The sequence below is a fragment of the Xyrauchen texanus genome, chromosome 29 (assembly GCF_025860055.1).
Source record: "Xyrauchen texanus isolate HMW12.3.18 chromosome 29, RBS_HiC_50CHRs, whole genome shotgun sequence".
NCBI lineage: Eukaryota > Metazoa > Chordata > Actinopteri > Cypriniformes > Catostomidae > Xyrauchen > Xyrauchen texanus.
In genome coordinates this window covers 29453760-29518304 of record NC_068304.1, presented here as the reverse complement: position 1 = coordinate 29518304, position 64545 = coordinate 29453760, and the positions used below count along the sequence as shown (strand labels likewise).

Below are 64545 nucleotides of genomic sequence, written 5' to 3'. Positions count from 1 at the left end.
ACATATATGATTCAAATAAATAATTTTATAAAGCTCACAAATACTTTCAATGTACTCTAATGTCAATGTGCAGCCTTGCTTCACTCAATAAAACCGTCGTATGTTTTCTTTGTTTGTTTTTACAGAGGCTCCTACATAACTAGAATCTGTTTTTTTTTTATTATTATAATTTAATACACCCAAATATTTAAAATTATTCAAATAATATTAGGTGCCAGTGTTTAATTTAATGTAAGGCTTGTATTTCATTTGTATGTAGTTTAGCAACATTAATTACCATTCAATTCTTTCTGTCTATCAGCAAGTACATCATGAAATGTATGAATCACTCCAATGAAAGTAAATTAATTAATTACTTTTTGTCCCCCAGTTTTATATATGACATTTATAAATATATAATTATACAAAGGAGATTAAAAAAAATGCTTTTATTTAATTAATCTTTTTAAAATTCTGACTAGACCAAATTTTCTAGTAGGCCTTTACCCTCCACCCCAACGTTAAGGTTTTATTGAATGAAGCAAGGCTGTACATTGACAATATTAGAGGCTCTATAAATAAAATAAGTTAAAAGTTTAATGTTTAATATTTGTAATTATATACAAATGTAGAATGTTGATATTTCGTGAATAAAAAATTAATTTATAAATACATGAAACATTAGTTACAGAGTCTATTATGCTTTTAGGAATCATGGTAGGAATAATGCACATAGGTTTACGAGGATTTTGTTTTAGGTTACAAACTGGTAATTACAAGGGTATTATGCTATAAATGTGGTTTACATTTCTAGTGTCCCCAAAATTCAAATTGCTTAAAAAAAAAAAAAGAAAAGAAAATGAAAGAAATAAATATTTTTTTAAGTTAAAATTATGTGTTTGTTTGTCAATTTTAACATTTTAAATATATGTTAACATTTGGAAAAGAAAAACATGTTCATAATTATACAAATATATAACTTATTATAAATATAATAATAGTATATAAAGTAAAAATATTGCAATCTGGATCTGGGATGAGAGTAAAACTATAAAAATGTATAGCCTATGTAAAAGGCATTTGGCATTTTACAAAAATAAGGCTTGGTAAAAAGAGTTTGTGAAAAATAAAATTAAATCTGCTAATTTGGCCAAATAGAATAAACACAAAATTATGAATTAAATTTTGAAAACTAATTGTGATGAAATTAGCTAATTAATATTGAGTATGAGCCTTGATATTACTCACAGCAGTTTTGGAGTTTATTTCAGTTCCCCACGTAACTTCATAAATGTTCCACTAGCTGGAGCTAGACACCTACATTAACCATTTTTCAATTGCCCTTAAAGGAAGAGTTCACCAAAAATGAAAATTCTATCATGATTTACTCACCCTCATTCCATCCCAGACGTGTATGACTTTCTTTCTTCTGCAGAACACAAATTAAGATATTTAGAAGAATATCTCAGCTCTCTAGGTCCTCACAATGCAAGTGAATGGGTGCCAACATTTTTAAACTCCAAAATCACTTCTAAATGACAAGTGTAAGTGTAGGGGTATCACCCAACATGCCTGAAGTGCTTTACAGCCTATAGTAACTGAAATCAAAGCCACTAAATCATGGCTGCTATCTTGTGTTATCAGAGGGAGGGGAAATGCTGAGGGTCCACATGAATATTTTACCCTTCTGCATGCTCCTACAAATAGTCCTGCATCTCATCAGAGCACACATCTCCGTCTGCTGTGTTTGCATTGATTGAAATGGCAGTTTCCTAAAATGATCATTACATTCCACTGACTCATGCTTTGTCCCCCAGAAATGAGCTTTTCCAACACCTGCACATTAAACTAATGAGTGAGTCGAAACTGAATTGAAGGCCTGGCACCAGGGCTGGACTGGGAAGAGAAATCGGGCCGGGATTTTACATAGCAACTGGCAAAAAGTTGTTCCCTGTGATTTTCTGCATATCGTGGCGCCATTTTGCGGTACATTCTGCATAACGCGGTGGTTCGTTTTAGCTTATCGCGGCCCATTCGGCCCATTTCGGTTCTCCCGATTGCCAGTCCGCCCCTGATTGGCCCTAAAGTGCGTCGGCCCACCGGGAAAATTCCCAGGTATGTCAGGTTACCAGTCCAGCCCTGCCTGGCACCCTCACGGCGGATTTCTTCTTTATTCTTTACTCAGACCCAAAAAGAAGATCAAAAATACTGTTTGCGAACATTCAGACACACGGCATGCTGGTGGGGGAGGCATTTAGAGGTAAATATGAGAAGCTAAAGACTACATGAAAGACAAAGCATCAACTAATATGACATTAAAATGTAATATCAATGACATTATGCCTCATTCTATGAATATAATTCACAAGATCCGTGAAAGAAGCTGTATTAACCACTCGATGATGATTTAAAGTAATATATATACGCAGTAGATTATGTGTTATTTTTAATGTTTACCTTTTGCAATCATGGTGCTAATGCACTTAACAAACTATGCAGCCATAATATGTGCCGAATACAAACTTTAATGTAAATTATGATGGCACTGATGCCACTGAAAGATGGGTATGTAAAAAGTGTAAATGGGTAGAATACAGACAAAAGAATAATAATAAGAGAGGCATATCTTACTTTTAGCAGATGTGTGAATCGCTTCTGGCTGCAGCCAGTACATGAGTGAAGCAGCACAGCAAATATCAGAGTCAAATTTCAGCCTCAAAGTGTAGCTCCAGGTCATACCTACCGATGACGTGAAGCAATGGCAGTAGGAAGGGTGACATGAGGGTGAGTAAATGACTACAGAATTGTAATTTTTGGGAGAACCCCCTTAGTAGAGATATAAAACGTATAGTCCTGGATGCTGATTGCATTCCAGGCATGCTTTAAACAATAAAAGTGTATCAAAAAAGTACAATTCATAAATCTCATTAATTAAGGAAGCTTTCATTGAATGACACTCATTTGGCATAATAAAGAAAAAAATAATGTGAGTGTGAATTCCATGTATAAAGAACAACCTCGATTCTATTATCTCCCGTCATGTTAAACATTTTTACCAAACACCTTTTGAACCTCTTTCCGACTCCATCCCCCTTCACTTCGTGACAGATTCGGAGACAAGAGGCAATTAGCCTGCGACCGGAGTAAAGGCCACGGTTCCATCTCATTGACTGGGTGCAATTTGTCGTGGATATGGGTGAAAGGGTGGAGGAGGGTAGAAATATGTGACTGGCTCTACTTCAGACATTTATTATAGGAAGGACCAGAGTGGGAGGTGAACAAAATGCAAGTTGTCAATTAATGGAGTAGCACCGTAGTGCATCAGCAGAGTGTTGGGATGAATGGCTTGATGAAGGCCAACTTTTGGTGTGATCAGCTCAGTGATCACTCACCCGCTCAGGTCCACATGCAGAGTAATCAGTGGGAAAATTAGTACAGCTTCAAGATTGCATACAGTAGCAAATTAAAATAAACTAAGATGAATATATGGGACTTTGATGAGGCAGACGACAAAGACATATCATAAATCTTTGCTGTTTTTTAAAAGAATAATATGTCAGCTCAGAAAAAAACTCTAATATTTGAATCAGAAAAAGACCTCTCACAGCAAATTTCTTTACACCCAGAAGTTTTTTGTTTTTTCCTTCTTCAGAATTTATCATCACTTTTGCTTTAATGATTTCATGCACTCAAGCTGGACTCCCCAAATTTGTGTAAAACCTGATCTATGTTATCCCAGCATGATTTGAGAATGTTCCAAAGAGCATCTAGGAAATTAGACAATTTGTACAAAACACGGTTAATTGAATAAGCTTGCTTACATTGCATTAGTAACCTAGAAATAGTGCAGAATCTTAAATATTTCTTCTTCGTTTTACATCATCAATTGTCCATTGAAATGGTCCATAATCCTAAAAATGGTCCATTTTTAAAAGTCTTATTTTTCCAAACTATTTTTTAATGACTTCCACATTAAGGCTTATGCCTTTTATTAGAGAGCTGAAAACTAACACATTTTTATATAGCCCTCCTCAAAAAGTTCCTGGAAATATATATCATAATGATCTCTTTGAATGAGTCTTGTAGTCCCGTCTTTGACCAGTGGGAATGAAAGTGTCTGCATCATGATGAAAATGCTATGCTGAGGCATCCTTTTAAAATTCACAGTGTCACTGACAGATCTAGAACCAGAAAATAAGGAAAACAGAAAAAACTTTGTGACTTGTGATCCTCTCTTGCGTGACTTCACTAATCAATGGGCTGCCGCTGAAGCTTTACTTTGTTGATGGTTTGTAGTTGTCCAGGATCAATTGCAAGAAGGATACATAGAACAGAACTGCGTTTCTTTCGTTAGCTGTAGCAGTTTTATGGGAATGTCTAATGAAACACAACACCAATTCTATTCTAACTAGCATTTGAAATAAGTAAATTCAACATACATTTGAAATAAACAAAAATAAGTTATTATTTAGCCAAACTAAGCCTCAGTTTTAAAAGACAGGCAGCTGTATCTTTGTTGTACTCAAATAAATGGACAAATAAAACTTATGATGCATGAAATCGGTGATCCATCAATTATCCAGGCGTTGTGTGTTGGAGTGTGCTATTCTGAATATCAGTATATATTTGTTCATGTTTGTTTAATAAAATAAACTAGATTACTAGACTCAAAGGAATTAAGGAATTAAATTAATTGTTCAAAGTAATATGACACTGACCTTTAGGAAATGTTTCATGACCACCTTTAAAGAACACAAGGCACTGTAATTTGTTATGCTTGACATTTAATGACAAGGCTAGATAACTATACATTATAGTCAACATGTCAGTCAACAAATCAGAATCAATTTTGCATTTAAACTTGATATAAGATTATGACAGGGCGGAGGGCGGGGCTGAGTCGTGATTATACACACCTAGTCCCTTATCAGGCTAATTAAGCCTCCAAGAGGGATAAAGGCCAACTGCAGAAGGTGGTGCGACAAGAGAGAGATCGTTTACGGTCAGCTGACCGTTGTGTGTGTGTGTGTTTGTGTGTAGACCTGTTTATGTGGTTTACAAGGACAGTTTTTTAGGTTACAAACTGGTAAATACAAGGTTATTATGCTATGAGTGTCCCCATAATTTAAATAGCTTAAAAAACATATTAAACAATGTTTTATTGAAAATGTAAAAATGCAGATAGTTTTTTGTGATAGTTAGGTTTAGGGGATAGAATATATAGTTTGTACAGCATAAAAATCATCATGTCTATGGAAAGTCCTCATAATAATAGGTAGACAAACCTGACCAGAACAGCAGTAGGATAGAATAGGAGGAAAACTTTGTCAATAATTTGTTCATTTGTCTATGGAAGTCTTGAATTTAACCCCCTTTATCCATTCTAAATTGTACTTATTGTGCCTAAATTGACATGCAGTTTGTCAAGTGAATATGTTTGTGTCCGCTCACTCTAATAAAGACGTAGATTGGGATTGCCTTCAATGATTTATGCTTGGCCATGTTGTCCTCTGTGTGTTCAGCTACTGGGGTTAATTAAAACACAGCTTTATATCCTCATTCCATTCCAACAAATCGCAGTTAAGCATTTACCACTCTACAGTACACTCTATCTGTCAGGTGCCCGACACTCTGGTCAAGTGTCAGGACCCTGTAACCTTTTTGTTTTTTGTTTTTCATGTCTAGCACATGGCTTTTGTTTATTTCTTGTCACCATGTGCTCATTCTGGTTTCTAGACCCCGCCCTCTTTTTGTCTCATTGATTAATCTGTTTCACCTGTTCTCCTTGTTTGCCCTTCTGATTTTCTCCCTATATATATATTGTGTGTTCCCTATTGTGTTTGTCAGTTCCTTTCATCAATACTTATGTGGATTGTGCCTTCAGTTTCTAGAGTTTGTGGATTATCCCTTCAGTCTGTGTTTGTACTTGCCTTTGCCTGTGTTGATTTGTTTCCGGTGGCCAGAATTTTGTTTTGGATTTTTATATTTTCTAATTATTTAACTGTTTGGACTTTAGTTTTGTATTAAACCTTATTTTGACCTGTTCCCATCTCCAATTGAGTCCTATTCCTCCCCTGACCTCTGAAACTATATTCCTATTGTATGACACCGGAAACAGTCATGCTTGAATATCATGTTCTCCTTGTGCTGTTTTACCTTACAAAACTGCGTTAATTGTAAATGTCACTGTATCTTCCAGTCTTCAAAATGGGTGTGACTGTCAATGGCTTATCAGTGTTTCTATAAGTGTGCAAGTCTAAAGATAACGTAAAACCTCACTTGCTACAAAATACATCATATAGCCACCAGTTGAGTTACTGGTAGTGAAATCCAAAAAATCCTGTCTTTTGCTTCATGTATTACAGCTAACTTCTCAGTGAATCAAGAAATGTATTTCAAATGCTCAATTAGGACTGAAACTCCAATAAATGCACAAGTACATTTTTTGAAATATTTCAATAATTATTTGAAACTTCAATAATCTCTTGTGATTTAAGTGTCTTTGGTTAACAGCCTGGGTAGGGTTGCACCAGCTGTGCGTAAGGTCTCGCGTAAGTTGGGAAGTAAAGTTCACAATAAATGATATCCCCCATTGAAATACGATACATAATAAAACATGTATCTAATACATGTATCTAAAATGAAAGGGACAATATATAAATAATAGCCTACTAATACAACAGGCTAGAAAAAATAGACATTTTAATATATATATATATATATATATATATATATATATATATATATATATATATATATATATATATATATATATCATATATGTAGAAACTTGAGGAAAGTGCACCATTAGATTGGTTTCATGCTGAAGAAGTACGTTTTTTTTACATAATGTTTTCTCCTGTAAATGTAAACGTGTGTAAATGCCAACACTATCAACCAAAACATGAGCTCATTGATGTCATTAAGTGAGTCTGCTTTGGATTTCATCCGTTATTCCTTGTCGGAGGCTTCTGTAAATATTTAGTTTACACGTAGGGTTACGTTCTACCTACATTTATTGGTGAAACATGCAAATATTTAGTAGTGCATAAATTGTGACTTATTGCACATTTACACCACAACTAGGCTAAGTTGTAACGTATGTATAGCTGGTGCAACCGGCCCATGGTGTCTAATGAACTTCTAATCACATGGCCACTATTAAGAAGTAAAATGATGTGTCCAAGCTCCCGAGCTCTATGAGGTAATGCTTCCCACTATGAGGTAATGTTCCCTTCAGTCTTTATCTAATGGGCAGCTCAACCATTATTACAGTGGGCTGAGAAGTCATACATAAGCTTCTCTCTGACACAAAATTGAAATACAGTACTGCTCAAAATGACAAAAAATGTCTCACGTAATGCAATGGCACACTAACATGGGAAAGTATATCTGCAATGACCACTATGAATTCAGTGTGATTCAGGATGTGTAGCTGAGATTCAAACGAACAGTACTTTGTCTTATTTTCTGTGACCCCTCTTGCTGACTCATGGTGTTTCCTTTGCAGTTTGTCATTCTGGAAAGAACCATTCCCAACAATAGAAAAATCCAATTTTCTTTTGCAAACTACTGGAGATTCATCTTGCCTGATGGAAGACAGCGAGCTGAATCTTGAATGCTGGGAAAAAGTGTGAACGACCATGATATCTCAAAATATACCAGGCTTGACCAAGTTTTTTTTTGTTGAGGTCTAATGTTTGCTGGATTTAAGTATTTCTCATTGCAGCATTGCATCAAAGTGTGCTAAGTGTTTACCTACTGAATTTTGGGAACAGATTTAGACAGAGGAACGACATGACCAATAAATAGCTTTTGGGAGGTTACTAAAAAAAAGTAATCCACTACAACAGACTATTACTTCTCGAAAATGTTAATCAGATTACTTTTAAGATTGCTTAATTGAATCACATTACTGATTCATTTAATTTATTAAGAAAATTACTTTCTAAAACCCTTTCCACTCAACAATATTAACAATGTCAATGTTTTCTCCTTGTTCATTGTTAAGTACTTAAGGACTCACACGTTAAGTCCTTATTAGTAACTCTTCAACTGCCACAGTAATGTAAACAGACATCCTGTACATATGAATAAACATAATGCATGTTTTAAATGCATTATACACAATATCATTTAAAAAAAAATGTAACCCAGTATTGTACTCTTAAGTAATTTAATTAACTGAAAGTCATTAACTGTAATCTGATAACAAACATTTTAAATGCAATGTGTTATGTAACTTTTTGAATTACTTTGTAATCGCATTACACTCAATATTGACAACAAGAAATGATCATCAATGCATCTCTACTCGCATGCATTAGACACCGCCCTTAAAAATTTCAGTCTGACATTTAGACAAATTTGTTTATTTCATGCATGATAAATCAAGTGTCACCCTTAAGTACAAGGACAAAATACATACATGTATCTTTAGTATTCAAACAGAAAATTGTGGCATTTACTCTCCCTATATTGTTCCAAACACATATAACATTCTTTCTTCTGTGGAATACACAAGGAAATGTTATGCAGAACGAGATAGTCTGTTGTGTAGTACAGGGCTATCAGTAGGTCACTGTGTAGTTTTACCAGCATGTAAATTTGAAGACTACAGCTGGGTTATGGAATAATTGAGTGTGCTGGGACTGTGTAATTGGATAATGCTTATCAGAATATCAATGCAGGGCAGTGGAGTCTGTCTCTCTCCATTCTTTCTAACCAAGTAAACACTGGCATAATCAGATCCTCTGCCAAACCCTGTTTGCTTTACTCACAGACGACATGGAGTATTCGTGTTTGTGTGCATGTCAGTAGCTGAGTGTGATCTTTGAGAACAGTGGCTCGTGCACCTAATTTTTTGTTGTTGTTGATGAGTTGGGTTTGGGTTTTGGGTTGGTTTGACCATTCAGGGCCCTGGATCACATGGTGCTCTAAGCAAAATAAGACATGACCAAAGAAAAAAAGGATATAATAGTTCTTTGTATAAGTTTAAGATACAGGATGTTAGTATAGTAGTATAGTTTTTAGAAGTGTGCAAAGAGACAAAGGTTCAAATTCTGACCTAATATATATACTGTACTAACAATTTGTATTTGTTTAATTAACCAAGCTTGACAGCCAGTGATCAAAATGCATTTTCATAGCATGGAAAAGGGAAATATTGAAATATTTAATATACAAAATATTGAACGCCTTTTATGTTCTACAGGAAAATAATTGGTAGACGACGACAGAATTTTCAGTTTAAAGCAAATGTGAATGGTTGATTTCTGTGGCAGTGGGGCTAACACCTTAAAAAAATACAGGAAACTTTATTATTAAAGATTTGTATTTTTATTTAATTTTTAACACTTTGAAAAATATTAATGCATTGTTTCTTGCGTTGCACTTTTGCATGTTTGTGTTTTTGATTACGAGGTGCTATATGATTCAATCGATGTGAATGCTTGTAAACCTACTGTGTATACGCATGTGTGTGTGCAGGGGTGCTTTAAGGTAGGCCTACCTCTGGGCCCACTGGTCCGCACAAGCCCACTTCCAGTTTTTGAGAGGGGGGACCACTGTACATTGAACAAGCACTACACAGACACCTTTAATGGTTGCACACTGTCACCGTGTCAACAACCGTGTCTCCCGCTGAAAGCCACAAACATGGATAGGGGAAAATGGGCCCCATGGCCACAAGCTGGGCCCCATGGGAGTTGTAGGCCCCTGGGCTTCAGCCTGTATAAGCCTGTGTGTTAATGCTCCCCCGTGCCAATCCATCAGTTCTACTTATAAAGCTAATGTAGTTTATGGGGTCTGCAAGAGGCCTGACAGGCTGACAATGGGGAAATGCAGACTTGACTTAAATCAATTAAAGAGGACAGACCTGGCTTAAATCACAGGCAGAGAAGGAATCTTCCTAAAAGAGAAGAGACTCTGCACTGGATGAAGAGCTTAGTCAGGACTAACAAGAGTTACAGGCTTACATCAGACAGCAAAAGAGATAGAGAGAGAGAGAGAGAGAGACAGAGAGAGAGAGAGAGATATTGGGGAAGAGCGAGAAAGCAGGGAGATTAATGAAGAAAAGTAAACAAGAGACAGTACCAACCAGAGAACCAAAATTTGTATAAAGCTTCTTCGCCTGCCAATCAAAGCGGTGATTATGTCAGCTGCAGTGTATTGTGCTGATGCAGGTTGAATCAAAAATCAAAGTATAAAGCTGTAAAGTCAAGCTGCTTTATTAAGAGTTTTTGTGTGCAAGAAAAAATTGTAAAATATATATGGACCCTATTTGATACATTAACGCACATTCCTTGTTTTATTATGAACGATTCGTTGCTTTAAGCTATTCCAAAGAAAAAAAAGGCTTGTCTTCGTAATCTTTCATCAAAGTTTATTACACAGGTCTCTGGAAAACTCAAATCTGATTGGTCAGCTGCACCATCTAGACTGCTCATCCCAGAGTTACCTTTCCTGCTTCTTGGAACACTGCACAATCACTTCAAGTAAGCTAATAATATGGATACAACTCAAGTCAATGATTCATGTACATTTATTCAGCAAGCAGTTTTGTAATAAGAGTTTGACAGTGATTATTTACAAAATAAACAGAAACTCAGGTGTTCAGCAAATGTATTAAATCTCACATAATTACATAATTTCAACGCAAATCAATATTAAATGTTAATTTATGTATTTCTTTGGTTAGTAGCCATTTACATTTACATTTATGCATTTGGCAGACACTTTTATCCAAAGCGACTTACAGTACACTTATTACCGGGACAATCCCCCTGGAGCAACCTGGAGTTGAAGTGTCCTTGAGCAAGACACCTGAAATGTCTTGCTCAAGGACACAATGGTGGTGGCTGTGGGGATTGAACAAGCAGCCTTCTGATTACCAGTTATATGCTTTAGCCTACTACACCACCAACACTCCATAGCCATGTCATGGGATAATGTACAGTCAGCCGTATGTTATAGCAAAATAAACCCCTTCACGGTGATAAAGGTCCTGATTGAGTTTATTTTGCTGACTGTACATTATCCCTTACTTAACAACTTGTAAGCGAATGAAACAACTTTACTTTACAAATGATGTTACTAAGCTCTCTTTTTCAGCTCCACCCTTCCATCCATATAGAGACTTTTCACAATCCAGTCAATTGCTGATGGATAAAATCAAGTTCCACCATACTTTTTCACATTGAATATCTTGTTTCACTCAGAAATTAATCACAATTTGACTTTGAAGTGTAATAAAATATAATCAAAATACATTTTCAAACATAATACGGTAATTATCTCTCCTAGGACCAACAGGGATGTCAGTTTTCCATGTTTTCATTCGGTAGATGCTTTAATCCAGGGAGATGTACTGTACATGCATTCAAGATAAGCATTTTATCAGTATGTGTATTACCTCGGAATCAAACCCATGATTTTGATGTTGATAGCACTGTGCTCTACACGCTGAGCTACAGTTACTTTAGAAATTGTATGAGCTGGATTCAAATACACATTGTCCACTGCATCTCCACAGCTAGGCCACGGCACACATTGTTAAAGTTCTTTCCCGTATGCCATCTTGATATGCAGAATCGAATAGAATTAAGCCATTTGAAAGTTAATTTTACCTAAAATGAACTAGTTTAACACTGTGACACTATCAAAACTTTCATCTATTTGTCTGAGTGGCACATCCAGCCTGATACGGCAACATTGGCTCAACCAATTGCGTGAGAGTTTAGAGTGGGACTATCTGTTTGTACAGCCAATAGTTTATAGGGGAGGTTGTTTGAAAACTGTGATTATTTTTGCAATTCAGTTTGGTGATGCTGAATTTACACACTTCAGCACAAGAAAAGAAAATGTTCCAAAATTATATTTTCTTTCTCTTTCTTCTCTGTCTCTCTCTGTCTCTCTCTCCCTCTCTCTCCCTCTCTCTCTCTCTCTCTCTCTCTCTCTCTCTCTCGTTGTGTAGCTCTCTTCAACACACACTGTTTCTACAGTCCTGATCTCTTCCTGCTGCTAAGTGACTCACTGTCAATGCTATTGCATGGTGAGTTGTGCCAGCATGAGGCTCTCTGGAGACAGTTGGACTCTGATTAAAAATGTGAGTCATGTGGTCTGTATCTCCTCTCTGCTTTCAGGAATAAGAGCTTTAGATACACTGCATGCTGTGTGCATCTGTTCTCTCGACTTCCCTCTAAGTTTCTAAGTAAGATCACATTATATTACACTCACCTAAAGGATTATTAGGAACACCTGTTCAATTTCTCATTAATGCAATTATCTAATCAACCAATCACATGGCAGTTGCTTCAATGCATTTAGGGGTGTGGTCCTGGTCAAGACAATCTCCTGAACTCCAAACTGAATGACAGAATGGGAAAGAAAGGTGATTTAAGCAATTTTGAGTGTGGCATGGTTGTTGGTGCCAGACGGGCCGGTCTGAGTATTTCACAATCTGCTCAGTTACTGGGATTTTCACGCACAACCATTTCTAGGGTTTACAAAGAATGGTGTGAAAAGGAAAAACATCCAGTATGCGGCAGTCCTGTGGGCTTAAAATGCCTTGTTGATGCTAGAGGTCAGAGGAGAATGGGCCGACTGATTAAAGCTGATAGAAGAGCAACTTTGCCTGAAATAACCACTCGTTACAACCGAGGTATGCAGCAAAGCATTTGTGAAGCCAAAACACACACAACCTTGAGGCGGATGGGCTACAACAGCAGAAGACCCCACCGGGTACCACTCATCTCCACTACAAATAGGAAAAAGAGCAAGAGTTCACCAAAATTGGACAGTTGAAGACTGGAAAAATGTTGCCTGGTCTGATGAGTCTCGATTTCTGTTGAGACATTCAGATGGTAGAGTTAGAATTTGGCGTAAACAGAATGAGAACATGGATCCATCAAGCCTTGTTACCACTGTGCAGGCTGGTGGTGGTGGTGTAATGGTGTGAGGGATGTTTTCTTGGCACACTTTAGGCCCCTTAGTGCCAATTGGGCATCGTTTAAATGCCACGGGCTACCTGAGCATTGTTTCTGACCATGTCCATCCCTTTATGGCCACCATGTACCCATCCTCTGATGGCTACTTCCAGCAGGATAATGCACCATGTCACAAAGCTCGAATCATTTCAAATTGGTTTCTTGAACATGACAATGAGTTCACTGTACTAAAATGGCCCCCACAGTCACCAGATCTCAACCCAATAGAGCATCTTTGGGATGTGGTGGAACGGGAGCTTCATGCCCTGGATGTGCATCCCACAAATCTCCATCAACTGCAAGATGCTATCCTATCAATATGGGCCAACATTTCTAAAGAATGCTTTCAGCACCTTGTTGAATCAATGCCACGTATAATTAAGGCAGTTCTGAAGGCGAAAGGGAGTCAAACACAGTATTAGTATGGTGTTCCTAATAATCCTTTAGGTGAGTGTATATCAGGGCTCATGGAACAGTTACCGGTACTTTAAAGTTAATGGGTCTTTTGGCTAAAGATAATCTGAATAAATTGTCTATTTAAAGCATTTGAGAGTTTTTCGCAGGGGTGATTTTAGGATTTCAGCCTTACTCTGTGTCTAAACCAGGCATGCTGTGACAAGTTTTCACACTTTAAAAAGTGTTCATGTGCATTTTTATTTACCTTATTTTTCTTAATCTAATCCATAAAAACTTCATAGACCTTATTCACAGTAGCAACATCTTTTATTTTTAACTAGAACGAAAACAAGGCAGTAAGGGATAGACTTACCATTTCTTAAATGGCACGCACGATATAAAGCTGAATAAAGCTCATAGATCCCATCTGATTTTCCACAACTCATGTTGTCTGGTGATTTTTGTCTACTGAAATTTCTTGGTACCATTTTTTAAATGTTTTGTCCACAGAACAATGCAAATACACTATAAACTGCAGCACAGCCCATTAAAGAAACTGTACACTTTCTCTCACAGCCTGGCTGTCATTCACATCAAAATCAAAGATGACGCTGCTGTAAATTAGGAGTTAATTTAGTGCATTCAGTCATGTTAATTAAAATGTTTGAATTGAATAAAACCAGATTTATCTGTTAACCCATCTACAAGCACATTTTTAAGGTTCAGTGACAACCAATTAGTCTTTCTGAATGTGAAAATGTTGAACGACACAACACAAACACATCCAGTCATAAGTTATTTGGTAAAGGGCCAGTTATGAGAAGCAGGATTATGGGCCAATGAGATTTTTCAGTGGGGAAACCAAGCAATTGGGGAATTGTCCTGTTGCTCTTCATTTGAAAACACAGATTTGCATGAAAGAGATCACTTGCAGCTTATTCTTCATGCTTAATACTGATCATTAATAGTCTATCAACACTAATCAACGCATAATGATTTCTTGCAGACATGCAATTGCATTATGCCTTAACGTGCATTGAGCTACTGCTGGAGAGGTATCAGATCGGTCGTGGGGCGGGAGAGAGCCCTGAAGCTCTGATTATCAAAAAGAAAAAAAAAATATAATAGAACAATTATTTAGTGTTATTTTGTATATTGTCCATAAGGCTCTCACATACTAATAACAGAGAAGGCCGTTGCTTTTATGGATCACTCACTGTTTCAACAGACACCTCTGCGGCTTTTGCTTTCAGCAGGAAGGAAATATTTTACATGTACCAATTCTTTCAGCAAATTTTGTTCGAATTATTTTTGGATTTGAGATTAAATATGTCACTGTCTCTTTCTCTCTGTGAATTTCTACAGGTGGAAAAACTCCAAGTGGAAAAGGACATATGGTGCTTAAACTCAGAGTCACAGTGTGGAAGATAGCATTTTCCACCATTATTCAAACCTCAGTGGAGAGGGTTTCAACAGTGATTCAAAACAAGAAGCAGTTGGTAATCTGGAGCCCTGACAGCACATAACAAATCTAATTTCACTCTACCTGTGCGAAAGAGACACAGCTCACTCCATACCTCACACAGGGCCAATCACAAACCTCAAGAGAATTTGACAAAACCATCAGAAATGTTGACCAGAACTAACCACTCTGAAAGCGATGTGCTATGGTTCAGTCAAAACCAAGTGTTGTCATTTCTTTGACAGAGGCAAAGAGAGAGTGTTTGACCATGTGTAAAATGTCTGAACATTCCCTTCAAATGATAGTTTACACAAAAATGAAAATGCTCTTATCATTTACTCACCCTCATGCCATCTGTATGACTGTCTGTATGACTTTTTCCTTTTTTCTGCAGAACACATATTAAGGTTTTTAGACTCTCTCTAATGGTTCTCACAATGCAAGTGAATGGTCACCGGAACTCAGAAGGTCCTAAATGGCATAAAGTAAGCATAAAAGTAATTCAATAAGACTCCAGTGGTTAAATCCATATATTCTGAAGGATATGATAGGTGTGGGTGAGAAACAGATCGATATTTAAGTCCTTTTCTTTAACTGTAAATGGTATTTCCATGATGCTCCAGGAACTTTTAAGAATACCATGGTACATCAAAAATAATAAAAAATCATGATATTGATTGGCATGTTACAATGTCTAAAAAACTGGTAATTTTTAGTACTCCTTGTTAGTATCGTAAACTCTTAAAAAGTGCTTTCCATGCATTTTTCGAGGGGCACTAAACAACAGTCCATGCAGTGGCTTACTGCAGGGCAGATACTAAGGAGATGAAAATTAATTGCACTGAAGTTTGAGGCTGGTTTTATCAAACTTGTTATCATTAACAGCTAGACATATTGACAAATTATATAACAACCATGGCAAAATAGGCTTATTTGCTTGTGCTGAGTGGAAATACATTTTAAGACTGACACCTTCCAGAATCTATGGAAACAGGCAAATAATTTACCTAAAGATTGGCAAGATAAAGCATTCAGAGTGACATTAAGGATAAAACACAATTTGACTCAACTGAAGGACGTTACCTGAGCTAACTCTGTCTCACTGCCAAGTTTTAATACAATCTCCAAATTGGATCAAATTAAAAATGTCAAGATCAGGACTGACAGAAATTTGCAGCACACGTTAATGTCTGTGGCGTAATTTGAAGTGTACAACCCGTCTGTACTTCAGACAGCCAAAATCCTCCAAAAACCCTCATCTTCAAGGGGTAGTTTACACAAACATGAAAATTCTATCATCATTTCCACACAATCATGTTAATCCAAACACGTACAGACATTCTTTCTTCTGTGGAAAACAAAGGTACACATTTAGGCAGAATGTTACGGACTGACAGCCTCAATCATCATTTAGATTCATTGTATGGAAATAAGATGCAATGTTAGTGAATGGTGTCTGAGGCTTTCAAACCCCAACATTGTACCAAAGAAAAATCTTATTTTGTGTTCCACTCAGGAAATTCATGAACAACCTGAGGGTAAATTATGCCAGAATTGTCATTTTTGGGTGAACCATCCCCTTTAATTTCACCGGTGTCAGCTTGTGATATGGGGATGAAACATTATCTGATCATTTCAAACCCCCCAGTTCATCCAGGGTTCAACTGACTCAAATTCTCTGAGGACACTATTCCTCTGTAAATCTACTTGCTCATAAAATTATTTGCTTCTTCATCTGCTTGCAGGATCATCTACAATCCAGAGATTGAGATTTTGATTTTGTCTTTACATTTTTGTATTGCAAATTCCCTTACGAGTGTTTTACATTATGATATTCAATTATTGATAGTGTAATTATATAATTCAGTTTAATATATTGTATTGTCTTATAATATTGGCTTCTACTTTTCCATTGGACTTATAAAGTCACAGATACTATTGAAGCATCTGAGCTTAAGAAATTCTTAATGTTTTATGTATGGGGTGGAGTGAAACTGATAGGTTGTTTGAATAAGTTTAGCTAAGAAATGAACATTATAAAACATGTACAGGTGGTCATTGATATGCTGTCCCCTTTCCTTAAAGTGATTTACATAAGACATATTCCATGAACTAAATCCTATATTTCTTTAATGCAACACATTACAATGATTGCTCACTGATTTTAGGGAAAGGGTTAGGGCTAGGATTTCTTGCAACAAATACTGTTCTAGGGACAAGCAAATTAGGTTAATCCAGGAGAATATCCCACTTGTATAAATCATTATACTTGGTTTCAAATATGATTACAATTCATTTTCTGTTTTTAAGGGTTCTATTCCCTGCCTTTGACCCTAGCTTCCATCATACCAGTCCTTGTAAAAATGCACTTACACAGCACTAAATGTCTCCATATAGTGATTTTGTCACCATTTCAATAAAGATAAATTGCCTCTATGAATCCAGCTTGTAAAAAATTTGTAAATATTTTATTGGTCATATTAGAATGTTTTAAAGTCACGATAAAATTAATATGAACACAAAATGCAGTGCTGAATAAATGGAAGGCTGCTACATACTTTTAGAGCATCCTTATGTCTAAATATTTTGAACTTTATAATTTGATTTTTTCAGCTATGATAGAACTGATTTGGTCTATAAAAGCTTCATTTAATTTAGAACAAAGGAATCAGAGAAACAAAAACTGTAAATGCCACAGTGAAGTTCTTGTTTATTGCTTAAAGCAGAACTGTGTAATTTTATGTTAAAATGATTTCTTCTATCACAGCTAAATATGCAGTGAAAATCTATAAGTAAGCCATATGCAGGTTAATTTCCCTAAAAAGTGTAAACACTGTGTCTCTGCGGTGTTATCAAAATAACAGAACAACATTGGCTCAACTAATAGCATGAGTTTGGGGCAGGGCTATCTTTTCATCTGACCAATGGAAGATTGTTGATAGTTGAAAGTGTTGTAAAAACCTGTTTGAAAACAGGCATGAATTTTTTCCAGTTCCATAAATGACATAGCTTTTAACAATAGGTCACAAGAGAACATGTGACAAGTTCAGCTGTTGATGATGCAGGTTGTAAAATTACTGTATATTAATGGCAAATATTCATTAAGCAAACTGGACTCTATTTGTCCCTATTTGGATGGGACTAGTTTTCCCCGAGGAGGTCATACTTTGATCTTATCTACTGTTAACTTAATTTCTCATCTCAATTATATAATATTATAATTATATAATTCACCACTACGTCTTATTTCAGTGGGTTTATTAAGCAACCACTTCTATAAACTCATGTGAAGTTTATTTGAATATGATTTTATAATAAGTTATTTATAATGTACAATTAATATATTTTTTAATTAAATAAATAAAAAATATATTTAAAATGTATTTTTTTATATTTTTTTCTTTTAAATTAAAACATTTAAAGTTTAACAGAAAAGTTAATTTGATCACTTAAATTAATTCAATGTGTTCAACCTTCTATAATTGCCACATCTAAAAAAGAGACACTGTCACCTCTGTAATGAAAACAGAGATTAGTACATGAATCAGAACATGAAATCACAGATGTCAGATGATAGTAATTGTCACTCAAATGTCGTTTAGAAAACTAATCCCATCCGAAAAGGGCTATAGATTGCAACCCATTTGCATTTAAGACTTCTGCCCAAGTTACTTTTATTCATGCAGTCATGGTGAACAATTATTCAGCAGTAGCTCTCAGAAGAACTCATCCAGAATACCATCATCATGAGCAGTTCTCCAAAACATGTTAGGCTACACACATAAATACAGTCTTCAAGATTTTACTTAAGATTCATGTAAACATCACCTGTCACGCATCTAGATGACAGGTATTTGAAATTACTTTGACTGGGCTGGACTGGGAAGAGAAATCGGCCCAGGATTTTACATTGCAACTGGCCCAACTGTTGAGCAGGTTGGGGTGGGGTGTGCCCGCTCGGTTCTCCCGATGGCCATTCCGCCACCAATCGTCCCAAAGTGCGTCGGCCCACCGGAAAAATGCCCGGTATGCCAGATTACCAGTCCAGCACTGCTAGTCTGTATTGTATGTGGGTACTCCTCTCCCAGTGCAGATGCACAGTGTAGAATCAATAACTCAGTATACTGTTTGCCTGCTGCCTCTCTGCTATAGCAGCCAAGCACTTGAGGTAATGATCTGCCCATTTGATATATCTACCCCTGAATGTCGACACGGCAACACAACTCTGCTACAGCAGCAGTTCTTTGATTAGTCATTTCTCTTCCATCACTCTCCACTTCTTCTTCTACAATCCCTCCATCCCAACTCACACATGGCAAAATCACACGTTTCATCTTGTAGACTATAAATTAACAGAAACACATTTAGTTGTGGTGTTTTGAAGGGTACTTGAGCCTTACTGACAGGGCTGTGTGGGTAAATATGACAACTAAAAGATAGGAAATACTGGTGTAAGAAACATCAACACCAACATAGGATGGATTTTGTTTGTACCTGTTTGTTGATCAATTTAAAACTGCACTGGAAAAATAGGTGCAATATGTTGTAAATTCTAAATTAACAGGTTTTATTCAAGTCAAACTTTAACATTATTTAACATCAATGATTTGACCTAAATACATGTGGTTACACCTAATAATTATTAAGGGTTAGATCAGGTAGAAATGGCTCATTATGGTAATAATTATGACCTTGTATACTGTGAAACCTAGGATGTTAGTGTTGGACTAGGCAATCTGTGACCTACAGTAAATCCATCCATCCATCCATCCATCCATCCATCCATCCATCCATCCATCGTCAACCGCTTATCCTGTGTACAGGGTCGCGGGGGGCTGGAGCCTATCCCAGCTAACATTGGGCTGAAAGGCGGGGACACCCTGGACAGGTCGCCAGTCCAACCTACAGTAAATCATCTAATAAAAATAAACTTAAAGGCTATTAGAAATAAATTATGAAAACCAAAGGAAACAATACATGTTTTATTGACTGATAACTCTAAATATAATAGCTAAAATTAAAATGGCACAATGGTATATTTGACAAGTAACAATAATGTGTAAATAAGCTCATTCCTGCAGATAGAAAAAGAAAACGTAGGAATATTTTGCCCAGACACACAGGAGTAACCCCCCCAATATTTATACAATGATCAATGGAAACATGTAAATGCTTCACATTCTTTAACTGTAAATGGTATTTCCATGATGCTCCAGGAACTTTTAAGAATACCATGGTACATCAAAAATAATAAAAAATCATGATATTGATTGGCATGTTACAATGTCTAAAAAACTGGTAATTTTTAGTACTCCTTGTTAGTATCGTAAACTCTTAAAAAGTGCTTTCCATGCATTTTTCGAGGGGCACTAAACAACAGTCCATGCAGTGGCTTACTGCAGGGCAGATACTAAGGAGATGAAAATTAATTGCACTGAAGTTTGAGGCTGGTTTTATCAAACTTGTTATCATTAACAGCTAGACATATTGACAAATTATATAACAACCATGGCAAAATAGGCTTATTTGCTTGTGCTGAGTGGAAATACATTTTAAGACTGACACCTTCCAGAATCTATGGAAACAGGCAAATAATTTACCTAAAGATTGGCAAGATAAAGCATTCAGAGTGACATTAAGGATAAAACACAATTTGACTCAACTGAAGGACGTTACCTGAGCTAACTCTGTCTCACTGCCAAGTTTTAATACAATCTCCAAATTGGATCAAATTAAAAATGTCAAGATCAGGACTGACAGAAATTTGCAGCACACGTTAATGTCTGTGGCGTAATTTGAAGTGTACAACCCGTCTGTACTTCAGACAGCCAAAATCCTCCAAAAACCCTCATCTTCAAGGGGTAGTTTACACAAACATGAAAATTCTATCATCATTTCCACACAATCATGTTAATCCAAACACGTACAGACATTCTTTCTTCTGTGGAAAACAAAGGTACACATTTAGGCAGAATGTTACGGACTGACAGCCTCAATCATCATTTAGATTCATTGTATGGAAATAAGATGCAATGTTAGTGAATGGTGTCTGAGGCTTTCAAACCCCAACATTGTACCAAAGAAAAATCTTATTTTGTGTTCCACTCAGGAAATTCATGAACAACCTGAGGGTAAATTATGCCAGAATTGTCATTTTTGGGTGAACCATCCCCTTTAATTTCACCGGTGTCAGCTTGTGATATGGGGATGAAACATTATCTGATCATTTCAAACCCCCAGTTCATCCAGGGTTCAACTGACTCAAATTCTCTGAGGACACTATTCCTCTGTAAATCTACTTGCTCATAAAATTATTTGCTTCTTCATCTGCTTGCAGGATCATCTACAATCCAGAGATTGAGATTTTGATTTTGTCTTTACATTTTTGTATTGCAAATTCCCTTACGAGTGTTTTTACATTATGATATTCAATTATTGATAGTGTAATTATATAATTCAGTTTAATATATTGTATTGTCTTATAATATTGGCTTCTACTTTTCCATTGGACTTATAAAGTCACAGATACTATTGAAGCATCTGAGCTTAAGAAATTCTTAATGTTTTATGTATGGGGTGGAGTGAAACTGATAGGTTGTTTGAATAAGTTTAGCTAAGAAATGAACATTATAAAACATGTACAGGTGGTCATTGATATGCTGTCCCCTTTCCTTAAAGTGATTTACATAAGACATATTCCATGAACTAAATCCTATATTTCTTTAATGCAACACATTACAATGATTGCTCACTGATTTTAGGGAAAGGGTTAGGGCTAGGATTTCTTGCAACAAATACTGTTCTAGGGACAAGCAAATTAGGTTAATCCAGGAGAATATCCCACTTGTATAAATCATTATACTTGGTTTCAAATATGATTACAATTCATTTTCTGTTTTTAAGGGTTCTATTCCCTGCCTTTGACCCTAGCTTCCATCATACCAGTCCTTGTAAAAATGCACTTACACAGCACTAAATGTCTCCATATAGTGATTTTGTCACCATTTCAATAAAGATAAATTGCCTCTATGAATCCAGCTTGTAAAAAATTTGTAAATATTTTATTGGTCATATTAGAATGTTTTAAAGTCACGATAAAATTAATATGAACACAAAATGCAGTGCTGAATAAATGGAAGGCTGCTACATACTTTTAGAGCATCCTTATGTCTAAATATTTTGAACTTTATAATTTGATTTTTTCAGCTATGATAGAACTGATTTGGTCTATAAAAGCTTCATTTAATTTAGAACAAAGGAATCAGAGAAACAAAAACTGTAAATGCCACAGTGAAGTTCTTGTTTATTGCTTAAAGCAGAACTGTGTAATTTTATGTTAAAATGATTTCTTCTATCACAGCTAAATATGCAGTGAAAATCTATAAGTAAGCCATATGCAGGTTAATTTCCCTAAAAAGTGTAAACACTGTGTCTCTGCGGTGTTATCAAAATAACAGAACAACATTGGCTCAACTAATAGCATGAGTTTGGGGCAGGGCTATCTTTTCATCTGACCAATGGAAGATTGTTGATAGTTGAAAGTGTTGTAAAAACCTGTTTGAAAACAGGCATGAATTTTTTCCAGTTCCATAAATGACATAGCTTTAACAATAGGTCACAAGAGAACATGTGACAAGTTCAGCTGTTGATGATGCAGGTTGTAAAATTACTGTATATTAATGGCAAATATTCATTAAGCAAACTGGACTCTATTTGTCCCTATTTGGATGGGACTAGTTTTCCCCGAGGAGGTCATACTTTGATCTTATCTACTGTTAACTTAATTTCTCATCTCAATTATATAATATTATAATTATATAATTCACCACTACGTCTTATTTCAGTGGGTTTATTAAGCAACCACTTCTATAAACTCATGTGAAGTTTATTTGAATATGATTTTATAATAAGTTATTTATAATGTACAATTAATATATTTTTAATTAAATAAATAAAAAATATATTTAAAATGTATTTTTTATATTTTTTTCTTTTAAATTAAAACATTTAAAGTTTAACAGAAAAGTTAATTTGATCACTTAAATTAATTCAATGTGTTCAACCTTCTATAATTGCCACATCTAAAAAGAGACACTGTCACCTCTGTAATGAAAACAGAGATTAGTACATGAATCAGAACATGAAATCACAGATGTCAGATGATAGTAATTGTCACTCAAATGTCGTTTAGAAAACTAATCCCATCCGAAAAGGGCTATAGATTGCAACCCATTTGCATTTAAGACTTCTGCCCAAGTTACTTTTATTCATGCAGTCATGGTGAACAATTATTCAGCAGTAGCTCTCAGAAGAACTCATCCAGAATACCATCATCATGAGCAGTTCTCCAAAACATGTTAGGCTACATACATAAATACAATCTTCAAGATTTTACTTAAGATTCATGTAAACATCACCTGTCACGCATCTAGATGACAGGTATTTGAAATTACTTTGACTGGGCTGGACTGGGAAGAGAAATCGGCCCAGGATTTTACATTGCAACTGGCCCAACTGTTGAGCAGGTTGGGGTGGGGTGTGCCCGCTCGGTTCTCCCGATGGCCATTCCGCCACCAATCGTCCCAAAAGTGCGTCGGCCCACCGGAAAAATGCCCGGTATGCCAGATTACCAGTCCAGCACTGCTAGTCTGTATTGTATGTGGGTACTCCTCTCCCAGTGCAGATGCACAGTGTAGAATCAATAACTCAGTATACTGTTTGCCTGCTGCCTCTCTGCTATAGCAGCCAAGCACTTGAGGTAATGATCTGCCCATTTGATATATCTACCCCTGAATGTCGACACGGCAACACAACTCTGCTACAGCAGCAGTTCTTTGATTAGTCATTTCTCTTCCATCACTCTCCACTTCTTCTTCTACAATCCCTCCATCCCAACTCACACATGGCAAAATCACACGTTTCATCTTGTAGACTATAAATTAACAGAAACACATTTAGTTGTGGTGTTTTGAAGGGTACTTGAGCCTTACTGACAGGGCTGTGTGGGTAAATATGACAACTAAAAGATAGGAAATACTGGTGTAAGAAACATCAACACCAACATAGGATGGATTTTGTTTGTACCTGTTTGTTGATCAATTTAAAACTGCACTGGAAAAATAGGTGCAATATGTTGTAAATTCTAAATTAACAGGTTTTATTCAAGTCAAACTTTAACATTATTTAACATCAATGATTTGACCTAAATACATGTGGTTACACCTAATAATTATTAAGGGTTAGATCAGGTAGAAATGGCTCATTATGGTAATAATTATGACCTTGTATACTGTGAAACCTAGGATGTTAGTGTTGGACTAGGCAATCTGTGACCTACAGTAAATCCATCCATCCATCCATCCATCCATCCATCCATCCATCGTCAACCGCTTATCCTGTGTACAGGGTCGCGGGGGGCTGGAGCCTATCCCAGCTAACATTGGGCGAAAGGCGGGGGACACCCTGGACAGGTCGCCAGTCCAACCTACAGTAAATCATCTAATAAAAATAAACTTAAAGGCTATTAGAAATAAATTATGAAAACCAAAGGAAACAATACATGTTTTATTGACTGATAACTCTAAATATAATAGCTAAAATTAAAATGGCACAATGGTATATTTGACAAGTAACAATAATGTGTAAATAAGCTCATTCCTGCAGATAGAAAAAGAAAACGTAGGAATATTTTGCCCAGACACACAGGAGTAACCCCCCCAATATTTATACAATGATCAATGGAAACATGTAAATGCTTCACATTGCAACCCCCCCAAAGAACAAGCCAAATCTACACCTTTGCAGAAACAGCAAAATGCTCAGGGAAAAAACATTTTAAGAAGGAATTGTATCTGCTGTACCTATTAAGGTACTCGTGAACAGGGAACACTACATCTTGGCTCCGTCTTTGTGTCTTGGCTGATAGGGATATTGGCAGGTGCCCCTCTGTCCTACGCCAAACGTGATGCCATTTAGTTTGCATGGGCACCAGCAAATTTCCAGCTCATTTTCCTGCAACCACCCTCAGTTAGCCAGCATTAGCAGCAATCCACTACAAATAAACAATTAACAATGGCAAAGGCACTTGTTTTTGTTAGAGCAGTGGATAAGCATAACGTAATGCACATTAATGTCTCTAACAAATCATCTAATTATCTGCATGATCTTGAAGGATATGTCATTAACATTATATTAGTTGACCATCAGCTCCATTGTATACATTTTTTTTTTTTATAGAATTGTTTATTATGTTTCCAGGAGTGTTGGTTATTCATGTTTTAGAGACTTTAAAGACATTAGCCTACAGCTGATTTTGTGTAAAGCTGCTTTGGAACAAAAAAAAGTGCATAAATTGTACCTTTAGGGGTACAACAGCTCATCACTGGGGCAGTAACCTCAAAGGTACAACCACTGCACCCTCTATACACCTTAGGGTACTCATATGTACCCCTTTGGGACAGTTCATGGACAAATACATTATCAAATATAGGGTAAAGTGGGTGTACCTTTGAGGATACTGCCCCAGTGACAAGCTGTTGTGCCCCTAAAAGTGCACTCTTTGAAAATGTTTTCTGACAGTGAAGAAAAGAACAAATAAAAAAACTTAACAAATACAAATTATTTGACTTGATTTAAATTTAACAAGTTTTTTTCTACTTACTTTGGCAACAAAATCTCACAGTTCTCTCTTTGCACTGTCAAACAAACAAGTGATAGCCAGTGCTGAAGCATTTAACCAGTCAGAAATGAACATAAATATTTCTGATTCAAATTAATGGACAGCATCATCCAATCACTGCCAACCATGTTAAAATAAAATTATACAATTAATTCACACAAACAGCAACTCAAACAATGTTTTAAGGCATATAATACATTTGTTTTCTGAGAAGACAGCCAAACTATCAAAAAAAGCACCACGATAACAGATTAAAACTTATATACTCACAGTGAAAACATGCTGATTGAGCTTGATATCTGAAGTCAGTTTACATAAGCGCTTGTCTCACATACACACGCACACACACACACACACACACACACACACACACACACACACACACACACACAAACACACACACACACACACACACACACACACACACGCACACACGCTGGTCTACCTACCGACCCTAGAAATGTCCTTCATAAACCACTTTTAGAACATAATACCCTTGTAATTACCAGTTTCCTATCCCCTAACCCCACCCCTAAACCTAACCCTCACAAAAAAAGTCTGCATTTACAAATTTTCAAATAAACATCATTCAGTATGTTTTTTTTTAAGCAATTTGAATTATGGGGACACTAGAAATATCCTCATAAACCACATTTAACACAACACCCTTGTAATTACCAGTTTGTAACCTTAAAAATGTCTTTGTAAACCATACACACACACACATGTTGGTGTGGCTATCCTCATGAGGACTCTCCATAGACATAATTATTTTCAAACTGTACGAACTATAGATTCTATCCCCTAACCCTACCCTTAAATTTAACCCTCACAAAAAATGCTCTGCATTTTTTAATTTTCAAAAAAAAAAACTAAATCATTCAGTATGTTTTTTTTAAGTGATTTGAATTATGGGGACACTAGAAATGTCCTCATAAACCACATTTATAGTATAAAACCCTTGTAATTACCAGTTTATAACATAAAAAAGTTCCTCGTAAACCACACACACAAACACACACACACACACACACACACAAAATGTCTGAGATGTCAAATAGTGCATATAGGCAAACAAAAACAGTACAGCAGACATATCCTATTTGTTCACATGTTTAGCCTACTATATAATATACAGTAGTTTTTTATGACAAGATTTCATAAATGTAAATAAAAAATTAATAAATACTCTGCCCCCCTCTACCGGCTGTGCAGTGTCAAAATAACTCACTCCAGGGGGCACTGCAGATGAATTAAGACCCTACTCGTGAAAAGGAAAATTATACGTTGTGTATAGCAAAGCCAAAATACAAATACACGCATGTGTGCGTGGGGTCCCACAAGGTTGTATAGGGCACTGAAATCAAAATACCTGCACACAACCATTCATCTACAGAATTTATTTCCACCGTCTTTCTTGTACGTATGTTCTTCTAAAAACACAACTCTACAACTCATCATGTGTATCAGTCACAACTCAACAGAGTGTTTCCCACTTGTACATGTGCCTTTGCTTGGGCATTCATGTGCACATAATTCATAATTATGTTTTCCAACAGTGCTTGATGGCTGCATTTCTTCTTAGTTGAGTTCACTCTGATCATTTTACTGGACCATGAGGGTTTCTAGTGCCCCAGAACTACCACTTTATGGTCAAATACACAGCAGGGACAGTCTAATAAGTAAAGACAAACTACAGGTATTCCAGATCTATTCCAATCTGTCCGGTCTGATGAGAACCTTGCACTCTTGCATAATCTGTACATCATCCCTGAGAGATTATATTTCAGGCAAACATCTCATAACACTCTATAACAGCAACACAGTCCATTATTCTCCAAAGACATCCACCCAAATGCCCCCATATAAAGCCAGCTCCACCTAATTTTTACCTCACCAAAGTTCTATAATCTGCTTTATTTGTGCATTTACAAGATTATTTACAGAGATAACTCTGAATATTTGAAATATTCACAAATATTTTCAGAAATCGGTAACATATAGTAATGTTAATGTACTGCATCTTAGGAAAAACAAATGCATAGTATTGTTCACAAACTCACAGTAGTTTTATCACATACTGTTAATCTAAGAACACACTCTCTTAATTAAAAATCAATGGCAGCCCCAGCACGTACAGTTGAAGAGCATTCTACACTGAGGTTAATAAATTGCCTCCATTATGTGGCACTTTTCACTGACTCAAATTGGCTGTATGGGATTTATGCTACATTTACTCTCACCCAAAACATAACTCTGAGGGTATACACTCTCGTTGGGGTTTTTAATTGCTAGATCAATATGGGAAATCTGTGGCCCGACACAGTGACTAAACCACCTCGAAATCTAAATATTTTAACTAATGTCAGTTTTAAATTATTATATTACTAAAGGTGTGGTCACAAAGTTGTCTTTAAAGGGATAGTTCATCCAAAACTTAAAATTTGATCATAATTTACTCACCATCATCCCATCACATATGTGTATGTTTTTTTCTTCTACAGAATACAAAGTAGATTTTTAGAAGAATATTTCAGCTCTGTTGGTCCTCACAATGCAAGTGAATGGTGGCCAGAACTCTGAAGGTCCAAATATCATTAGGGCTGTCAATTGATTAAATTGTTTTATCTAATAATTTACATGGTACACAATTATTTAATTCCATTAATCACAATGAGTTATATTATAGTTATATTTAAATAATTATTAAAAAAAATTCAGATAATTAAAATGCATAACATTATTGTGGTAGACAAGTAAAGCATTAATTAAATATCATTGGCCTACAGTTAACAGTCAATCAGTCAAGATTTACACTGTACGTCTTGCCATTGCAGCCTCTAGGCACGATCATGATACTCTGATTGGCCTTCAAGGTCAATTACACTTCCTAGTACTTGACACATGTCCAGCTAGATGGCGCTTTAGGAAGTCTAATCGAGCTAGAAATCATGATCGCCAAGGAAACTGCTGTCAAGATTTAGAGTGAAAAAATATTTTTATATTTTGGTCTGTTCTCTCCCAAAACAAATTGGATCACTACAGAAGACATTAATTAAACCACTGGAGTCTTATGGATTACTATTATTATGCATTTATGTGATATTTGGAGCTTCAGAGTTCTGGCCACCATCCACTTGCATTGTATGGACCTACAGAGCTGAAATATTCTTCTAAAAATCATAATTTGTGTTCTGCAGAAGACAGAAAGCCATCAACATCTGGGATGGCATGAGGGTGAGTAAATTATTAGATCATGTCTTTATTTTAGGGTGATCTATCCCTTTAATTCATGTCAGTGAAGTGGATTGGAGTATTATTATCAAATGTCTGAAAAGACTTTATTATTACTTGGGAGAGTGAGAGATGGAAACAGTGAGAGAGAGAGAGAGAGAGAGAGAGAGAGAGAGAGAGAGAGAGAGAGAGAGAGAGAGAGAGAGAGAGAGAGAGAGAGAGAGAGATTTATCCCATAGTATATGCAGACAAATTAAACTGGCATTGTTTGCACAAATCCAGCTTCAAACTTGCTCATTAATGAACCATTAATTCAATAATGAATCTTAAAGGTGTAGCGAAGAGATAAATCAGCATCTCTATGATTGGATGATGCCAGAGTTGACTGGACATATATAGTTTAAATCCCTCTGCACTCTACAAACACTTAAATATTTATAGCAAACAAGACCTTGGGGGTGTTCTTAAAGACCCAGCAGTCTGACCCTGTAAACTATCTGGCTTATAAAGGGTACATGATTGAATGAAGGGGTTGGCTTGATTAGACAGTAAAGAGGGAGAGGAGATATTTGGCAGAAATTACACAAGGTGATATGCAGGTTCTGATCTGTGGCGGAGAAGTAAAAGTAAAAGAGAAAAAAAAAGAACGAAAAGAAAGAAAAACATAATAAAAATGTGTATTTGACCTCCATTGTAACAAACAATGCTTCTTAGTTCTTTTAAGAGCCCCAACTAGACAGAAATAGTCAGTTTAGGGATCTGAACACAGAAAGAGAATGCTTACTGACAAGTGGCATTTCCCATCTGACATTTTAGCATCAGTTCAGATGTGTTTACCTTTTCATGTGGTGTGAATCACAGCCTGTTGCATCAGCAGCCCCATAGAATTGGGTTCCTGTCCACCATTGAAACCTCAAAGTAATCATGTTGAAGGGTTGAAAATTTAAAAAGGAACATATTTTTGTGTTACAATCCCAAATTCCTTATGAAAAAATATCTCTTCCATTTCACAAGGTGCTGATAGTGATCTTTCAGTCTACTGGCTCTACTGGTGTTTGTGTATTTGGGGTCTGCAAATGGTTACAACTTGAGTACATTGGGGGTTTGCTGATTGGTCAGTTATAATGTATCAGGTCTAGTTTTTGTCACATGGTCAAGAAAAGGATAAAAGAAGGTTGTAACGTTTGCTCGGGAGCTCTATTCTCTTCCTCTCTTTTTCATTGTCTCACACTTTTCTCTGGAATCTGCTCTTGGGCATATGGCCCATCCATCAGGCCAATCTCACAACTCTCAATGACATCTCTCTCTCTCTAACCTTTCTCTCTCTTTCCATTTTCCATGGTCTCTCACTCAGGTGTATGTATACTGGTTTTCATCTACAAATGTCTAATTTGTAACTATAATATCAAAATTGTAATTATCTGATGGCAGTAACTGTTATTTAAAAATGTATCTTCAATCCATGTGTAGATTAACTTCACAGTGTATTGTATTAGCAATATGGCAATACCGAATTTCAAGAGTAGCAAAACCATAATATGGTATTTACTTATCATATTTTTCATAATAGTTATAGGGTAAACAATGGAACACAATAAATTCACACTGGTATACATTCAGGCAAGGGTTAACTAATATGTATTTTAACCAAAAGGTTACATTGAAAATCGGTGAAGGAAATGGCGGAAGTATTCATTACGCCAATGTACTTTATGGAAAACACAGCACCCCTTGCTGCACAGCAAAGTCGGCCATGACTGCAGCACGTAACATCACAATATTTACGAGTCTCCTCCGTAGCTGAGTTCTTCTTATGCGACTGGACAGGGTGCTTATTTGGAGAGTGAGATGGTGCACATCCATTTTTCCCACATCTGTTTTTGAAGCATCATCCAACGCAACCCATGCAGATAGGTTGGTTATGTCTGAATGCACAAATCTGATTTGATCACTTGCAATTAATAGTGCGGGAAAGTCTGCTTGAAAAGATCTGAATTGAGAAAAAATCTGATATGCCTGCAGTTTGAACATAGCCTGAGATTCTTCCCCCAAGTTACTATGACACCACCAGGACTTAGAGCACATTGGGAATTGGGCATTCCAAATTGAGGAGAAATGGGGAGAAGAAGAATGTTGGAGTTCTAGGCCTGCACAGTTCATTACAAATTTCTGTTATTCAAGACAATGGGTTTGATTTTATATTTGTGTATGTTATCGTTTCCATTTTTGCAGTTTAATGAGTTGTGCTTCATAATTGTTTAACTGTTTACATTTTTCTGAATAAACTATTTAATGGCAGGTTCCCATTTTGACAATTTTCCCGCCATTACGTTGACACAGTCAACGTGTGGCAGATTAAATATTTCTTCCATTTTAAGAATTGTACCTTATTTATACAGAAATGGACTTTCAAAAATAAACCTACCCTGTGAAATCTTAGAGTCGCAACTAGCCCGGTCTATCCTCAGAGGAACAGAAGTGTTGAAGAAGAACCGCATGGCTGTGAGTGTGTGTGTGCCGGTAGAAGAGGAGGGGTAGTCGGATACTTCGCTGCTTTAACGCTCGCTCGCACGAGAGACTGAGCCGGGCTTTGGTGTCAGGTGCGAGCGCTCACCACTAAATTAACAACACTGCCGTTACCTCTTCTAAGCGGACTGAGTTCGCGTCAGACGCATCGCTGGTTTTGTACTGCGATGTATGAGACGTTATGGGACTGAAGAAGACGCATGGATATGGAGAACCCAAGCTCGACCATGAAACGGATACTGACCATACTCGTTTGCGTTTTGACTCTAATCCAAAGTAAGTGAAATAACTATTACGACATTACAATTATTTTATCTTTCATGCATTGCTTGTAAATTAAAAAGCAAAGTTTAAGGTTGAAATTTAGAAATGCCTTTTGCCGTCGTGAAACTGTAACACAACCTGATTACTGTTGTGAGATTGTGAGCTATTTAACAGGGTCCCGTTTTCACAGGGCTGTCCCGTATACCGCGGTAAAGTTAGTTTTACGTTCGACATTCGTTGGATATTCGGTTTCTCTTACCCGCGCTCCCTTCAGTCGACAATCTTACAAATATGTCATTAGCACATTTGGTTTAAAGGGAGTATAACAATACCATATGAGCATAAAAATTGGACTCAGTCAACGCTTGGTTTGGCTGCAAATAGCAAAATTATGCCTGAAATGTTCCAATACGCTTTGACTGCCTAAGATGTAAGGGACCGTCCGAAAACACCACCCACTACGGTAAAACATAGGAGATGAACACTCATGCATTCAATTGACGTGCAAGTAATACATGAAAAACAAAAAGCTGTAAAATCAATTTTCACATTCAGAATGTTGTAGTAACTTCCCAGAGGATATGCGGACAGAAATCAATTATTTTAGAAACAATTCTATACATTTCTGCTTCCTGTAATATAGGCTTAACAGGAGAGATGGTATAAAGTCTGATCACTGATGGCAAGAGAGCTTCTAGTTAATCCTATCTGATAATTTCCTTTATATATTTTAGTCATCTGCTCTGATGTACTGTTGCATCTTTTGCCTGAATGATAGTCAGACTCACGAGTTCCCTCAAAGTCCACCACCAGCTTTTGTATGTTTGTGATATTCAGCTGCAGTTGTTATCTACAATACAAGACAACATCCAGTTGAAGATTTACCTGCTAATTTAATGCAAGGAAACTGTGTTTGTATGAGTATTTCTCCAACTGGATGTTTATTCAGATATTTCATTTTTTATGAAGTGAGAAAAGACCTGATATAAAAGTAATTGTAATGTTGAGACAGGCTGAAGACAGGAACAGATGATGATGAGTGAACACAAGTGCAGTATTTATTAACAACGTGAAATCCAAATTAACAAACATAAATGACTTGACAACGTTACACCAAAACAATACTCGACAAACGACAATGGCAAACATGAGTGCTTAAATACATTAACATGGGTAACCACATGACAGAGACAATGACAAGACTAAACTAATGAACATGATAACAAGGCAATGAAACAAGAACATTGATAAACAGAACTGATAACAAGACTCATAAACATAGACCAATGTTAAGACAGGACTAATAAACATGGTGGAACAAGAGGGTCACAAGACAGTCACATGTCAAGGAACCAATAAGAACAAAATACATAAAACATAAAACATTTCAAAAACTCTTTTATAATGATCCCCAAATTGTAATGTTAATCCTGTCATAAATTGTTATCTAAACTATGTATATTCACTACATCTCCATTAACAAATTTTCAAATTTTTCATAAGAAATTTTCCACCAAAAAAGTTTATTGCTATTATTCTATTTTTTTATTCCTTCTGTAAGACTATTTTAAATTAATTTGGGAACTTATTTAAAGAATTTGCAATGTTTTTCATTTTATTTGAGTAAATAACCGAATAAGTTGTTGCTAATTAACTGGCTTTGAGTGCCATTGTAGATTTTGAGGGATATTATGGTTTTATTCAATGGTTGTTTCAGTCAGGACCACTTGCATCAAGTTTTATTTAAAGTAATAATTTCATTGTATGCTTCTTTTCTGGGCTCTCACTGTCCAGCCATTCATGGGTACAGCAGGGAGAACAGAACTGATTCTTATAGTGAAAGTCCAATCAGAGGGCAAATAAAATAAATCAGGGCAAGAAAAACATAAAGTAGCATTGGTCGCAACAGGAAGGGAGGCAGAAAACCAGATGAAAAAAGCCTTAATTCAGAGACACACAAGGAACATCCTAAACTCCCTGAACAAGTAACAGGAACAGCCAGGAAGCAGATGATCTAACACATGATGATCTAGCAAAAAGCTAAATAACAGGCAGAGTATAAATTCATAGGGGAAAAGAAGACACTAGCACAATAATTATGTGGTTGGAGGTGGAAATGCACAACTTCTATTTTTTCTAAAATAATTAATTACTGTACTCATAATTACAGCATTTATAACAATATCTCACCTTTAGTAAGTCCATCTATCCTCCAGGAATTTACTACAACATTTAAAATGAGAAAATGTAATTTTGGTGAATTTTAGTGATTTTGTTCTAAAATAATTGACTACTGTACTCATTTAATTGATCATATTGTAATAATCTCACCTGTAGTAAGTCTGTCTATCCTCTGGGAAGTTACTACAACATTCGCAATGTAAAAATGTATTTTACAGTTTTTTTTTTTTGGTTTGTTTCGTTTTTGTAAGTATGATATGCACGTCAATTGTTGACATGTCCTATGTTTTAGCGTAGTGGGTGGATTTTTCAGATGGTCCCTTACATCTGTTTGGCAGTCAAAGCTTATTGGAGCGTTTCAGACTTAATTTTGCATCCACACCAAGCGTTGACTGTTCTTAGTCCAATTTGTATACCCATATAGTATAGTTATACTCCCTTTAAACCAAGTGTGTAAAGGTTTCAATCAACTTAAAACTACCGCGGAGTCCAGTATTAGAACGTAAACCGTTGATAAATGTCACCTAACCAAAGGCTTCTATCTAGACGACTTACAAATTAAATAATCTTCTCTTTTTATTTGACTGGATGCGTTACATAACCTTTAGAACTGAAAAATGTAAAATGTCATTGACATCAACTACGGAGGCACTGATGCATAAGAGAGTGAGGGCCATTCATTCATCACACCTCAGACTTTTGTCCATTCTCTGTTCACTGGCCATTTGAGGCCATGTCTTTTCGTTGTTGCAGTCCATATTCTAAAGCACAAGACAGCCTGTGGTCAACAAAACACTTAATCATTCTTATAGTGGGCCGATGATGACACTATCTGCTTTTTGAAAGGAACCACAAAGAATGTGTGGTTTGATGTCTGGTTTAACATTGAGCCTTATAATTCCTATAATTATAGGAATTTGTCTTCCACCCAACCACTGTCCCTAATCATGAAAATGTTGTTTCAGCCTTGGTCTGAACTGTTGATATTTGCAAAATTTTATTCTGTAATCTGAGCACACTATGATAAGTCAATCAATCATTCAGTGTTATTACTGTCACCTATAGTCTAAACTTAGTATTATTTTCAGTTGTTACATAATAAAGCTGTGTAAAACATCTGGCAGCTCCCATGACAGTGCCCTGTGGTTGCTTATGGGAAGATGAAACAGTCGTTAGTATCACCCTCTTTCACCCTGTGCTGTCCTTCACCTCCTGGTAAGGAGAATAGAGTTTGACAGGTATCTCCCAGTATGTTGACTGTGCACCATCTGCTTCAGGGAGCTGGGTAAAGTTCTCTTCCTAACCAGAGACCACTGTTAATTGAACAGTGGGCTTTCCCATCTGACTTTAAGTCATGATTCAAGGTGACTCTGGGCAAAAATTAAAAGCTAGAAATAAGTAATTGGTCCCAATTAGGTCACTATAGTATGACCAGCATAACATTTCTATCAGGAAGACTTGCAAACTTGAGTGAAATTTAAGATGACATTTATTTGATGAATATAAAACAGAAAAGTAATGTCTCTCTTTGGCGTAGGCCCCGTCTGGTGGTCCGAAGAAGTTGTACTCGGAACCGTTATATCCTGCCGGAGATAGGAGGCAGGGGCGAGGAGTCTACCCCCGTGCAGGACGGGACTGAACTGTTGGTGGTGGGGTGGTGGAGGATGCCGTGTTGGCACACTGAAACAGCAATGTGGTAGATTGTGAGCAGACTTACAAAGCAATGGCTTACATGTGGAATTACCCAGCCAATGGTGCGATGTAGAGCTGCTAGTCTTCCCGCTAGAACTATGCTGCACTTACATGTATCTGTATTTACATACTGCAATGAAATTTTACTTGCTTGTTTCTTTATTTGGGAACATGCAAGAATCAATTCACTCCCATTTTCAATTACAGACAGCTAGTCACCCTGTCATCAGTGCATGACCGCCAATGATCAGTTTTTTTGTCCCATTTTTTAATTCAAAAGTTGTGATGTATTATTATTGTAATTTTATTATTATTATAATTTTTTGTTGCAAGCAGCAATTCGCTAGTATTTCATTATATTATAGTAGATGTTGCATAGTTGATGAGTAAATGGTGCATGGACTTACTGCATCTTACATCAAAGCTCAGTGTAGTCGCTAGTGAAGGGCTTGTGATTGTGCATCTACTTGTGTTATCAGCCACTCAATTCTATGTCAAGTCTTCGTTCACAAGTGATAACTACTGGGCTTATTCAGTTGAAGTGTTTCATGTTGCGTACAGTATCTGCTGGTGCGACATACCATCTTCTTGAGTCAAGTCTGTGCCAAATTTCTACACTCTCTGTTTATTCCTTTTGGTTTGGTGTTAATTTCTTAGGCCCTGTATATCTTCAATCAGCTTTACAGAGGGAGTGCTTACAGTGTAGTTCTGTGTGTCTCTAATTAACACAGATCAGTGCTCATTAATATTAATTAATCACAATTAAAGCTGACTCAGCAACAAGTCTTCTTGGAGGGTAATAAACTATGGGCAATGCTTGTACAATTAACTCAGAGAAGGAATGGTTGATATCTTTAAAACTATGAAAATTTGAAACTTAAGCTGTCAGCAAGGAACTGACAGATAAATCCCTCCTCGTTAAAGGTTATGTACCTACAGTATTTAAGATTTACATATTAGGCTATTAGTAATGAACAACAAATTCCTTCCAGTGAATATCATAGTTCAATATACCAGAATATTGTCCCCATCTTGATGAGAAACAAAACAAATTACTGAAGTTGGCTCTTTGATTCAGATAATAATGACTGTAGTCTTACTGATATAAACTGTTTTGCACATCTGCAGGTGGGGTCAGTGCAGACTCAGAGGAGCGCTTAATGAATTGGCTTCTTGGTAAGGAACGCTATAATAAGCTTATCAGGCCAGCTTTGAACAGGACAGAGAGAGTTACGGTTCTCCTACAGGTTTCTCTGGCCCAGCTAATCAGCGTGGTGAGTTGAAACTATTTTGTCAATGGACCTGTACCTGCTGGAATTTGGTTGCAATATTCATAACTCGTGACTCATCTCAGACTTAAACACTAATGACTTGGACTTGGACTCAAGTATTGAGTGCCATTATGACTTAGCGGAGAGGACTTGTTACAACTGTTAACTTGTTAAAGTGTTGGGTTTTGGAAAGAGGGGCAAGCTAATTCAACGGCTCAGCTTGTGGAGGTTACAGAATGGCTAAAATTGCTTACAGCAACTTTAAAGCTAATTCAGCCAATACAATAACGTTCACTAGCTAGCCAGACAACTTTAACATTTCATCAACATGCCAGTGCCTCATGTTGTTAGTTTTGGTTAAAGTGATTTTGTAAAAAATAAAAACAGAAAGGTGAGATATGGGACCATTCCGGGTTTTTTTGTAATAAAATGTAAAAAAAAATAAGAGATGCAATTGTGTCCCATTTTTTCTTAACGTATTTTGATTGCTGACATTTTTTTTAGTCAGTGGGAGAACATGAGAGCTGAATGCGACAGAATACAAAATCAAATAGGGCCGGGAGTCAATCCCAAAAAGAATAGATTATTCGATACCAAGGTGTAGGGAATTGAGAGTCCACTCAAAAGGATTGAGTCAATTCCACTCAGGGAAATCGACTCCACTCAAGAGCCTGACTAACTGTGTATTCATTACCTCGATTTCCAAATTAATACACATTTTAAAAGAGCCTAACAAATAGTAGTAAGGATTTTGATTCATCCCATGTGTACTAGTGTATGATTACTCATTAGTTTAATTCATTCACCAAATAGATTTGTTCAGATTCATTCACTGATTCATCCAGTTTGATTTTGTGTATTGGAAATGGTGGTGTAGTGGGCTAAAGCACATAACTGTTAATCAGCATTTACATTTACATATACATTTATGCATTTGGCAGACGCTTTTATCCAAAGCGACTTACAGTGCACTTATTACAGGGACAATCCCCCTGGAGCAACCTGGAGTTAAGTGCCTTGCTCAAGGACACAATGGTGGCTTTTGGATAAAAGCATCTGCCAAATGCATAAATGTAAATGGATTGTACAGTTAAACATTTTGAATTTGTGTGTGTTGAGTGTCACTAAACTTAAAATGACAACAGCATTTTGATTTTTTAAATACTTTTCGACATAGACAAGGTTCTGTAACTCGGACTTGTATGTAATTATTGGGGATTCGAATTGGACTCGTCTCGAACATGATATTGGTTACTTGGACTCGGACTTGAGCTGTGAGGACTTCAGAAATGACTCAGATTTGAGATCTAGTGACTTGACTACAGCAGATAAAGATCAACATTTTCATTTTCATTTGAAACTAGACACTAGAAATAACTATGTGTGATAAATAAAGGTCACTTTTCAGACCACAGTAATATTGAATATCTCTCTTGAAATGCCATATTGTGTTTGTAAGTTCATCAGTCATTCTGAGAATCATCCTAACAATATACTGACACACAGATCTGTTTCTGCTGATACGAATAAAATGTAAGCATACAAATTTCTGTTCTAAGATCAATGTTGGCTTTTCATAACCAAATAATTACATTTAGATGGACACAGTGGAGTTCATCTTGCACAAGCGCTATTAATCAGAACAAAAATTAGAATTCAGACTGGTCCTTGAATTGGCCCTTTAAGACTGTCATAAACATGCCACTGTAATAGTGTTCAGAGCCCCTCTGCTAATACATAGATGGTCATACTGCACATCTTGGTGTCCACAGAAGAACACTGCTGTAAAATTGTTTTTCACAACCATCTTTTGGCAAACCTGAACTGAGTATGCAAAACTTGTATATATACAGTACATAAAGTTGAAGTGTGTCATTTCTGTGCCAATACTGTCACTTAATTGACCCCCAAAAATAATGGTTGTTTTCAAAACACTCCCTTGTCTGCCACTGGTCGATTGACAGATAGTCCCACCCCCACCTCACCATTAGTTGTTTTTTAACATTGGAAAAAACCTTACAAAAGTATAGGTACTATACTAATACTAATGCTTACATTTATGTATTTTTTTATTGTTTGTAACAATTTACAGTATATTAACATGCATTTTATAAGGAATAATTAATAAATCTAATCAATGTAACATAAAACAAAATATTGTGCTATTCGGTTTGTAATACTTAAAAGTGCCATAGACAAGTACATTTCAATGTTTAAGTAAAATGATATAATGAGTCTACAGAATGAGTTCCCTATTTACCATCTTAATTTCCTTTTCAGTTATCAATTTGTTGCATGGCAGGTTGCATTTTATTGTAAAGTCTTTAAATACCTTACTACTAATTAATATGTCCTGGTGTTGCTTAAAAACTGTTCTCTATAATTTGAAAATGTCTACAATCTCATTCTTAAAAATCGATGTGCATTGCAAACTTACCTGAGTGTTTGTGTGTGCGTTTTGCATTGCTTCCAGAATGAAAGAGAACAGATCATGACGACAAACGTCTGGCTCACTCAGGTAAGCGTGAACGACCATCACATTCCAATTATTACACAGTTAAGGTCCTCTCCATTAGTCAGTGCCACTCACTTCCATTCATTAGACTGCTAACAAAGTGTGTAATTGTGGGTAGTCTGACCGCAGGAAAGCTCATATTTGAAATGAAAAGACAATTGCAATTTTATCTGCAGAACTGGAATGATTATCGTCTATCATGGGATCCAGCCAAGTATGAGGGGATTGACAAGCTCCGGATCCCCTCCAGACACATTTGGCTGCCTGATATTGTGCTGTACAACAAGTTAGTGAAGTGAAATGCATGTATTACAATATGTTGATAAGAGTAACCCAGACAGGGCATGCTGTGATTGAAGTGGTGGTGATATTTTTTTATAGTTTTTTTTTTTTAAATTTTATCTGCTTTTGTTTAATTTGTGTGTGCAAATTTATAAATAAAACAAATAATATGATGTACGTGTAAAAATTACAATGGTACTTTTGAAATGAACCTCTTATTTTCCCTGACCTTTTTATTGTAGCTTTCGCTCTGTTTATAGACAAAGTAGACATGCAATTTTCAGAAATGTGACTTTCAGAAAATATCTATTCTATTAACATTGTTTCTGTTTGGGGGTCAGTTTGAAAAATGCAATAAATGAAAATGTATACAATCTCTAAACTGAAAATGTGATAACCTGCAAATGGTTTTACAATGATCTGTGATCTACACATAAAAATAACTTTTGTTGATGTAAACTAATTTGTCATTTAAATATAGTCTGACTAAAAATATATATTATTGAATGAATTAAGCTAGATGATAGACGTTACCAAATGAAGCATTTTTTAACACTGAACTTTGAAAACCACACAAAAACAACAAAACATGTTAACTTCTGAAAGCTGGAAAATGCTGCGTTTAGAGGGTGTATGTGGAGGTAGGATGAAAATACTTGCCTTTCTGAGACCAGTTTCCTTGAGAGGTCCATTCATACAAAAAACACTGTTGGTTAAGCCATTCATTGATTAGGCAGAAAGGCACCAAATCAGCTGCCGTAGCTTTCACATGCATCATGTGCTTCATGTAGAAATATTAAAATGAACTAGTTTTGTTTGATTCAAGTCAAAAATATAATTTAACATCACTGAATAGACCTGAATACATTAGATTGCACCAACAATACTAATTTTAAGGGTTGGCTTAGGTAGAAATAGCTTCATGAGGTCACAATTGGAGGTTGCCACTTTTAAAATGTGGTTAACTGATGAAACATTTTTACAATGTACATTGTGTACCCCAGTCAGAGAATCAGAGAGCATGTGAAAATTAATAGTACAGCTGAAGTGTACTATCAGGTTTTGTTTATAATCCATTCTCATAAGATTCAGTAAAGTCATGAAGTCTCAACAAGATACTTAAATGTTATGTGTTTTTTTTAAATGGCCAATAATTTGGCCTGAACATGAGGGTTCACTGTTGGCACATATAGCTTGAAATGCCATTGCAGTCAAAGTGACATGGAATATTTTATCTACTCCATAGCGCTGATGGCACATATGAGGTTACAGTCTTCACCAATGCTGTTGTTCTCTTTAATGGAAGTATTGCCTGGCTCCCCCCTGCCATATATAAGAGTGCCTGTAAGATTGAGGTCAAACACTTCCCCTTTGACCAACAGAACTGCACGCTTAAGTTTCGCTCCTGGACGTACGATCACACTGAGATTGACCTTGTGTTAAAATCGGAAGTGGCCAGCATGGATGACTTCACTCCCAGTGGTGAATGGGACATCTTAGCTCTTCCTGGGAGGAGGACGGTCAACCCTCTTGACCCGACTTATGTTGACTTGACATATGACTTTATAATCAAACGCAAACCGCTCTTCTACACCATAAATCTCATCATCCCCTGCGTGCTCATCACTTCACTGGCCATCCTGGTCTTCTACCTGCCTTCAGACTGTGGCGAGAAGATGACTCTATGTATTTCTGTTCTGCTTGCACTCACTGTCTTCCTCCTTCTGATTTCAAAGATTGTGCCGCCTACTTCCTTGGATGTACCCCTGATTGGAAAGTACCTGATGTTTACCATGGTGTTGGTAACATTTTCCATCATCACAAGTGTGTGTGTGCTCAACGTGCACCATCGCTCTCCCAGTACACACACCATGCCAGCTTGGGTGAAACTGGTCTTCTTGGTCAAACTTCCAGCATTGCTTTTCATGCAGAAGCCTCAAGGGAACTCGGCTCGACAGCGATTGCGACAGAAAAGGCGTTTGCATGACCCCAGGTCACTGTTGGGCCTTGGTTACGCAGCTCCTCGCAAATCCACATTATCTAACTCTGCCTCTGTACTGCTGGCTGCATCGTCAGCTCTCTCGTCACCAGGACACTGTTACAACAGAGGAGCACCTCTCAACTTCAGCTATGGCTCTCGGAAAAGAGATTTCCGGCCCAAAGAATTCCTGCCCAATGGCCACAACTCTACTCAGGACCCGAGGGGGTGCAGGGGGGCCTCAGACTGGGGTGCTGATATTCAGGAGGCTGTGGATGGGGTTTGCTATGTAGCCGATCACATGATGGGGAACGACGATGACCAAAGTGTGAGTGAAATCATGATACATCTGCTTTATCACTGTAAAAATGACTTGAGGCACCATGTGGAGTTCCTCAAATGCCATTCAGACAGAATGCCTGACACCCTTTAAAGGTGCGTCAAATATCCAAATTATATACTTTCAAGAGCCTCAAAGCCTTTCCATAATGATGAGGTTACTGAAGTAACCATTGACAGTTTTTAGTTCTTGCAGGATTTTAAGAGCAAAGCCACATCCACACTAATCTGTTTTCATTTGAAAACACATTGATTTTACTACGTTCATGCAGCTCTTCATCACTAGAATAGCGTTTTCTTCACCAAAAACAGATACTTTCCAAAAACTCTCAAAATCTGCATACTTTGCAAAATGATGACGCTAAAATAATATATTGACAAGAACATTTCCAGTTGTATAAACTTGTATTCCTTTCAATATTAAAGAAATTACTCTTCTCTACTTTTCTTTTTTACAGTGAGGCACTTACAATAGAAGTGAATGTGGTACATTTTTGGAGGGCTTATAGGTAGAAATATAACGCTTGTAATTTTATAAAAGCACTTTTATAATTTTATATTTTTCTGTTAAAATATTTTTGTAATATTTGAGTTGTAAAGTTGTTTAAATTAATATTTTTACAGTCATTTTAGGGCTTTACGGTATTACGTTGGTTTACAACAAAGTTGTAAAATTGGAAATAAACACTAATATAAACACATATTATTTACATCTAGTGGTTATACTGTTGAAACAGCACGTTTATAGATTGGCCCCATTCACTTTCATTGTAAGTGCCTCACTGTTACCCAGATATTTTTAAAATAGAAAATTCGACAATTCGAAATCATTTTTGTGGTAGTCAACATTATGCCACAAATGCTGTCAGCGATGCTTGAATTTTATGTAACCTGAAAAAGTTATTTAAATATAAAATGGAGATTCCAAACTTTAGTGTGGATGTGACCTTAGAGAACTGAAAGTTTATTTACATTTTTACAGTGTACTTTAGGCAAAGTTCCCAGATATTAAACTGGATATCAAAGCTGAATCACCATAGACCAGTACAATCCAAGTGTTGGCTTAATTAATGACTTGGAATCTGGCCTATGTGAACACACATTTAAAATAGTTTCAAGCCATCCTAAAAAATCCTGTGTCGATTAATGGCACGAAGGCTTAGATAACTTTTATGGTTTCACCTGTAAATAACAATCCAAAATGCTTTTAACCATGAACATTAAGATGTGGAATAAGATCGTCCTTATATTTCTGTATCTAGTAATCTAGTAAGATATTAACTGAACCTTATTGTTATTAGCAACTGTATATGTATATGTAAATCTAAATTTAACAAAAACATTTAGCATTTGTTCCAGTAGATCGCACAATTGGGAAATAGGTGAGATAAAGAGGAGGTTACATTTACACTTAGCCAAATCACATTGTAAGACTATTGATCATTTCCTTAAATCAATGTTGGAGGAGATGGAGCAGTTCTGATTAATGGCTGGCTATAAAAAGTGCAGTGGACAGCAGTTCGAAAGATGGTACATGGTCAATAGCTGTTGCTCAGCACTTGTTAAACAGAAAATTGTTTATACTGTGTTCAAACCCATTCTCCCAGAGAATTTTCATTTTGTTTTTAGATAAATCCATTAAAAATAATACAAAATCCAGATGTCCATTATTGGCCTGCTAGCCGGTCAAATCTCATGAATCCTGTCAAGAACATGCCTGGTTATTATTGTATTTTGTCCAAACACCCCTAAAGTAAGAAAAAAAATATTTTGAAGAAAAATAAACACATTTTGATGATCTCTGCAATTCATCTTCCTCTTTAGGTCATTGAAGACTGGAAGTATGTTGCCATGGTGGTGGACCGATTGTTTCTGTGGATCTTTGTGATTGTGTGTGTGGTGGGCACCCTGGGACTTTTCCTCCAGCCCCTTTTCCAGAACCAGATTATTCCTGTCTAACAGCACAGCACATAGCCATTGAGACAGGATGGAATGTGAGGCTATGAAGGTTTACCCTCGAGTCAGAGCCACCAACACTAGCTTCAAATGACCAAGCTGCTACTTTAAATAATCCAACCCAAAGACAACATGCTCTGACTGATTATCTGAGCATGCAACCCCACTGTAATATGATACTGTAAAACCAGCTGTAAACTGTGATACAAGTTGATACAGACAGATACATAGTCACTGAAACTTTCTGTAATATATCATAGCAATCCAGAGCTAATATAGAGCTTTTTCCACAGATCAGAAATAAGTTGACCCATAAAATGACAAGCAAACTTGAGAACTTTTTAAACTTTAATCTTGATAGGTAAATGATTTAATTTGAATGTATGTGGTATATAATTTGCTCTGCAATTATTCATGTCCATTTTAGAAAGTCTTAATTTTGTAAACACATAACTGTCTCTTGACTGAAAGTTTCTTATACTTGCCCGGATGTGTTATTTCAGTTTGTAGAGAGGAGGGGTGGCCTTTTTTTTTTACAGTAAAGCTCTTTTTCATCAGTATTTAGTTAAATGTTAGATGTTTGTAAACAAGTGTATTTCAGCTGAGATTATTTATGTTCCTAATAATCATTTGTCATCTTCTGCATATCCTAGTGCCATCTTTATATTCATAGAATCACAGCTGACTTGAAATGGACTCATGGGAACAAATAATGTGGCACAGCAAAATTACTTTATGTAGTGTGCCACCTGCTGGTTATAGAATGCTATTAATATCTCTCTCTCTCTCTCTCTCTCTCTCTCTCTCTCTCTCTCTCTCTCTCTCTCTCACTTTCACTTTCTCTTTCATAGAGAATCCAGCAATTGATAAATCTGAAAGTTTATAAATGAAATGTCTAATCCAGAATACAATGATCACTCTTATTCATAGTGCAATGTGTCTTGGTTTTAGTTTACCCATTTCCACAGTGTCGAAAGTAGCGAAAGTTGTTACAACCCAGCAGAATACTTTTTTTTTTTTCTTAATTTGTATTTCTTAATTTGAAGAACATATAAAATTATACTTTTTAAAAGCTTTGCATTACTGATTAAATTATGTGATTTATAGGATGCTTTTAGATCTTGTGAATGCATCAGTGCAGCCCTTAGCTATGTTTAGTTTCTCAAGTTAAACAGCTTTTAGACAAGTATAGTCAATTATTTGGACCTTGCTCTCAACTATCCACTCTCAACCTATATTACGTGTTTTAACGCAAGAAGACGTCCTGTCTGACAACCCTTAATCGTTTAAAGGTGCTGCAAGCAATTTTTGCGTTCTGAAGCTTTCACTTGACTGAGCCGTTGAATTAGCCACGCCCCCTCATTCCTAAACCCTACCCTACAAAGATCATTTTGAGACCAGAACCGAGCAAAAGAGCAGCATTGTTTATTCCTGTGGCTCTACAGTGGCACAATCGCGCCCTCAACTGATAAATATTATGAATCATAGCCTCAATGATCGCTTCAAATGAGAACGAGTAAAATGATTGACAGGTGACAAGCCTCAATGTCACATAGCTTGATTTCAGGTGACAAGCCAGTCTACAGCTGTTGCAGAGACCAGTGAGATTTCTCAGGACACTTATTTCGTTATTTCAAAAGGGGTAGGAACACATTTTTTTTTAATTTTTTTTTGGTGCATAATTTTCCATGAAAAAAATCCCTTACAGCAATTTAAAGGAGAGAGACTATTCGCTGTCCGAGGTGCTGAATTCCTTAGAGCGTATTGTGAATATCTTTTTGTGCATGGGGAAAACTATAGGAAAAAATGTTTTCTCATAATGCTAATAAATCAGCTGCTTTACCACTGACAATTTTTTATTTATATTTTTGCTCTTTTGGTTTAGGACATACCTATTGAATAGGCTAGGTACAGAAATTGTTCGCCGAATTGCTACTGGTGCATATAAACAAGTACATTTGCCCTGTTGGTCAAACCTAAACTAACTCACTCTCTCTCTCTCTCTCTCTCTCTCTCTCTCTCTCTCTCTCTCTCTCTCTCTCTCTCTCTCTCTCTCTCTCTCTCTCTCTCTCTCTCTCTCTCTCTCTCTCTCTCTCTCTCTCTCTCTCTCTCTCTCTCTGTCTCTCTCTCTATCCGCGCACGGCATGATTCACATTTGCCCTTCTCTCTGTCGCTTACCGGTTCACTCTTGCTTGCCTCCGTCCCCGTTTGGACCCCTTTGGATTATTTAAAAAGGAATTCTCTGGATTTTACGATGCAAGGCAGGGCTCTTCTAGTTTTTTACATCTGCCAATTTCTGATTTTTATCCTGTCGGGTAAGTAGAATAATACTGGTAGTATGCTGACCTAAAGCTTCGGCTACTTGTTGCTATTTACTGAAATATTTTTGTATGTTGTTTACAAATGATTTACAGTTTTTCTGAATTGCTAAATACATTTCTTGAAAACTTCATCCATTTTCTCACAACTTTAAACACAAAACCAAATCTTCAAACTACATTAACAAAACCCCTGACTCTTCTGGCAAAACCAAACACACTACTGAGCATTCATTAGACAGTACATCAGAAAATGTAGAACACAGAGTCCAGGTCATGCAGTTACAGAATTGTTATTATTATTATTGAATATAGCAAGCTCATATTGCAATTACTGTCAAAAAGGTACAGTAATCACAATTTACAGCAGTACAGTGAATATATGAATACTGTAAGATAGTACTGAATGTCTTGAATACTGTAAAAATGCAGAACTAAGAACACTCTAAATGAAAAACACATTACAGTACACTCACTCAAAAATGATGTGCAACTGCAAAATCAAAGTCAATGAAAGACTAATTCTGACTCAGCATCATGTTTAATATTAAGCTTTTCAAGGGGGCAATGAGCAAGATATTAATACAATTTATAAATAAATGATTTACTATATATATTATTTTGGGGGATGTTAATTAATATTTATACACATTGGTTAAAATGTACCCTAAACATATTTTGCATGCTAAAATTAAGAACAAATTTACTTGAAGAAAGAAGGTGCAAATTGCTGCCTCATTTATTGGGGGTAAATTCGATAGGGTTTCTTCAGTGTACAGAGAGTCTTAGCCTACATATTAGAGTGTGTTTTAAACCATGTAATGTTCATGAATGAAGGGGGACAAATGATATAAAATAGGTACTCTGTCTGGTCTTTCCAGAAAATAAAACTATAAACATGCAGCATACCTATTTTTAAAACAATTTCAAACACAAATCTTTTAATCGCATTAAAGATACTAACAGCATAAAAGAGATAAAAAAGAAAAAGACTTTATAATTGATTTTAATTAGTTGTAGGTTTACAGATAAGATTAAGATTATTTATGTTTGTGCAGACATAATCCTACTGCTTTTCATATTCGTATATAGGCCAACATATACATTTTTTTTATTATTTTTTTATGTGATTTTCCTTCTGGATGAATATAAGACATAGACATCTTTCAAACAATATTGTAGTCAAAGGTGACATTTGACTTCAGGGTTATCAAATACAATACTATGCCAAGAAAAGTTGACAAAATGCAGATAATGAGTGCAGAGTGGTGAGCTGCAATTACATTTTGTCTCGATCAATTTCACACATTTCTCCAAACTCAGGTCACTGCTCTCAATACAATTAACAAAGCAATCTGAACACTTTGTAATTGCCCTATAAACATTCATGGTTTTAAAACAGTTAACACAGACAACAATATTAAAGTCATATTCTCATATTGATATCTGCTGTAAATTTTTCACACAACTATCATAACTTAGGGTCAAAATTCAGAGCAAACAAACAATGAGGAAGATGATGAAGAGGTTAAAACTGAGAAGAGGTAGAGTGGGTAAAGTAAGATGAAATAGCAGGACGAATTGATGAGAAAAGAGGAATGTTTTCTCAACTCTTTCCGGGTTGAGCATTGAAAGAGTTGAGGAAAGACCAAATGGAGATGGTACAATGATGGTGAGCAGAGAGAATGATTGTAGTGCTGTCTTAGCTTCATACAATCTACTGTATAATTCTATACAGTATTTATATTCCACAGTAAACTTCCTTACCCTCTTTCTAGAGGTAACAGGAACAACAAAAATGTTGATACATTTTATGAAAACAGGTAAGGTCTTTATTTAGGATTTTTATGATAAATGTGTTATTTCAATAGTAGAGTTGTGTGTCTATAGCTGAAAATGGTATGAATACAAAAGAGAACACATCTATAGTTTGAATGTATTTCATTTTTATAAATGCATTATCAGAAAAGAATATAGTGCTTCATTATGCCATGAAATTGAATTGTTTACAAAACTGAGTGTCTGTTTTGTCTGCTGTGTGAATTCTTTTGAGAGCATTGATTAGAGTTTGGAGAAATGTATAAAATCAATTGAGAAAAACTGTAAACATTAGCCTAACGCTCTGATGCTTATAGTCAAACATGTTTAATTACAGGTTCCTCTCTCATAAAGTATAACTGTAGACCCCAGTGTATGAGTAATATACAGTACATTAATTGTCCTGTTTACTATCCTCTAATGTTTGCATTTATGCTTCTAAATGGGGTGTAAAAAAAGTTACCACAGTCAGGCATTGTCTGTAAATATGTAACTCCTTCTGATTTAGGGGTTACTTGTTCTGAAGCAGAGCACAGGCTGTTCTCTGTGATCTTCTCCAGTTATAACCAGTACATCAGACCAGTGGAGAATGTGTCTGACCCAGTCATAGTTCAATTTGAAGTGTCCATGTCACAACTCGTCAAAGTGGTGAGTGCCTGTCAAGAACAGAACAAAGACAGATATTATTTAATACCTGGCTTGATTATATTGGATTTTATGATTGAGTATGACTCCAGATTGTCATTGAGGTATTTCAGTGTTACTGTGTACAGTTGGAACAGATCCTATTGCCTGCTTGTTTCTTTAATTTGTGTAAAAAAGAGAGATGGGGAACTATTTGTGTCTCATTAGCTATATACTGAGGACAAAATTGTCCCCAAAAGTTTGATAAATTTGACAAAACCTCTATTTGGAGACATGCTCAATTGGAAAAATTATTAATAAATGAGGTAAATAATGATTCTAAAAATGCTAAAGGCTTTCTTTTAGGGGTAGGGTTTGGGTTAGTCTGAAATAATTATAATTAGCTTTAAATAAAAACAATATAAGTCTAGGGTATGCCCTTATTTATTTAGATAAGTAGCCATGTGTAAGTTTGTGTGTGGCTTTTTTCTTGCCCAGGTACTCCATACACACATCGCATGCATATCTCACCATTTAAGATGTTCCATGTTTCTATCAGTTATCTATTAGCCGCTATGATGAGTTTGGGTCATCTTTAAAGAAGATGTGAATTTCAGTCGAGCATGCTTAAGCTTCACTGGCTGTAGCTTCAAAGTCTCAGCACAGTCAGGCTGCTTCTCTGAGCCCTGACCTCTGAGACATAAATGATCTGTCAGTGTGAATGACTGTGTATGTGTATGATTTGCCAAATTGCACATTTTCATTTTTCTTCTGATGTCCCTCCATTCTTCTTCCTTTATTCTTCAGTGACCTCCCACACCCACTCCAGCCGCTGAGAGCCTCTCACTGCTTTTTTAATATATACTGTATATATTTTTTTCCATTCATTCTCACTTGTTTTCTTTGTATCATTTAATTCAACTGATTGCAGGTTTAAATGGGAGGAAGAATGGAGTGAGCAAGAAAGAAATCTTGCTCACTCCATTCTTCCTTCCATCCCCTTTCTCAGCAAACATCTTTAGTGAGCTTAAATTCAGACACTCTGTTGGATTAAAACTATCATTTGCAATGTATTTGAACACCCCTCTGTCTCATTGTCATACATCTATTTACTAGCAGTCTTTATTTTTCATCTGTATCTCCATTCAGATTTCCAGAATCTCAAAGGCCAAATAAAATGTTTCACAAGAAACTATCTAGAGCTTTATATCTTTGACTATCAACTGTAAAATGTAAATAGAATGTTTCCAGAGCCTTTATAAAGAACATGTTTTATACAAGCAGTGCTATGAGCATCACTTTCTGACCCTTGTTGACAAACTAGGGGTTGTTATGAAAATGTATTGCACTGGAGACAAATACCATTTACAAGTGTTCACTTACATTACATTTACAGTATAATGGATCAAGTACATTTAGTTTCAACAAATCAAAATTGTTTATTTGATGTAAGTGTCCAAGTCATTTTGGCATTCAAGAAAATCCTCAACATCAAATATAGCACTTCAAATGATAATCTAAAACTGCCAAGTCTACACTAGCTGTTTTGCTAGCATATTTGCGAACACCCTTGAAGTCCCTGTGTGCTTCATGGAGTGCCTTTAGGCGAGAGGACTCAGGTGGTCCTCAGTCTCAATCGGAGCACAGCCCATCTGTGAGACATGGAGGTCGACGCTGGCCTGCCTCAGACTGATGCCTGGAGTATGATCACTTATGACAGCATGTTTCTTCTTAAAGCTCTGAAATATTAATTTAGGGCAGTGTGGTATTCCCCCACGGGTGATCTATCTGCCCCTCTTACTGACACTCTCTGTCCCTTCCACAGGATGAGGTGAACCAGATTATGGAGACCAATCTTTGGCTGCGACATGTAAGCTCATACATTGTTCATGCATGTCCAAATGATACTGATTCATTAAGATAATTGCAAACACTGAAACATATTATCAGAAACAAGGTTTATATACCTTTAGCATTTAACTTTTTTTTTCTGTGACTTAACAGTTTAAAACAATTGGTACAGCATGTGGATATCATAGAACATCAGTGGAATACGAATGAGTTATTCATGTAAAACCCTGTTTGAGTTAAATATACATGGTGTTATATTTTCAGTGTTTTTACCTGTTGAAAAAACATTCATGCAGCTTTATAATATATAAAGATATGGATATGTAAGGCGCTATTGATGGGATGAAACAATATGAGAAGCCTTAATGGGAGTTTAAAGGGAGATATTTTAAGACATTTTAGGGAGTTCTCCCAAAAATTATAATAGATTATTTACTCACCTCATGCTTTCTCAACCTCTTATGACTTTCTTTCTTCTGAGGAACACAAACAAATATATTTTGAAGGATGTAGGATGTGTTTTTGTCAAATACATTTAAGTCAATGGGGTCCTAAATTTTCAAACTGTAAAACATAAAGGCAGCATAAAAGTAGTCCTCTCTAGTGGTTTAATTCATGTTTTATAAAGCAATATAATAGCTTTGGGTGAGGAAGAAAGCATAAAGGCAGTCCTTATTGCAAATGTATTATGCACATTCATGAGAGAATCTCATTCACACATCCACACGCTTGACGCATGAGCATTAGCATGTTCTTGCGAGATCTTAAGGTTGTATCGCAAACAAGTCAGATTTATAATTTTTGAGCGAACTATCCCTTAAGTGTTGATCAACAATACACATTAATATGACACTAAGAGCAGCTGTAATTGTTTAGCAGGTTTACTTGTTGGGCCATGGAAGGAGGCAACACTGAGTCCAACAAAATCCAGTTACTTCACATTGATTAAACATCTAAAAAAAAAATATTTAAAGCTTCGATGGTCAGCACCATCACAGCAAAGAAGGTGTTAAAAACACACATCTCATATGCACTAGCTGAAATAGAAAGGGGAACCAGTATGGACTGCAAGCCATTGCTATTAAATGCTTCAGGATAAGGCCCTGTTCCAGGTACAAGAAAAACAAACAAACAAACAAAAACAAAAAAGATAAGGCAACAGCCTAATCAAGTTTAGCCAATTAATCAGAATTAATGGCTAATCAATTAACCTAGAAAAATGAACCTAAAAAATTTTAATCAACTGACATGGACATTAGATAACAGAAAAATATCTGGATCTATTGACAATAGTTATAATCTATGCCCGTTGAAGTAACATTGTCTCCCTAAAATATACAGTATTAAGAAGGGAGAGTCAAATCCATCCGTCCTGTCCTCTGCTATCTCTCCTTTCTGCAACAACAGAGCTTTGCTCTATGTGTGTTTTTTTTTTTTTTTCTTCGGTTTGTGGGCAGACTTCATGGCCAGACTAAACCTGAGACAGCCTGGAAAATAACAAACGATAGCATGGCTTAAAGCCATGTGCCAATGTCTTTGAAAGATACGACAAACTCTATTTGTTTAGTCTTTGTGTTTGTGCTTGCTGTAATCTTTGAATTGTAAATGTAATTGAACATTAAAGGAACAGTTCACAAAAAAAAAAAAAAAAAAACATTCTGTCATATATCATGCCATCCCAAATGTATGAGTCTTTTTCTTCTGCAGAACACAAACAAAGATTTTTAGAATAATATCTCAGCTCTGTAGCTCCATACAATGCAAGTGAATGGTGATCAGATCTCTGAAGGTCCAAATATCACATAAAAGCATAAAATATATCCATATAAAAGTAATCCATAAGACTCCAGTGGTTTAATCAATGTCTTTTGAAATGATCCAATCGGATTGGGGTGGGAACAAACCAAAAAATAAATCCTTTTTCACTGTACATATTGCCATAGCAGTCCCTACAATTATGATTTCAAGCTGATTACACTTCCTAGTGCTTATTGCATGAACAGAGCATTAGACAGCACTATAGGAAGTGTAATCAAGCTTTAAATCACACTCGCCAAGGAGACTGCTGTCAAGATTTATAGTAAAAAAGGAATTACATTTTGGTCTGTTCTCACCCAAAACCGATTGGATCACTTCAGAAGACATGGACTAAACCACTGAGTCATATAGATTACTTTTCTGACCCATTTAAGTGATATTTGGGGGCTTTAGAGTTCTGGCCACTATTCACTTTCATTGTATGAACCTACAGAGCTGAAATACTCTTCTAAAAATCATTGCTTGTGTTCAGCAGAAGAAAAAAGGTCATACACCTCAGTGATGGCAATATATTTTCCATAATATGGAGTTCTTAACTGAAGTTACAAGAATAGTTGCTCATCTAATCTGCCAATCAGCCCACAGAATATATGAACCACCACTTAACTCATTCTAGTGACTTGAGCCCCTACTTTGTGGACAGCATGACAAATATGTTTACCCTTTAATACCAAACGATTATGTGGGCATGCCAACTCATGAAACCCAAGTTAAGCTTCATTATCAATTGTGTGAATACATATCCTCTCAACTATGTCTGTTTTTCATAGATATGGAATGATTATAAGCTCAGGTGGGATCCCAAGGATTTTGGAGGGGTGGAATTTATTCGTGTGCCCTCTAACAAGATCTGGAAGCCAGACATTGTGTTGTACAACAAGTAAGTCCACTGGTTGGCTCCATTAAACTATAGACATTTGTTGCACTCTTATGGGCATTTGAGCGTTGTCAGTCCATTATCGTGAACTCAAACAAATGATGCATGATCTGTTCTTTTTTTTTAACCACAGTGCAGTTGGAGACTTCCAGGTGGATGATAAAACTAAAGCTCTTCTACGCTACAATGGAGATGTAACCTGGATCCCACCAGCCATCTTCAAGAGCTCTTGCAAGATCGATGTTACTTATTTCCCTTTCGACTATCAGAACTGCACTATGAAGTTTGGCTCATGGACATACGACAAGGCCAAAATCGACCTGGTGCTGATTGGTTCCACTATAAACCTTAAGGATTTCTGGGAAAGTGGAGAGTGGACAATAATTGATGCTCCTGGATACAAGCATGATATCAAGTACAACTGTTGTGAGGAGATCTACACAGATATTACTTATTCTCTCTACATTCGCCGCTTGCCTCTTTTCTACACCATAAATATGATAATTCCCTGTCTTCTCATCTCCTTCCTGACTGTTCTAGTATTCTATCTCCCTTCTGATTGTGGTGAGAAGGTGACGTTGTGTATTTCTGTTCTCCTCTCCCTCACTGTTTTCCTCCTGGTCATCACGGAGACAATCCCGTCCACCTCTCTCGTCATCCCTCTGATTGGAGAATATCTTCTTTTCACCATGATATTCATCACTCTCTCCATCGTTATTACGGTCTTTGTACTTAATGTACATTACCGCACCCCTAAAACACACACTATGCCATGTTGGGTACGGCATGTTTTCCTTAGTATGCTCCCTCAGGTCATGTTCATGACCCGGCCTGGGAAAGACCCAGAGAGACAGGGCTGTGTGGGAGCCCCTCCACGATCTTGCACTCTTCATGCTTCAGGGTCTGTTCCCCAACACCTCACTAAGCAGCACAGTATCCCAGAAAGCCTGCCACCACGCCCTCATCTCTTCCTATGCACAGAGCTCAACAACCTGGGTGAGATGTCCAAGACAGGGTCCAACTTCCTGTGTAGAGAAAGACGATGTTCATGTTGCTGGAAGCAACACAGTACCAAACTGTCCATGGAGGGGAGAGCTGGTGCCATTATGGGAACAGGAGAAGGTGAAGAGAGTACCTGCTCCAGCTCAGAATCCCTGGAAGGAGGGTTTTTGTGTATGCCAACTCTCTCACCCGAAGTGAGAGAGGCCATCGAGAGTGTGAAATTCATTGCCGAAAACATGCGATTACAAAACGAGGCCAAGGAGGTAAAAGAATTCACATCATATTTATTGATGGAATACATGTATTTGTACATTTCTAAAAAGCTCAAATGTGACTAAATGATGAAAACTAATGATAGAATAAAACATTTTTTATTAATATTTTCATAATGTAGCAAGTTAGATGGTCTCTTGTATAAGCAGCCATGGTATGAAATTAGAAACTGCCACCCACCAAATGCAGTTATTTTGTGCACAGTGGCAGGTAATTTTGCTCATCTACCCGCAAATGTGGTGGGTGACCTCTAAGACATCTCAGAGTGATACATGTCAAGAAATGATGTATGACAAGTATCATATAGACACAAAGACCCACAGTTGAAGAACTTTATTATATCTTGTAGAACAGACGAAAGAAAATGTCTTATTCGCTGTTTGTTCAGAGGTTCAGAGGGACTATGCAGCTCATGCTAATATCTTGTAAAGCACGCGTATGTGAAGAGTTCTCACTTTTTCCATTGTAGTTTCTGTAAAGATTGGTTGCTGCGATGAGACAGGAGATGTAGGATCTATGTGCAGGCTTTAATAAAAATGATGACAGTCAAACAACAAATGGGAACTGATAAAGGAATACAAAAACTAAAGGGTATTTACACAAACAAGAGCTAATGAGTGAATGGAAAACAGGTGAGAACAATCAGGAACAGATGTCAGTGATGAAGGCAGTGCATACTGGGAAATGTAGTCCAGGAAAACACTTCAAAATAAAGAGTCCAGGAAGATACTGGTGAGAAAGGGGACCCGGAAGATGACCAGGAGGCCAGGGAGGAGACCCAGGGTAATTGATTGGAGTAGGATCTATGTGCAGGCTTAAATAAAAATGATGACAGTCAAACAACAAACGGGAACTCAAAACAACAACAAGCAAGAACTGACAAAGGAATACAAGAACTAAAGGGTATTTAAACAAACTAGAGCTAATGAGTGAATGGAAAACAGGTGAGAAAAAACAGGAACAGATGTCAGTGATGAGGGCAGTGCATATTGGGAAATGTAGTCTGGGAAAACACTTCAAAATAAGAGTGCTAAGAAACATGAGGGAGGCAGACTGAGACAGTTTCAGTCGTCTGAAAACAGCTTGCAAGAATAGTGTATATATGAGGTGCTCTGAATTTAGTTAACTTTTTTATACGGAGCAGTTTGTATTTTACATGCATTGTGAATGTAACTCTGTAGGTTTACTTTATACAATACATCTATTATACTGAAAAATCTAAGTAGCTGATAGAATTTCCCACTGTGGCTGGTGGGCAAGAGTTTATTTCGTAACCTGTTAACAACATTAGCTTTATAAAATAAAATGTATTTTATGTGTCAGCGAAATGTACATTGTAACTGCCTACGTTTAAATTGTTCTTAAGCTATTGCCTTAAAGGGATTGTTTACCCAAAAATGAAGAGTCTTTATATACTATATCCTTATGTTGTTACAAACCCGTATGACTCTTTTTTCCCCATGAAACACAAAAGAAGATGTTGGGCAGAGCGTTAGTCTAGGTCACCAATTACTGTCATTGCATCTTTTTTCCATTCAATAAAAGTAAATGGTAACTGAGGTCATCCAAGTTTGGAACAACATGAGGGCGAGTAAATCTTGACAGAATTTGTATATTATTCAATTTGGCATAAAATAAAATAAAATCATCTTATTTGGTAAGACTTTAATTCATGACTGGAGTGACATTTCCTTTTCATACACTCTCTCACATTCTGAATGTTTTGCTCTTCTAACCTGTCTTCAAAGGTCCAGGATGACTGGAAGTATGTTGCCATGGTGATTGATAGGATCTTCCTGTGGGTGTTTGTCCTTGTGTGCATTCTGGGTACAGCTGGACTCTTCTTGCAGCCACTCCTGTTGGGCGAGGACATGTGATACCTTCACAGACACAGACTTTAAATATTTTAACAGAATCTGAATTTGATATCAAACAGAATTTGAGCAACCCTAACTCAGCATTATGCAATTATTATAATTTGTATTTATTTTTATTTTTTATTTTTTTACAAATTCATATTCAGAGCTGAATTAAAATAAATCAGTTTACAGGATTGGTGACTCTGGGACCTCAAATGGAGTAGACAAAACAAAGGCATACATCAATGACTTAAGAAGATTTCTAAGTACCCAAAAAGCTTCCTTACCTGTGTCAATTTATAAATCCATCAAAGTCATGCAACCCATCAAATAATCATGAGCATCCTTTTGGTTGACCACAAGAGATGGAATTTTTGACACTAAAATGGAATGTAAGAGGCTTGTTGAACAGGAAGTGTATTCAGATGTTTCTCTTAAAGCATATTCAACTGTGACTTCCTGTTATGCATGAAACTTGTAGTACAAATATCACACATTTACACATCCCATCTAAACAGCCACTTCAACCCAATAGAATGTGCCTCTGAAATCTGCTTAAAACATGCTTTTTTTCAGAAGTATGAAAATACCATGTATGATCATTTTATTAGATTAAAAGGCCTTAAAATCAAACCTTTCCAAGCATTTTATTATTATTATTTTTTAATGAGTCTTTGAAAAAAAGTCCCTTTAAAGGAATGTTCTGGGATAAATACAAGATAAGCTCAATCAGAACAGCATTTGTTCCAATAGGTTTATTACCACAAAAAATTTAACTTTGACATTTTTATTAAATTAATTGTGTGTGCAGTATGACACTTACAACAGAAGTGATCTTTTTTCAGTAAAAGTACTTTGTCAGGTTAACTGTATTAACCTTGTAATTGCAAAGCTATATCCAATCCGCACCGTCGAGAACTCTGCGACAGCGCATCCTTCCCGGATTAAATCTTTTGCAGTTTAATAATCACACTGGAAATACAGTATCCTGATTTTCATTTGATTAACTGTGCATTAAAGGGGTAGTTCATTGGGTTACTTTTGAAATGTACTCCACTACAGATTACAGAATATATGCTGTAAAAAGTAATTTGTAATGTATTCTGTTAGATTACTCAAAATCAGTAACATTTTCTAAATACTTTGGATTACTTCTTCAGCACTGTAAGATTTTTTCACTTGTTTTGACTATAAAAACTCTACCAGTACAGTTAGAAAAAATACACATGTTAAAAATACATTCTCTGAAATACCTAAATATCTTATGCAGTGTTGTTTCTAAAATGAGATTAATCAAATTGATCTTGTTTTAAGGATTTTTAGATAGTTTTACAGGACAACAACACAAAAATTATTATCAAGAATATGATTGTTGACCTAATATCAAAGGTCTTACTAGAAAAAATAAATTATGATCCAAACTGAAATTTCTTGATAACAAATATGATCATGCCTTGTAACGTGCATGTAAAATGGCAAGAAATAGCATTTTAGCTTAGTGTAAAACTGACAATTTACACAAGGTTTATTTATATTTCTTCTGCTCCAAACTTACTTCAAATGTATTTCTCTGTCTGCTCGTATGAATGTAACATCATAAGAAATTGTTTCACTGCTGTTCAAATGCTCTTTAGATCGCATCATTTATATGTATAAATGTTTTCCATATGAAAGGACTAAATATTAAATAAAACAAATGACATTAAAATGCAAAGTAAATCAAAATACTTTTTGAATGTAACTTTATTCTAAATACTAATGATTTAAATTGTAACTGTAGTGGAATACAGTTACATATATTTTGTATTTTAAATATGTATTCCTGTTACATGCATTTCATTATTACCCAACACTGTGTATATGACTTTCTTTCTTCAGCAGAACACATTTGAAGAAAAACAGAAAAACATCTTAGCTCTGTAGATTCTTAAAATGCAAGTGGATGATGATCAGAGATTTGAAGCTCCAAAAATCACAGACAGTCAGCATAAACGTCAACTATATGACTCCAGCAGGTTAAATGAATGTCTTATAAAGTGATACGATTGCTTTTGGTGCGAGAAAGCTAAATATTTAAGTGCATTAATTGAACCACTGGAGTCGTATGGATGACGCTTCTGCTAACTGTCTGTTCTTTTTGGAGCTTCAAAAGTTGACTCACCATCCAATTGCATTGTAATGACCTACTCAGCTAAGAAATATTTTCTATTTTTATAGCTAATGCCACTTTTTTGACTGGATTCAAACCTCCATCTGTGTGTTCCACATCGTGGAAAACACAAGGCCCTACGTGAGGTAACCACTGTATTAGCAGACTCCAATTGCTGAATTACTGAAAATTAATTTGCATCCTGAGGTGTAAAGGCTGCATCACCTTGCTACCACCTCAGGGTGTTAGCAATTCATTAAAAAAAAAAATCATTGGTCCAACTTTCGTCATTGTCTAAAGTTTTTTTGTGCAACTGCGTATCATAGAATACATGTTACTATAACTACATTTTTGCTAAATGAATTTTACATGCCATGTTCTATGTTTTGCTGCAGTTTCCAGGTGAAATTAACAGTAGAGGCTCTACAATAACCGTGTGTTTTATTCACTTTCACACAAATCACAACTACAATGGCTGATTATGACTTTATAAACAGTTATTTTTCGCACTATTACTCACACACTGGTATGTTATGACATCAAAACCAGTTTACTATAACATATAATTTAAAAAAACTACAGATTTAAATCTTGTTTTACAGACCCACATCCATTTACACATTTATTCCAATGTGATTAGCCTCCATGGAAGCTCAGCCAAACACGCAAGCTGACATGTGAGATGAAAGCGTCATAGCAGTGACACGAAATGACGTGGTTGCTTCAGAAAATGTGCTTGTCATGTCGCATTTCAAGTCAAGTCAAATTTATTTGTATAGCGCTTAAGAAAATTAATGAATGAATATAATTCCAATATCAAATATTTTTGTTTAGAACATTTAGTTGTTAACCCTTTCATATGTACAGTCACACATATTTGATGGTTAATAACTAGGCCCCGCAGAGTAGCATCACACCTATGTGTTTCTGCAACAGCCAGATATGCTACAAGCTGCCAGATTCAAATCACCTTTCACTCTGACACAGGCTGCACTGGTCAAGTGTTTGTAATTTATATTTACTCAAACAGCTACTCATGCAGTCTTTTAAACCACAGAATAAGTTTCTTTTAAATACATACATCCAACTAGTCATCAAAGTACCACAATAAATAGTTTAAAGCCCTTATATGCACAGTCAATACATCAAACACAATCTTCCTCTGATGTGTCCTGCCAAGTGTTTACATTAGTAGCAGTTGTCATTCGTCAAACAGCTATTCAAAGAGTCTTTTCAAGCACATATGTTTATTTTATGTAACAAACAGCCTAATTGTCACCAAAGTACCACAATAACAGTTCACAGCTTATATATGCACAACCATCACATCTAAACATGCAATCTTCCCATGCACGCAGCCAAGTCTTCTTATTAGGTGCAGATGTGGTTTTCATTCACACAAACAGCAACTCAAACAATCGTTTCAGGCATATAATATGTTTGATTTCTGAAACAGACAGCCAAACTATCACAAAAGCACCATGAGATCAGTTTAAAACTTGTATACTCACAGTGAAAACATGCTGATTGAGCTTGATTTTCCGATGCACACAGCAATGTCTGTTCACACACCACACACACACACACACACACACACACACACACACACACACACACATGTTGTGTTTCCATGTTTTATGGGGACTTTCCATAGATATAATGGTTTTTATACTGTACAAACTTTATATTCTATCCCCTAAACCTAACCCTACCCCTAAACCTAACCCTCACAGAAAACTTTCTGCATTTTTACATTTTCAAAAAACATAATTTAGTATGATTTATAAGCTGTTTTCCTCATGGGGACCGACAAAATGTCCCCACAAGGTCAAAAATTTCGGGTTTTACTATCCTTATGGGGACATTTGGTCCCCACAAAGTGATAAATACACGCTCACACACACACACACACACACACACACACACACACACACACACACACACACACACACACAATGTCTGACAAGTCAAACAGTGCATATAGGCAAACTGGACTGCTGATATCATTTGTCCATTAGTTTTTTACAGCTATAAAAACAAAATAAATAAAATAAAAACAGTACAGCAGACATAATCAATTTGTTCACATTTACTATATTATATACAGTTTTTTTTCTACACCCTGCACCACTCTACCGGTTGTGCAGTGTCATGTGCAAAAATAACTCACTCCAGGGGGCACTGCATGGAAAAAGTAGACCCTACTCATAATTAGTAAACTAAGTAAGTGTTGTGAATCAATGATTAAACTAAATTATTTTATATGTACTATAAGTTTTAGTGTAAAAGTCCTTGAAGTCATCCCAAATTAACCTTTGATTGTCCTTTGATTTTGGCCGATGAAGGCATTTTGTTTTTATGAATTTTCTATGTAGTTTAAGAGAGTGTTGTCCCTCCTTTTCCCAAGTTGATATAGGTATCATTCAGTGAGGAGCATCACAGTCCATCTGAAACACAACAGGAATCGGACATAATAGATATAATACAATTAGCGTAGATGCCATTTCATTTAAAGCAGGGTTAAAGAATAAGATAAGTGTTTTTGGTTCCGGCAGACCTAATCTGTACATGTAACAAAAACCTTGTTAGCGAGACAGTCAAACACTTTTATTATACAAACATATTTTCCTAGACAAATAAATATTTTCCCAGACCTTTAGGCATTTTTCTCTTTTTCCATGACTGGATTGCAAAATTCCAGGTTTTTCAGGATGCGTGGGAACCCTGTAACAATCATGGCTTCACTGCCACTAGAGCGTTAATCAAACTGATACAGATCATATGAGCATTTTGAAAGCTTCAAAAGAGAGTTGAGAGTTTTATGCAATGCGCTTCTGTTCACTGTACAGTTAATGCATTCCTGACAATGACAAAAAAAACTTTATACCCGCTATCAACCCTTCAAAAAGCCATGTGAATAAAGAAAGCATTTCAAGTAATGAAACTATAAACATCTGTGCTACTGTCCCTGAAGCTGACAGGTTGAATTATTATGTGCATTTTTCCCCCAAAGTGACAGATGTGCCCCTGGCTGCACTAGCATTTACAATTGTCAGTATCTGTTTTTATAACACCATAAATTAATTTATAGTCACAATTTCATCTTAAGTTTCTGAGAGCTAGAATAACTTTGGTAGGCTATAAAAACACCACAAGTGTGCCTTTCAGTAGCATGACACTTATTATACACTTAAAATACATACATTTATCTCCAAACAATGAATTATAATTTTCACAGCCAAATAATCAATTCATACTATTTGTTTGATAAAAATATGATCAGTAAATGCAGAATTGTGTTGTATTTTACTGATTTGTTTTTACTTCCTCATCAACATTCAAGCTAAAAGCTCTTAGTTCAAGGGTTTCCCAGTCAAAAAAGGTTTAGGGGCTATTTCTTCATCATTTGACAACATATTATTTAGGCAAAGAAGTAACCGACATCATGAGCTCATGATATAACTGGCATCATTAGTTCATGAGCTTATCTGATAAGCAAAGCACTTCAGTGAAACCCTTGGGGCTTTGTTAAGTAAGGCAAATGTATTTGAAACGTTAGCACTTAAGTACCAAAGATTTTTCTGAAATTCTTTATTAGCTGATCCTTGCAAAGGAGAACCAGCCATCTAGGGCAGCAACGCTTTCTGGGGCTTCACGACAGGGTACCAGAGCTAGCAAGATCGTGATGGGAGAAGGGTGCCCCAATTAGTACCACCCCGCCCCCCCGAACAAGAGCTTGCAAGATCGCGAATGGGAGAAAGGGGTGCCATGACAGGATTCTCAGCCTTAAAGGCTCCATGTAAAAATAAAATAATAAATTGATCAATTGTCATACATTATACATACATTTCTGCATATACATGGTGAAATTATTTATTTTTCACATATCCCAGCTAAGCTGGGGTCAGACATGATACAGCGCCCCTGGAGCAGGTAGGTTCAAGGGCCTTGCTCAAGGGCGCAACAGTGGTGTCTTGGTGGTGTTGGGGCTTGAAAACCTGACCTTCTGGTCAGTAACCCAGAGCCTTAACCGCTGAGCCACCACTGCCACTAAATGTGGTTAGGAACAAACATAAAATAACCATGATATACAGTAGGCCTAGGTTACACCATGACAGAGGATCATCTCATTGGTCTTGCCATAATTAGTATCATCCATGTAACTGCTGTTCAGATATGAATAGCTAAGTTATTGATGATTTTGCATCAATATAAACTAGGAGGGGTGGATTACATTTTAAATGAGTGTTTATGTTTAATAGCGCGGAGTAGCAGCAATCTGTAAGAAGTCTGCCATTTTCTGTATTAACTGACCCTACAATTAAGTTGTGTAGCCTACTGTATATACAATGCCAATGTTAATAGAATGTGGAATATATATATATATATATATATATATATATATATATATATATATATATATATATATATACTATATATATAGTCATTATACTTAACTATTGTCCTTAAGTATTACTAATTACTAATAAATAATTATTAATAAATACGTGTTACTTAATTTACATTTCTATATACATATATATATATATATATATAGCTCTGGAAAAAAAATTAAGAGACCTCTCCAAATGATCAGATTACTATTTATAGGTATGTGTTTGAGTAAAATCTAAATTTCTTCTCAATAAAAATATTGTCTTTTAGAACATTTATTTGCAGAAAATAACATCTGGTCAAAATAACAATATTAATGTTTTAACTTAGGAAAAGTTCAGAAATTAATATTTAGTGATTAATATAATTAATATAACCCTGATTTTCAATTACAGATTTGAAGCATTTTGCATGCTTTCTACCAGTCTTTCACATTGATGTTGCGTGATTTTATGCCACTACTGTCTCAAAAAAGTGTCAACAGACACTGGAATGGAATGGCTGCCATACATGTAGAGATGCCGATTTAAGAGCCATTTGGAGTAGTCTCTTAATTTTTTTCCAGAGCTGTATACACTGTATATATACAGTATGTATATAAACTGTATACTGTTTCTTTTGAAGAATACAAATTATGATTTCAATGCAAGTGAATGGTGGCCAATCAATGGTGGGGGCATGTCAAATCTTGCCTAGGGCACCAAGTAAGCCAGCACCACTACTGTTAATTGCAGAATGTTGAAAGTATGTAAATAGGTGACACCTGCATAATCACAACAAAAAGCACAACCTTTTTTCAACATCCCCGGAGGGCTTTATCCTGGGGGTCATTGCAAATGTTGCAAATGCAAAATATAAAAAAAAACTATTACAAGTTACTAATTTTGAAATTGCTACAAACAAAACTTACACTATAAAGAATCAAAGTGGATTTAACAATAAATTAATATAATTCTTCCAGCTGCTTAAACAAGTCTAATATGTGGATTTCAAAGCCAAAGAAGCATAAACAGAAAAATAGAAGAAGTAATCAACACCTATATGCGTATGAGTTGACATTGAGTTTCACTGGAGAGTATACAGTAATGTGGTAAAAATAATCTGTAACTTGGTTTGATTATATGTTATTTCATTTTTTAAAGAAATAAAAAAAAAATCTTGCTAATTGATCCTTGCTAGTTACAGGTAAGGGAGTTTCTTAGATGGACATTAAAATAAGTATATGTTACCTATTATTTGGTTTAGGTGATCTAGGGGTTCTGCCTGTACTCATTTATTTGTTATAGAAATTCTGACATAAGTAAAAGACACAGTCATTTGACTTTCAGTGGCATTTTTCATTTGAATTTAATATAGAATTCCTTCATTCCACTTAAATAAAATAAATACATACTATGCATTAAGAGTCCACTTTTAGTTTTATCTTCTAATTCATGATATTTCCTAAAGTGTTACACTGTATGAACTTGTGAGAATTCTGCTGACTGAGCAAAACATTTGGATATCAAAGTGACAGATCTGCCCCAGGTTGTCTCGAAATCTATCAAGAACATGTTTAGTTGAAGTTGCATAGCATACTAAAATGAACAGTTCTGTCACACTGCTTCAGTCTGTTACTAAATACAATTAAGATATATTTTACAAGACAACAAAACACGAAGTACAGAAAAGGATTACCCATAAATGACCCACAGCGTGGCTCTGGGCTAAACTGTCATTAGACTGCAAATTAATTGATAATGTTCATCATAGTTCATTGCCTCTGTGACTTTGCCGGTTGACAAGTAAAAACTTGTTCGTTATGCTGTTTTGAAATGCCTTG

The 64545-nt window shown here is 36.1% G+C and overlaps 2 protein-coding genes and 1 long non-coding RNA gene across 4 annotated transcripts; 2 read left to right on the top strand and 1 right to left on the bottom strand.

Moving 5' to 3' along the window:
- Window positions 1-31488: 31488 nt before the first annotated feature.
- Window positions 31489-43742, top strand: LOC127622969 (neuronal acetylcholine receptor subunit beta-4-like). The gene is made up of 6 exons (XM_052097184.1): window positions 31489-31537; window positions 36527-36672; window positions 39143-39187; window positions 39361-39470; window positions 40713-41772; window positions 43608-43742. Exons 1-6 carry the CDS (start codon window positions 31489-31491, stop codon window positions 43740-43742), a joined length of 1545 nt encoding a protein of 514 aa, XP_051953144.1.
- Window positions 43743-45315: 1573 nt separating this feature from the next.
- On the top strand, window positions 45316-56476 carry chrna3 (cholinergic receptor, nicotinic, alpha 3). Of its 2 annotated transcripts, XM_052097182.1 has the most exons (7): window positions 45316-45381; window positions 45975-46054; window positions 48384-48523; window positions 50325-50369; window positions 52939-53048; window positions 53179-54310; window positions 56069-56476. In XM_052097182.1, the coding sequence occupies exons 2-7, from the start codon at window positions 45994-45996 to the stop codon at window positions 56195-56197; spliced, it is 1617 nt and encodes a 538-aa protein (XP_051953142.1). In that variant the 5' UTR covers window positions 45316-45381; window positions 45975-45993; the 3' UTR covers window positions 56198-56476. The 2 variants fall into 2 exon arrangements, with proteins under 2 accessions (XP_051953142.1, XP_051953143.1); XM_052097183.1 differs by lacking the exon at window positions 45316-45381 and having other exon boundaries at window positions 45915-46054.
- On the bottom strand, window positions 54395-56580 carry LOC127622970 (uncharacterized). Its single transcript, XR_007968028.1, has 3 exons — window positions 56467-56580; window positions 56057-56176; window positions 54395-55134 (listed from the first exon to the last, which is right to left on the bottom strand). It is a non-coding gene; the product is annotated as an uncharacterized LOC127622970 (long non-coding RNA).
- Window positions 56581-64545: the final 7965 nt, after the last annotated feature.

Coding starts and splice junctions, on each gene's coding strand:
- chrna3 (XM_052097182.1), top strand. CDS start 45,994: ATGCAAGGCAGGGCTCTTCTAGTTTTTTACATCTGCCAATTTCTGATT. Junction 48,524..50,324: donor TGTCACAACTCGTCAAAGTG/GTGAGTGCCTGT, acceptor TCCCTTCCACAG/GATGAGGTGAACCAGATTAT. Junction 54,311..56,068: donor TACAAAACGAGGCCAAGGAG/GTAAAAGAATTC, acceptor CTGTCTTCAAAG/GTCCAGGATGACTGGAAGTA.
- LOC127622969 (XM_052097184.1), top strand. CDS start 31,489: ATGAAACGGATACTGACCATACTCGTTTGCGTTTTGACTCTAATCCAA. Junction 39,471..40,712: donor GATATTGTGCTGTACAACAA/GTTAGTGAAGTG, acceptor TCTACTCCATAG/CGCTGATGGCACATATGAGG. Junction 41,773..43,607: donor GGAACGACGATGACCAAAGT/GTGAGTGAAATC, acceptor CTTCCTCTTTAG/GTCATTGAAGACTGGAAGTA.